Here is a 72,089-nt window from a genome sequence, read left to right as displayed (position 1 = left end):
ACAGGTGTGGCAGTGATCAATAATGCTGTTGGCTGTCACATTCCTGATCTAGGCCGAATTGATGAGAGGGCTGCCTTTACACCTCTTGTCCTTTTTTCCCCAGGTATGATGATAGTGTATAATGGCATTTTTCCGCCTGGCTACCCTTCTTCCTCTCCTCTGAGCTATACACCATCATCCTTGGTGACTTCAATATCCCCATCAACTTCAACAACCCAGCTACATCCCAACTCCTCCACTTAACCTCTTCTTTTGCACTCACACAGTGCACACAGTCCTCCACCCACACCGGCGGGAACACCCTGGACCTCGTTTTCTCTCATCTCTGCACCCCCCCCACAACCTCACAAGCACCCCTTTCCCTCTCTCTGACCTCATTTCGTTCTGTCTCCCCATCTTCAAACACCTCCCCCCCAAACGTCAAACCATCACCAGCCGTAACCTCCGCAACCTGAACTCAGCCCCCCTCCACTCTGCAGCTGACCGTCTGTACGACAGTATCCTTCCACTGTCCTGCCCTGACCTGGCCACTACTGCGTATAACAACTTACTGTCAGCTGCCTTAGACTCCTTAGCACCCCTAACCACACGCAGCATTAGACCCTGACCGCTTCAACCCTGGCAGAATGACCACACCAAAAATCTTAAACGACGCAGTCGCATGCTGGAGCGATTATGGCGCAAAACCAGATCCCCTCAAGCGTTCACCCTTTACAAATCCACCTTCTCACCTACACCTTCTCCCTCCACGCCGCCAAACAAGCCTACTTCGTAACCCTCATCAATACCCTCTCCACCTGTCCTCGACGGCTCTTCTCCACTTTCAACTCCCTACTCTCTCCCCCCCCCCCCACCTCCACTTAGTACCTCACTCACCACCCACGAGATTGCCAACCACTTCCAAAACAAGATTGATGCAATCCGTAAAGAAATCACCAATGCTCAATCTAACTCCCCACCTAGCCTCCCTCCCACGATAACCCCCTCCTCTGACCTCGCAATTGTCATGACCCCCACCACACCTAACAACCTAACATCCCGCACACTAAAACCTCCCCAACACTCCACTCCTTCAGCCTTGCTACCACTGAAGAGGTCACTAAGGTCTTCTCAGAAGCCCGCCTCACCAAGTGCCCCCTTGACCCTGTCCCCACACTACTCTTCCGGTCTCCCTCCTCCTCCATCCTATGCTCCCTCACCCACATCTTCAATCTCTCCCTCTCTACTGATGCATTCCCCCCCCCCTAAAGCATGCGCACATCACTCCGATACTCAAAAAACCCTCCCTGGACCCCACCGACCTGAGCAACCTTAGACCCATCTCCCTGCTGCCATTTTCATTCAAATTCCTCGAGCACTTAGTCTACAAGCGCCTAAGCTCCCACCTCAATGACAACAACCTCCTCCATCCACTACAGTCTGTCTTCCGTTCCCTACACTCCACCGAAGCCGCCCTACTCAAAATCACTAATGACCTGCTAACCACCAAAGCTAATGGCCACTATTCAGTCCTCCTACTCCTCGACCTCTCCGCGGCCTTCGACACAGTTGACCATCCCCTCCTCCTTAATAAACTATACTCCCTAGGTATCAGAGACTCCATTCTTTCCTGGATCTCCTCCTATCTATCCTAATGCTCCTTCAGCGTTACCTATAACGCTGCCACCTCCCCCTCTCTCCCCCTCTCTGTCGGGGTCCCTCAAGGCTCTGTCCTCAGGCCCCTTCTCTTCTCCATCTACACCTCCTCCCTTGGCCAACTGATACACTTCCACGGCTTCAACTACCACCTCTACGCTGATGACAAGCAAATCTACCTCTCTACCCCTCGCCTCACCCCTTCAGTCTCCGCCCGAATCACCTGCCTACTGAATGACATATCAGACTGGATATCACTCCACTTCCTCAAATTAAACCTTTCCAACACTGAGCTCCTAATTTTCCCCCCAGCCCGCGCCCCCCCCCCCCACCCTCTTCATCACAACCAACAACGCCACCATCAGTCCCACCCCACAAGCCAAAGTCCTAGGTGTCACTCTAGACTCAAATCTGTTCTTCCAACCCCATGTCCAATCGCTGGCAAACTCATGCAGGCTCCACCTCCGCAACATCTCCAAAATACGTAAGTTCCTAACCCAGACACTACTAAACAACTCATTCACTCCCTTATTATCTCACAACTCAACTACTGCAACTCCCTCCTCACCAGCCTACCTCATCACAGACTATCCCTGCTTCAGTCTATCCTGAACCCAGTGGCCAGACTCATCCACCTTACCAACCGCTCCGCATCTGCCACCCCCCTCTGTCATTCCCTCCATTGGCTTCCGATTGCTCAACGCATTAAATTCAAACTACTAACATTGACGTACAAAGCCATTCATAACACTGCCCCAAACTACCTCACTGACCTGATACCCAAATACCACCCAACCTGTACTCTTCGCTCCTCACAAGACCTCCTACTTGCTAGCTCCCTGGTCTCCTCCTCCCACGCCCGACTGCAGGACTTCTCCAGGACTTCCCTCATCCTCTGGAACTCACTACCCCAATCCATCAGACTGTCACCTACCCTCCTCACCTTTAGGCGCAGCCTGAAAACCCATCTCTTCAGGGAAGCCTACTCCACCCTCACCTAACAGCCATTCTCCTCTACTCCTCCTACCACTCCATCCCCACAGCCACTTCCTCCTGTACTGCTATCCCCTCCCTCCTGTATTGTAAGCTCGAAAGAGCAGGGCCCTCGAACCTCTCGTATATTGTTTTGATACTGTATTGTCTCATGTACTGTCCCCCACTATATTGTACAGCGCTGAGCAAACTTTTTGGCGCTATATAAACACTATAATAATAATGGCGCCAGTGTCTGTTGGAGATCTAATTCAAAATAACTTGGTCAGATGCAAAGCTGAAGCAGGCTAGCTGGCAGCAAGCAGATACTGGATCTCGGATGTGTAGTCAGACAGGCAGGGGTCAGCAACAGTAGAAGTAGGAGTGCAGAGTCAGATCCAGGCATTTAAGGATCAAGTAGGATCAGGATACAAGCTGGGTCAGGATATGGATGAACACAGGATCAGGTCACAAACAGAAGAATCTGATGACCACTCAGCAATGAACCTGAGTCCTGTAAGGCTTTAAATAGGCAATTGGGCATCAAAGTGCAACAAGCATGCTCATGCACATGATCATGTGCAGAACTCTAACGCTCATGCGCACATTAATGCGTACGTGCTCATGTAGATGCACGCAGGGTCCTAATAGGCCGCTCTGCACGCAAGCGCATCCCTTTAACCTCCTTAGCAGTTTTCCCGAGTGTAGCTCAGGGTACAATTTGAGTACCAAGAGCGGTAACCCCGAGCTACACTCGGGATTACCTGCAGCGCTTACCTTGTCCTTCGCTCCCGCGATGTGTCCCCTGCAGCGTCCCCGGCCATCTCCTCCGGCCGATGCCGGCATCCGGCTTCGGTGTTCCGGTCCCTGTGATGTCGGGACGTACGGGCGCCAAAACCGGCAGCAAAGTTGAAATTTTTTTTAAATTTCATTTTTGCTGTCATTGCTGTTTCAAAGCATTTCACATATATTTTGTCCCTACTGCTTTGTCCTGTACCCTGCCTGCATTTTGACTGTTCTTTCTGCCTGGAAACTTAGAAAAGTCCATGGCGTCCAAAAAGCGTCCCTTTACGTCTAAAGCGGTTTTAGACCAGCTAGAGAACAGCGATAGTAAATCAGAACCACTTGCAGAATTGAGTGATAAAGAAATGCCCGTAGCGAAAGAAAGAAGAAATAGCGCAGGGCATACATGACTAGGCCCAGAGTGGGGGAAGGAAGAGCAGAAAGGGTTAAGGTAGCTCCAGGAGGATTTTGTTATTGTTAGTGGGGGGTAGCTGATTGGTAGAGGTTGGTGTAGGTGGGGTTTTTCTGCACCTTAGGATGGGAGGTTCTGTGAGGGGGAGTCAGTTAGCTGGACGGCAAGAGTGTGAGCTTGGTGTCTGTTTAGCACACCTTGCTTCAGGCCACCTTTAGCCCTGCCATGGACAGCCTTTTGGCTCAGCTGCAGGAGACAGCAGAGGACAGGGGGATGGACTGGCTGCAGAGCCGTGTCTCGGATCTCTTGCAGGATCCGGGCTCATCACCTGCAGCAGGGGGGCGGGAGGGCCCACGTGCTCGGAGGTCTAGGCCTCCAGAACGCTTTAGCCCGGGCTCCCCCCCCCCCTCCCAGAGCTCAGCACCACCATGGGAGCCCCGCTCGGGCCCCTCCGGCTCCGCTTGCAGGGCGCTCCCTTGCCTCTGCTAGCGGGGAAGCCGGGAGGAATCCCCGCCATCGGCGGAGCTCAGTGGGCGGGGCCTCATGCGGGGGAAGCCCCTCCCCCCGCCCACACGGCATGGAGGCAGAAGCAGAATCTGCGGCTCCTCCACTGACAAGGTGCCGGTCAGGGAGGGAGCCCTGCGTGGGAGGCGCACAGCTGCGGCTGCCGGGCTGCCTCCTGCTGCGGCCGGCGGGCCCCCTGAGAAGTCTGGGGCTCCGGCTCCAGTGAGGCAGCAGCATGGGATCGGCACTGGACGGAGTGCAGCAGGGAGTTCTGCGGCTGCTGGGCTGTCTACTGCTGCGGCCGGCGGGCCCCCTGGACGGTCTGGTGCTCTTGCTCCACAGCAGCATCAGCGGAAGACTGGAGCTGGGCGGAGGGCAGCTGGCAGTGCTGCAGGTCGGAGCCCAGGGACGGCGGTGAGCGTGTCTGGTGCTGGGAGGCGGAGTCGTGAGCGGCACAGACCAGCAGGACCCGTGGCTCCTGGGACCGGGAGGCCATCTGAACAGCGTGCAGAGAACGAGAGGTCGGAGGGCGAGCTGTCGGAACCCGATGCGGGGGCGACGGCTGGCCGCTCTACAACGGTGGATCGTGAGCACGCGGCTGAAGGGGCATCTCCTGGGCAGCCTGGTGAGTTACCTGTTCTGGGGTCTATCTCTTTTTCTTCTGCGTTATGGGACCTGCTGGGGGGTGGTATGGCCGCTACGGTGGGCGCGGCCTCTGCGGCGTGCACTGTCGGCGTTCCCCCGTCGGGTATGGGTGGGGGTCTCGGTGATGTGATTTCCGGTTTGCGGGACCTTTTGCGGCGTCTTGAGTGGGGCGCCTGGGCCTGCTTCTGCGTGGCTCCCGCCGGATGGTGGGGAAGGTTTCGGGGTTCTTGTACAGGACAGCGGGGACGTGCGGCGTCCGGGGTCTCTTCTCCTCCGGGGTCTGGGCTAGTGGTTGTTCCGGCCACGACAGGTGATCGGGGTTCTGCGGCCCCCTCCGCGGTGTTGGGTGCAGATTCGAGGGTGTCCGGGCCTGTCGGCTTGGCGGACTCGGCCAGGGGCGAAGTGTACGTGTGTTTTGAGGGCCCTTTGGGTGCGCATTTACAGTCGGAGGTACAGGAGTAGCTTTGGAGTGGGGAGTACGTTGATATATTCTCACTCTTGCCTTTGGAGCGTTTTCCTTTTGAAGGGTCCCGGGTTGACGAGAGTAGGCAGGTGGAAGCGGAGCAGCGGCATTTTCGTTTTATCCCGCGTACCTTTGCAAATTGGTTGCAGGCATTCGCGATCATGGCTAGTGTGATTAGGGAGGAGGCTCCTGAACATTGCTCGGCACTGTTCTGTTACCTTGATGCCATTGGTGAGGCTCACAGGGTTTCTGGGGGTACTGCGTGGCTTCGGTACTTTGAGCAGTTTAGGCAGCGGAGGGCGGTTCGCCAGTCGTTGCGTTGGGATCATAAGGACGTTGGCCTCTGGATGCGACTCATGACACCGGCGAGGGCCCCTGGTTTGTTTTTTCAGAGCGGAGCCGGCGGTTCGTTCTCCCCGAGACAATCGGCCTCCAGGCGTCAGGTGTTCTTCTGGCAGTTCCAAGAGGGGACGTGTTGATTTGGTGGGTCTTGCCGTTTTAGGCACAAATGTTCCGGGTGCGGGGGCTCCCATCCCTTGTCGCGCTGTTTCCAGCGGGGTCGAGGCCTTTCCGGAGAGCATGCTGGTAAGAGGGACGACTCCGGTGCGAGTGGAAAGGATGGGGCTTTTCTTAAAGAGGTATCCTGATCGCGCAGCTGCAGTGCTGCTGACGGCGGGTTTTTCGGAGGGTTTTCGCATCCCGTGTACTTTGACTTTGATTCCTCCCTCGGAATTTGCGGTCGGCCTTGCGGCAGGAGGAGGGGGTTTCGGCTAAGTTGCGTAAGGAAGTGGGGTTGGGACGCATGGGGGGTCCGTTTGCTTGCGCTCCGTTTTCAGATTTGGTTGTTTCTCCCTTGGGGGTTGTGCCCAAGAAGGAGCCGAATGCGTTTAGGTTAATTCACCACCTGTCCTTCCCTAAGGGGGGGTCGGTGAATGATGCTATTGATTCGGAGTCATGTTCGGTGTCTTACACGTCTTTTGATGTGGCTGTTTTCTGGGTCCGTCGGTATGGGCGCGGTGCGCTCATGGCGAAATCGGACGTTGAGTCGGCTTTTCGGCTGTTGCCAGTCCATCCGGACAGTTTTCGTTTTTTGGGTTGTCATTGGCAGGGCTATTTTTACGTTGATAAGTGCCTTCCTATGGGGTGTTCTATATCTTGCGCTTTGTTCGAGAGGTTCAGTTCATTCGTGGAGTGGGTGGTGCGGGATGTCTCAGGGGTGAATTCGGTCATCCAATATTTGGATGATTTTCTTTGCGTGGGTCCGCCAGATTCCGGAGTATGTGCAGTTTTGCTGGCCACTTTGCGACACTTTGCTGAACGTTTCGGGGTTCCTCTGGCGGTGGATAAGACTGTGGGCCCGGCTATGGAGATGACTTTCTTGGGCATTGTTTTGGATTCCGGCACGATGGAGTGCCGCTTGCCTGAGGTTAAGCTGGTGGCTCTACAAGGGGAACTACGTGGGGTGCTGGGGCAAGCGAAAAATTCAGCTGTGGGCCTTACAGTCATTGTTGGGCAAAACTTAACTTCGCTTGTCGGATTCTGCCCATGGGTCGGGTGTTCTGCCGCCGGTTGGCGGCGGCGACGGCAGGGATTACCTCCCCTTTACATTTTATTCGGTTGACTCGGGATCATCGGGAGGACTTGCATTTGTGGCACACCTTTTGGATTCGTTTAATGGGCGGGCTCTCTGGATGTCTGGCCCTGTTAGCAATTTTGACTTGGAATGGTTCAGGGACGCGGCGGCGTCGGCGGGCTATGGGGTTTTTTCCAGGGTTGATGGAGTACGGCCTCGTGGCCAGCTTCCTGGCGGGAGGCGGGTTTTTCTTCGCAACTTGGTGTTGTTGGAACTTTTTCCGGTGTTGGCGGTTGAGGTTTGGGGAGCAGATTTTTCGAAATCTAAACGTGCGTTGTCACTGTGACAATTTGGGGGTGGTTCAGGTCATCAATCGGGTCTCAGCTTCTTCACGACCGGTGGTGGCCTTGCTTCGCCATTTAGTGTTGCGTTGTCTGCGTCTGAATGTTTTTCTCCATGCGGTGCGTCTCCCTGGGGTTGATAACACCGTGGCTGACGCTTTGTCTCGCTTTCAGTGGGACAAATTCCGAGAGGTGGCGCCGGCGGCGGAGCAACACGGGGTTCCTTGTCCCGACGGGCTGTGGGAGATTGCCTTGGAGTCCTTGCGGGCTGGATCCGGCGTTCGGTGAGTGAGGCGACTTGGTCTGCATACTCTAGGGTCTGGTGGGAGTGGCTGGATCTGCTACAGCGGGTTGAGATTGATCCCTGGGGGCCGGAGGTGTTTTTGGCGGTATTGTACTTTGTGGCGCGGAATTTTGAGCGGGGGGTGTCGGCTGCTGCGGTGGATCGCCGACTGGCGGGTTTGGCATTCTTCTTTAAGTTGCAAGGGTGTCAGGATTTCACTGAAGATTTTTTTTGGGTTCGGCAGGCTCTCCGGGGTTACCGGAGCGCTCATCGATGTAAGGATTCTCGTCGTCCGGTGTCTTTTGAGTTGTTGGGGTCTTTGTTTGTGCATTGGTGGTCTGTGTGTTCTTCGGACTTTGAGGTGTGCTTATTTCGGGCGGCTTTTGCGGTAGCCTTTTTTGGGGCGTTGCGTATTGGGGAGCTCGTTAGCCCGTCCAAATCGGTTCTTGGGGGGTTATTGGTGGATGAAGTCAGGTGCTTCGGTGAATGGGTGGAGGTACTGGTACGTCGGTCTAAGACGGACCAATTGGGACGTGGTGGTCGGGTGCGTTTTTTCGTTCTTCTGGCTTCGCTGGTGTGCCCAGTGCGGGCGGTTCGGGAATTTTTGTCCCGTCATCCAGTGGGGCATGGGTGTTTTTTCAGGCACGCTGAGCGGGAGCTGGTGCGAGATGTCAAGCTGGACTTTCTTCAGTTGTGGCGGGCTTGTCCGGGGATGGTGGTGGTGTGGTCCGACATTGTCGCCCGTGCCTCTTGGCGTTGGGCGCGGTCGGTAGAGAGGCTCAACAAGGCTCAGATTAAGGTTAACAGAGAGGTGGGGCGTTTCTTTAGTCACCATGGGGGGTTGGTGGTCTGGCGCTTGGAGTTGGAGGTGGATACTTGGCGGTATTTCAGGTGCGATGGGGTACATTTGAATGCGGTTGGGACGGATTTATGGTCCCTGGATCTGCAGGATGGCATGCAGCGGGCTGTTCGTTTGTGGCGTGGCACGCATGGGTAAGGGCTTACCCAGCGTGCTGTGGCGGTTGTTGGTCTTTGGAGGCGGTTCTTATTTGGAAGGTAAACAACAATGGTGTGGGACCCATCCGTGGTATGGGATGCCCGGGGACATTCCCAGTTAACCAAGGTTTAACTGGAAGGTGGTGGTGCTGCACTGCGGACGGTATGGTTGTCTCCGAGTTGGTTGGTTGCGGCTGGAGGCCTAGTGTATATGGTTGTCCGCAGGTGCATTTCGGATCGTTTTGGGGTGCCTTCGAAGACCAACAACAATTATGTGGGTTTCTGTTATAAGGAATGGTTGGTGTATTGTAACTTGAGTTGTTAATAAAAGGCCATGTTGGCCATTTACTCCAAAATTGGTGTTATGTCTTTTGTTAGTATAATTGGTTAAGGGGAAGGGGGTTGGTGCAGAACGGTAATGGTGGTAATGGGGAAGTGGATGAGCCTATCTCTGGTGCAATAGTCAAGAAATGCCCGTAGCGAAAGAAAGAAGAAATAGCGCAGGGCATACATGACTAGGCCCAGAGTGGGGGAAGGAAGAGCAGAAAGGGTTAAGGTAGCTCCAGGAGGATTTTGTTATTGTTAGTGGGGGGTAGCTGATTGGTAGAGGTTGGTGTAGGTGGGGTTTTGCTGCACCTTAGGATGGGAGGTTCTGTGAGGGGGAGTCAGTTAGCTGGACGGCAAGAGTGTGAGCTTCCCTCCCGCCCTCCCTGTTTGGGTGAGTTTTGGGTCCCTCCAGGTAGAGGGGGGGATTATGTTGGTTCATGGGCAGTTGTTGGTCTTTGGAGGCGGTTCTTATTTGGAAGGTAAACAACAATGGTGTGGGACCCATCCGTGGTATGGGATGCCCGGGGACATTCCCAGTTAACCAAGGTTTAACTGGAAGGTGGTGGTGCTGCACTGCGGACGGTATGGTTGTCTCTGAGCTGGTTGGTTGCGGCTGGAGGCCTAGTGTATATGGTTGTCTGCAGGTGCATTTCGGATCGTTTTGGGGTGCCTTCGAAGACCAACCACAATTCTGTGGGTTTCTGTTATAAGGAATGGTTGGTGGCGGTTGTTGGTCTTTGGAGGCGGTTCTTATTTGGAAGGTAAACAACAATGGTGTGGGACCCATCCGTGGTATGGGATGCCCGGGGACATTCCCAGTTAACCAAGGTTTAACTGGAAGGTGGTGGTGCTGCACTGCGGACGGTATGGTTGTCTCCGAGCTGGTTGGTTGCGGCTGGAGGCCTAGTGTATATGGTTGTCCGCAGGTGCATTTCGGATCGTTTTGGGGTGCCTTCGAAGACCAACAACAATTATGTGGGTTTCTGTTATAAGGAATGGTTGGTGTATTGTAACTTGAGTTGTTAATAAAAGGCCATGTTGGCCATTTACTCCAAAATTGGTGTTATGTCTTTTGTTAGTATAATTGGTTAAGGGGAAGGGGGTTGGTGCAGAACGGTAATGGTGGTAATGGGGAAGTGGATGAGCCTATCTCTGGTGCAATAGTCATGATCCGTGGGGAAATTCGTCATCAGGCACTGAAAACGATTTTGCGACTTTGCTCAGCGATGTGCGAATTTGCCTCTGTATTTCAAATTTCAGTGTTTTTTGGTTTGATTATATTATTAAATAAAATTTATTATTATTATATTATTATTTTTTATGATTATTTATTAAATTATAATTTATGATTTCGTGTTTCAAGTTTTATCATATCCGGAATGTTTACTAGACTCTTGTTCATACAGATTTCAGTGACTTATTCCTAAAAATTACAGCCTACAATAAAAAACTACCGTATTTTTCGCACCATAAGACGCGCTTTTTTCCCCCCAAAAAAAGGGGGAAAATGTCAGTGCGTCTTATGGAGCGAATATGGAGCGGCCGGTCCGGTATTTCCACTGCCGCCGTGTCAGAATACCGGGCCGGCCGCTCAGCTCTACAGCGGGACCTTATAGAGATGACTGCTGACCTTTGGGGAGGGGGGGGAGCGGGTACCTGAATTTGACAGGTACCCGCTCCCACTTCCGTGGAGTTGTTCTTTCATCTTACCTGTTCCTCTATCCATCGGCGCGGTCTTCCCGGCTTCTGTAGTGTGGGCATGACAGCCGGGTGCCAAGTGCGCATGCGCAGGAAGCGGTGCTTTTTGTGAATGGTAAGGCGGCACCTGGGACACATGACAGATCCCAGAAGCCGCCGGACCAATCACAAAGCGCAAGTGCTTCTCGCTCATGCGCACTGGGCACCCGGCTGTCATGCCGAGCGCCTTTACAGAAGCCGGGAAGACAGCGCGCGGCTGGATAGAGGAACAGGTAAGATGAAAGAACAACTCCGCGGAAGTGGGAGCGGGTATCTGTCAAATTCAGGTACCCGCTCCCCCCCCTCCCCAAAGGTCAGCAGTCATCTGTACTGTCTGCAGTCTCTGGTCATCCCTGTGCTGTCCGCAGTCTCTGGTCATCCCTGTGCTGTCCGCAGTCTCTGGTCATCCCTGTGCTGTCCGCAGTCTCTGGTCATCCCTGTGCTGTCCGCAGTCTCTGGTCATCCCTGTGCTGTCCGCAGTCTCTGGTCATCTCCTGTACTATGTCCGCAGTCTCTGGTCATCCCTGAACTGTCCGCAGTCTCTGGTCATCTCCTGTACTGTGTCCGCAGTCTCTGGTCATCTCCTGTGCTATGTCCGCAGTCTCTGGTCATCCCTGTGCTGTCCGCAGTCTCTGGTCATCCCTGTGCTGTCCGCAGTCTCTGGTCATCCCTGTGCTGTCCGCAGTCTCTGCTCATCCCTGTACTGTGTCCGCAGTCTCTGCTCATCCCTGTACTGTGTCCGCAGTCTCTGCTCATCCCTGTACTGTGTCTGCAGTCTCTGCTCATCCCTGTACTGTGTCCGCAGTCTCTGGTCATCCCCTGTACTGTGTCCGCAGTCTCTGGTCATTCCCTGTGCTGTCCGCAGTCTCTGGTCATCCCTGTACTGTGTCCGCAGTCTCTGGTCATCCCTGTACTGTGTCCGCAGTCTCTGGTCATCCCCTGTACTGTGTCCGCAGTCTCTGGTCATCTCCTGTACTGTGTCCGCAGTCTCTGGTCATCTCCTGTACTATGTCTGCAGTCCATTAGTTCAGAATTTTTTTTTCCTGTTTTCTGCCTCTAAAACCTAGGTGCGTCTTATGGTCAGGTGCGTCTTATGGAGCGAAAAATACGGTACATATTTCCATGCAAAAAAATGGTACCGCTTTCAGCACAAAAAATCGGAAAGAATCATACCACCGAGGAGGTTAATTATGAGCATTCCTTTGACCCCACAATGACTCAACTTGTGAGCATCTAGGGCTGATACGTTTCTCCATCCCTGCAGAGCTTAATGTGATGGACAATCTATCCAAGGGGCCCTTGACAAAACAACTGCCGCTAAAGGAATTTAGTGATGTGTTTACTGGGCCAGTAGAATCTGTACCAGGGGAAGTTCATTTCGACCTTGATGTGAGTGTCCCTCCAGTCCAATGTGCACCACGCAATGTGCCGGTGGCATTAAAACAGGCAGTTAAGGCACAGCTTGACCAGTATGAGGCCAATGGACACTTGGCACCAGTGACTGACCCAACTGACTGGATAAGTAACACGGTGATTGTAAGGAAGCCAAATAAGCTATGAATATGCATAGATCCGAAATTCTTAAATATGGCACCGAGACGATCTCATTACATCGTGCCAACTCTCAAGGATGTTTTGTACAAGCTGCCTAAGGCACGTCTGTTCACACTTGTTGATGCCCGGGATGCATTTTTACAGTGTAAGTTGGATGATGCAAGTAGTTACATGACAACCTTCTGGACTCTGTGGGGCAGGAAAAGATGTCTCAAACTGCCTTTTGGAGTATCAGTTGCACCAGAGGCGTATCAACGTAAACATGAACTATTGGCTGGACTCAGTGGTATTGAACCAATAGCTGATGACATCCTTGTGGTTGGCTGTGGGGACACAGATGAGGAAGCAGAGCAAGATCATGATGGCAAACTGCTGGAACTGATGACTCATTGTAGGCAGGTAAAATTGAGACTTGGCATGAAAAAGCTGCAATTCAAGGTCAAAGAGGTCTACTTTCATGGACACATTCTAACCTGGGAGGGTTTGAAGGCTGACCCAGAAAAAATCAGAGCCATACTGGATATGCCACAGCCAGCAAATGTGAAATCCCTGCAGCACTTCATTGGATTTGTTACCTACCTAGCAAAATTCCTACCACACCTCTCAGAGGTGTGCGAGCCCTTGAGAAGGACACTGTTTGGCGTTGGCTTCCTAAGCATGATAATGCAGTGCAGGACATCAAACGGTTGGTCACGGACACACCTATCCTGAAGTACTATGATGTTACAAAACCTGTAACTATTCAAAGTGATGCAAGCAAAACTGGACTTGGGTGTTGCCTATTGCAAGCTGGCCAGCCTATCACTTTTGCTTCAAGGGCACTAACTCTTACCGAGCAAAACTACGCACAAATAGAAAAAAATGTCTGAGTATAGTGTTTGCCTGTCAGCGCTTTCACCACTACCTCTATGGGCGCTACGAGATCACGGCAGAAACTGACCATAAACCTCTGATCTCTATTTTCAAGAAACCACTTTTGTGTGCACACAAACGTCTACAGAGCATGTTACTCACGTTACAAAACTATTACCTAAATGTTTTCTATAAACCTGGTCCTGAAATGTACATTAGTGACACTCTTAGCAGAGCTACAGCAGCAGATGGTACACCTGAGTATGCACAACACACAGTTTGCAATGTTCAACGGGACCTGGATGTCCTGTCACAGATTAATCATTCAGACTATTTAACCATCACGGACCAACGATTGCTTCAGATAAAACAGCACACTGAAACCAAGGAGAGTTTGCAGGCTCCTAAAAATGTTGTTCTGAATGGTTGGTCTGATTCCAAGTTGGAAGTGCCATTACTTGTGAATATTGGACTTTCAGAGATGAAATCGCCATTCAAGATGGTATACTGTACAAGGGGCCAAGGGTCATCATTCCTAAATCTTTAAGATCGGAGATACTGACTCGTATTCATGCCAGTCACATTGGCGGAGAAGCATGCTATAGGCAAGCACGTGATACCCTGTACTGGCCCAACATGCAGAACGAGATTAGAGACTTTGTTAGCTGTTGTTCAGCATGCAATGAATATGCGCGGGCACAACAGAACCTATGATGTCGCATGTGCTGCCCACCCAGCCTTGGCAAATTGTAAGCATGGACTTACTGAATTATACTGGGCAGGATTTTCTACTAATTGTTGATCACTATTCCGACTTTTGGGAGATTGAGCTACTTCCTGACCTGTCTGCTGATACTACCATCAAGCATTGTAAAGCACAGTTTGCACGTTATGGCCAGCCGGATAGAGTAATCTCGGATAATGGACCTCAATTTGCATGTGAGCAATTCAGACGGTTCTCTACAGATTGGGGATTTGAGCATGTTACCTCATCCCTGAGGTACCCGCAAGCCAATGGTAAAGCGGAATCGGCTGTCAAGATAGTGAAGAATCTTTGTAAGAAGGCCAAATTTGATGGTACTGATCAGTGGAAGGGCACTCTACATTGGAGGAACACCCCATCTGAAGGCATGGACAGTAGTTGTCAGGAATGGACTTGCCAATAGTGGTGGGACTCACCTGCCTTGTGGCCTGCAGTACCAGGGCTGGCCAGCGGGTGCTCTCAACAACCAGAGGTTCACTTCGGCAATTAGCCATCACCTGGGGCTGATTGCAGGTGTATTTAAGGGATGGCCAGACCTGCAGTCTGTGCCTTGGTGTGTGTTTTTCCATGGGCCCCCATATCTTGTGACCTGCATTCCTGTTTCTGCCTGACTTGTTGCCGACCCTGCCTGATCCTGACCTCTGCTGACTTCTCCTGTTTGATCCCTGGCTTGGGACCCTGACCATTCTCTCCGCCTGCTCCTCCTGTACCTACCTGCCCGATAGTTATCGACCCGGCCTGCCTAACTACGTTGTGCTCTACATGTGTATGTACCTGGGTATCTGTATCAGTTTAGGTTTGGGTTTGTTTCACCTTGTTGTATGTATTTGTGTTAGCTTGGGGTTTGGTGCACTGCGTTTATGTTTGTATTGTTAGTCTTTAATAAAGCGTCTTATTTATACCATATCTGAAGCTTGCGTTTCCCTGTGTCAGTCCACACACTTCTGGTCACACCTGCATCCCTGACATTACACCAAGGCCAAAAACCTGACCAGAAGTAGCTGCACAGGGAGGCCATCTTGGCTTATTGTTGCTAGGAAGGATGGATCTTGATGAGGTGGTGTATTTATCTCTGCTAGTGTTTGATGACAAAGACTATGCTTATCAGACTCTGAAGGAGTATACCCGGGATCAACTGCTAGAGTGTATAAGGATCGCTCATTGTCTAGTTGATCAGGGCACAGAGTTTTCTGAGGTGCAGCCATTAATCCAGGTTTGTGCTGAGTTGGCTCGGTCCTGTACCCCTGAAAGCAGAGATTACTTTTTTCCCCCATTTAGTGTGGATCAAGTGGAATCACTGGTATGGTTGTTGGAGGATGATCCAGATTGTTTCCATGAGCACTATGCAGCATGTCCATCACATGTGCTTATGGATTGCATAAACGCAGTGCAGTCTTTGATCAGACAGGCTAGGTGTAAGCTGAGTTTTGTTAAACCAGTACTGCAGACATGGACAGATTTGTTACACCCAGCCTCAGTTGGCTTGCAACATCATTCCTCTGCTCAAGGCACTCTTCCTGCATCCCCGACAGCACCCCCAGTGATGGCCCAGTATACTCTGCTACCTACCACATACCAGTCCCCTGCTCCCACTCGCTGCACCTATGCTTTCTTCAACCCTGTAAAGAAGTCCTCTGTAGCAACTGCTCCCTCCTCTGTTCCATCCTCCAGATCTTCTCTGTCTCCAGCTGCTCCATCCGTTTACAAACCTGCGCTTACTTACAGTGCTCCAGTAACTAAAACCAGGAAAAGGCGAAAGTTCTTTCCAACCAATACCATCCAAACCGGTCAGCCTCCCATCTGAGAACCTGCCTTCCGTGGTGCAGCCTGGTGCCTCGGCGCCCACAATTCAGCCTGATGTCTCTACCCAGCCTGATGTCTTTACCCAGCCTGATGCCTCTACCCAGCATGATGTCTCTATTCAGCCTGATGTCTCCATTCAGCCTGATGTCTCTACCCAGCATGATGTTTCTACCCAGCCTGATGAACTGATCCAGCCTGATGATCTTATTATGCCAGATGACTCAGTGCCCGCTGTCTTGCCAGTTGACTCGGTGCCCGCTGTCTTGCCAGTTGACTCGGTGCCCGCTGTCTTGCCAGTTGACTCGGTGCCCGCGGTCTTGCCAGATGACTCAGAGCCCACGGTCTTGCCAGACGACTCAGTGCCCGCGGTCTTGCCAGACGACTCAGTGCCCGCAGTCTTGCCAGACGACTCGATGCCCGCTGTTCCGCCAGTTAACTCGGTGCCCGCAGTCTTGCCAGACGCCTCGGTGCCCGCTGTTCTGCCAGTTGACTCAGAGCCCGCTGTCGGGCCGGTTGACTCAGAGCCCGCTGTTGTGCCTGGTGACTCGGGGCCCGCGGTCTTGCCAGATGACTGGGGGCCCGCGGTCTTGCCAGATGACTCGGTGCCCGCGGTCTTGCCAGATGACTCGGTGCCCGCAGTCTTGCCAGACAATCCAATAACTGATGACCCAGTGCCCACTGTCATGCCTGATGACTCGATGCCCGCTGTCGAGCCAGATGATTCAATGCCTGATGACCCTGTGCCCGCTGTCGAGCAAGACGATCCAATGTCTGATGACCCGGTGCCCGCTGTTGTACCTGGTGACCCGATGCCCGCTGTCGAGCCAGATGGCTCGGTTCCTGCCGCCCTGCCTAGTTGCCCGGTGCCTGCATCCCCTGCCTGGTTGCCCGGTGCCTGCTGCTCCGCCTGGGGGCCCGGTGCCTGATGCTCCGCCTGGGGGCCCGGTGCCTGCTGCCCTGCCTGGTTGCCCGGTGCCTGCTGCTCTGCCTGGGGGCCCGGTGCCCGCCGTCCTGCCTGGGGGCCCGGTGCCTGCCGTCCTGCCTGGGGGCCCGGTGCCCGCTGCTCCGCCTGGTGGCCCGGTGCCCGCCGCCCTGCCCGGGGGCCCGGTGCCTTGTGCTCCGCCTGGTGGCCCGGTGCCTGCTGCCCTGCCTGGTGGCCCGGTGCCTGCTGCCCTGCCTGGTGGCCCGGTGCCCGCTGTTCTGCCTGGTGATCCGGCTTCCAGCCCGACGTGCCTCCGTCCGGTGTCCAGCCTGATGTGCCTCCGTCCGGTGTCCAGCCCGAAGTGCCTCCGTCCGGTGTCCAGCCCGAAGTGGACCCTGGCGGTGGAACATTTTGCCCAGCTAGGACTGTTTGGAATGTCCTGAGGCCGCTCCTTGAGGGGGGGGGGGTACTGTCAGGAATGGACTTGCCAATAGTGGTGGGAGATTTTTTATTGTAAAAAATCTTGCAACCAGCATACATTTTCTTATAAAAGTACAAATAAATAAATAAATAAACACATGGCCACACATCCGGCCTTAAATACAATTACACAAGGTTACTTCACCATGAAAGAAAACATATCATAAAAGGAAATGCAAACACATTTCAAAACAAAACAAAACAAAAAAAAAAAAGGCCTTTATGGCTTTATACTAAATAGCTATATTGGAGCCTTTCAGACGCTACCTATAACACTATAACAGTAACAATACATAAATCCAAGGCTAAGAAACATAGATCTTCGGATGCACAAAGCCTCTCTTAAAAATTCTTCTTCACAAATCTAGGGGAGTAAAACACACAGGAAGAAAGAAAGAACAGAATCCACACCCAGAGATCAACAGACTGCGACTACAGACCTGATATTCCTCCACGCCTTTATCCAGGCCCTTCGCCACAGCCTGTCTTTCTCAAGACCCCGAATTTTCCCAACCTCACCAAGAATGTCATACACCACCACCGAAACAGGAAGGACTTTCTGCCGAAGGGAGACCTGACACCGTGCGTTCCAGGTGAAATATCGGACCACTAGACCAACTAAAAAAAGAGTGTCAAAATCAAACCCCACACGTCTTTCAAAAGCCCCATATACCCACTCCGCATAAGACATGCGGTGCAGGAACGGGATGTCTAGAGCCCTCCCCACCTCTTTGTACACCTCTATATTGAAGGGGCACTGAAGCAAGAAATGGTCCATAGATTCCACTTCACCCCCACACTCCGCCCTCGGACAACCGCGGTCATCCAGAGAACGGAACTTCAAGTTCCCCCTCACATATAGCCTGCCATGGAACGCAAGCCAGGCCTGGTCCCTAAATTTCAAGGGAATCCTTTCCATGTTTATCAATCTTAAACCCTCCCGCAAACTATGGCCTGGGCAATCCTTCAAGGCCAGAGGTGCATGAAAAACGGTGGCCACGACCCTCTCCCTGAGAGATCTCCCAGGAAGCGATCTGACCTCCTCCGCTGTCACACACCACCGCCTAAGAATTTTCAAGCTCGGGGCAACATAAGCCGGGAGCTTACCGTGCTTGACTCTCAGGCTTTTCACTGGCCCGCCACTCTCCCAACAGTTCAGAAAAGGTCTAAACCACATCAGAAATAAACCTACCCATACAGGCGGCCTCTCTTTCAGCATGTTACCAAAATTATGTTTAATGAACATTACAGAGAAGAAAACGATCGGGTTGACCATTCCTAAGCCACCCTCCCGCCTGGGTCGATAGGTCACATTCCGCTTCACGAGGTTCAGCCTGTTTCCCCATAATAGCTGGAAAAAACAGCTGTAGACCCTTGTGTAGAGAGACTCTGACAAGAGACAGACATAACTGACGTACAAAAAGACCGGAATCAAGTAAGTCTTAATTAGGTCGACCCTTTCCCTTAAGGAGAGCCGCCACCCCTTCCAGCATCTCACCTTGACCTCGGCATCAGACAACCTGGATTCCCAGTTTTCTTTACCATAATCATCAGGGCCAAAAGTGATGCCTAACACTTTGATCTTCGACTGGGGCACTGGGAAGGCTTCCGGAAGTGAGAAGTTCTCACCATCCCTACCCATCCAGAAAACTTCACACTTGTCACGATTAATCTTGGAGCCTGATGCCTCCGCATACTGCTCCATCTCCGAAACCACCACCTGCGCCTCCTCAGCCCCAGAGATAAAAACAGACACATCATCAGCATAGGCTACAACCTTCAAAGGCGGCTCACCAGTTGCGCCCACCAGCACCCCAGCCAAAACCCCGCCATCTAGCCTCCTGATGAAGGGGTCGATGGCAAAAGCATAAAGCAAGGGGCTCAGCGGACACCCCTGGCGCACCCCTGAGCCTACCCTGAAAGGCTGCCCAACCCAACCGTTAACCAGCATGAAGCTCTCTGCCCCTTTGTACAATGTCTTTAGCCATCCAATGAACCTCCCTTCCAGGCCATACCGGTCAAGGAGACGCCAGAGGTACTCGTGGTCCACCCGATCAAACGCCTTAGCCTGATCCAGCGCCAGCAAATACTTCCCACTGCCATCAGCCCTGCAACGCTCCAGAACCTCCCGGACAGCTAACACCGCTGAGAACGTACTTCTGCCCTGGACCGAACAGTGCTGATGTTGTGAAAGCAACTCGTCTGCCACTGACGACAAGCGCCAGAAAAGAATCTTGGCCAAAATCTTTCTATCGACGTTGAGAAGGCTGATGGGGCGCCAATTCTCAATCGCCGAAGGGTCCTTACCCTTTGACAACAAGATTACAGCCGAAACTCTCATGGAGGGAGGGAGTGAGCCCTCATCAAGACAGCTATTAAAGACCTCCGCGAGACGGGGTGCCAAGCTGGACTTGAAGATCTTAAAAAATTCAGCTGTCAAACCATCTGGCCCAGGCGTCTTCTTGATGGCCAGACTATCTATGGCTTTGGCAACCTCGGCAGCTGTAATCTCACCTGTCAAATTCGCGGGCAGAACATTATTTTCTAGACCTGGCGTAGACTCCAAGAAACTCAACATCCTTGCCTGGTCGAGGTGCTTCTCCTCCAAAAGATCCTTAAAAAAAGCCCTCGAGACCTCCAGGATTCCCGCCCTGGATTTTGTCAGGGAACCTGTACTGTCTCTCAGACCAGTGATCATCTTAACCGCTATACCTTGCTTGCAATTCTGGTAAGGGTCAGGTGAATGGTATTTCCCATAGTCCCTCTCCAGAACCAAGGAGGCATGCCGATCATATTGATATTTTCTGAGGAGAAGTTTAACCTCTGAGATTGCCCCAGAATCTCCACCCTCAGAGACAAGGCGATCGAGTTTCCTCCTCAACCGTTGGTAGGTAACATATTTATCAAATTGTTTCCTCTTACCTAGGGCCTTGAAAAACCTGCCAATCCGCACCTTGGTAAGCTCCCACCATTCTGACTTATTGTCACAGAAATCCAGGATGGTCTCCTGAGCCTGGAAAAAATCCTTGAAGGATCGTCTCACCTCCTCATCGTCCAGCAGGGACGAATTCAATCTCCAGACACCCCTCCCCTTCAGTGGAGTATCTGCAACATTCAAAGACACAGTTAGCAAAAGGTGGTCAGAGAATTCCACTGCCTGACACACAGGTGCCGAGAAAGCGGAGTCCCCCTTTAAAAAAAACCTGTCTATTCTACTCTCACTCCTACCTCGCCTAAATGTGAACCCCGTGCTGTCCGGGCTGCACTTAATTAAGGCATCCTCCAGACCTGCTTCCCTGACTATCGCATTTAGAAAAACGCTGTCATATCCCAGCCTGTCATTGGAGCCTTTCCTGTCTTTTGGCCTAGTAACGGTGTTGAAATCACCTCCAAAGACAACCTGCCGGGATGTAAAAAGGAAAGGCTTAATCCTTGTAAAGAGGCATTTCCTGTCCCACTTTGACTGCGGGCCATAAACATTAATGAGCCTCAGCTCCTGCCCCTTCACAAGGACGTCCAAGACCATGCATCTTCCGACCTCCACTTCAATGACCCGCCGACACGTTACCATGCCGGAAAAAAAGCACCGCAACTCCGCTGTAAGGCTCGGCCGCAAGAGACCAGAAGGAGGGACCACACCTCCACTCCCTCTTTGCCAGGTGGATATCGGCAAGGCACTCAAGCCGGGTCTCCTGCAAAAACAAAATGTCAGCACAAACACCACTGAGCAAAAATAAGGCCGCACTTCTAGCACTCACAGACTTTATGCTGGCAACATTAATGGTTGCCACATTTATCGGAGCGGGAACTGCCATTAAGGTAATTGAGAGAGGCGTTTCTTAGCCTTCTTTTTCCCCTTCTTAGCTGAGGGCCTGGTCCTTTTCAGGGACACACCAGAAGCCTCCTCCTCCATCGAGGCAGGGGAGTCCCCTAACTCCTCCCCATCCCCAGACAGAGTCCCAAACCTATTTTCTAAAGGTAGATCATCCACCTCCAGAGATGAAAGGGATGTGGCGGGGGAAATTACTGTCCTATTTCTCCCACCTTTTCCCACTACAGACCACTCTTCACCCCCCCCTTTCTCCACCGGGGTTCCCCCATCTGGGTTTGAGGCCTCCCTCCCACCTCCTGACTCCTCCACCGCCACCCCCGGGACATTGCGGCGACGCCGCGGAAGAAGAACCGGAGAGGGGGGCACACCCTGCCCAACAAGCCCAGCACCTTTAGCCGCCTCACCAATTCTTTTCCTCCTAACCGGAGGGACAGGGACAGAGGGAGACACAGACAACACTTGGGCAGGGGAAGACACACTCACAGAAACAGACCCAACCTTGGGGGAAGAGGCAGACACAGGGGAAGCAACATCAGGAACAACAGATGATCCCTCCGCCGATGCAGCGGCTACAGCCACCGCATCGTCCCGAGCCTTGGAGGCCTCTATAAGCTCTTCCGCTTCCAACCTCAACAGTTCGTCTATTAGCTCCGGCTGGTTATGGAGTGCCTCAGGGCAACGACTATATGAGTGGCCTAGCCTAAGGCACAGGTTGCACCTGATTTCATTGCAGTCCTTAGCCAGATGCCCAATCCCCTGGCACAATGAGCACTTCAGGACTGCACATCCTGACGCAAAATGCTGCTTGCTCCCACACCGATGACATAACTTCGGTTGGCCTGCATAAAAAATGATAAGTCTGTCTTTCCCAAGGAAAGCGGAGGAGGGGAGGTGTTTGATCACATTATCAGTGACCTTCAACCTCATCATAGCCGTCCAGCCGCCTGTCCAAATTCCCCTGTCATCTAGTATCTTCCTTAATGGGCTCAACACATCTCCATAGCAGCCTAGCCAAACCATAATGTCCGCTGCTGGGATGGACTCATTCCTCACCAGAATGGTCACATTTTTTACCAAAGGCTGACGAGAGATGACCCTCGGGGTTAAACCCGCCCACCTGGGAGACCCCTTCCACTTATCATCATACCTTTGCCAGAATAAATCCAGGCCATCAGCCCTCACAAAAGATACATCGTATTCACCTGCACCCAAAGGAGCAATAAAGGCAAAGATCTCACTAGCCCTGAAGCCCATTTCTATAATTCTGTCTATCACCTCCCTCCTATTTGGGGAGGCACCCTCACCCGTCCACCGTAACTGGACCACGTTACGCCGTGCCACCGAAGAAGGGGAACCCCCAACCTGGGACTCTAACACCCCTCTCACCCCCTGGCCTCCCCTGACCGCTGCAGAATAACTGACAGAGCCCGCAGCTGGGATGGATCCAGGGTGAGCAGAGATGGACCCCTGAACAGCAGGGATGGGATGAGCAGAGGGAGCAGGGATGGGATGAGCAGAGGGAGCAGGGATGGACCCCTGAACAGCAGGGATGGGATGAGCAGAGGGAGCAGGGATGGGATGAGCAGAGGGACTGGGGATGGACCCCTGAACAGCAGGGATGGGATGAGCAGAGGGAGCAGGGACTGGCCCAGAGCCAGCATGGATGACAGAAGCAGGGACTGCCTTACAGGCAGCAGGGATGGGAGAAGCACATGGAACAAAGACAGACCCAGGAACTGTAAGAGCAGAAACAGAGATCACAGACTTTACACTCTCCCCACCTGGTGCATCACATATCATCTCCTCCTCCTTCCCCCCCACCAGACTCATGGCTTTAGCCAGTCCTCCAGCATTACAGACACGCTGGTCTCTGAGCACAGATTCAGTTCCACCTATGGGTGGGGCCACTCCACTCTTCATCCCATCACAAAGACCAGAACATGACTCACCACTGGGCAGGGACAGTCCTCCCCGTGCTGCATCACAGAGACCCAGAGCCAGCATTGTACTGCCAGTGGGCGGGGACACTCCATGATCTTCTAAGCCACAGGGAATCTGAGCTGCAGACACACCCCCGCCTCTGGGCTGCAACACCTTGTCTTCCTCCATGCCATGAGGACGCTGACTTGCAGGCACACCCCGCTCTCCTTCACACCTCCAGACTGCATGCTGACATCCCTGGGCAGGGACACCCCGCTCTCCTTGACTTAGATCACTGGATTCAGCCACCACTTCACTGCTGGATGGGTTCACTCCCAACACCTCTGACACTTTCACTCCTGCTGCTGCAGACGTCACCAACGTGCTGGGGATCCTTTCCAAGCTGACAAACACCGCTCTTTCTTTCTCTCTGGGCTTAGCTGGCTTCTTACACCTGTCATCCTCATCCTCTGATTCCTCAGATGTAAAAGCAAACTGCTTTACATGTAAAGGGGACTCCATTTCTTTAATAAAATGCATAGTTCCAGCTCTCTCAGCCACCTCCACTTGAGACCCCCAGTCCAGGGGCTGCTGCTGCTGCTGGGGGGGGATGGAGCCAGACCCCACAACCTTTACTGCAGGTAATACTTCCTCAGCATGCATGGGGGGGCTGGCCGGATCAGCCTCCACCCGGCAGGCTCCCTCACCTGCTGGTGCATCAGAAAACTCCTCCAGAGATGACTCCTCCTCAGCATGACCACGGGCCTCTGCCACAAGCTTGCTCCTTGCAGATCTAAACCTGTCATCATTAGTATGTCTTTCCCGCAGGATTCCACTGGCCGCTTTTAGTGCAGCAACCATCTTGACCTGCTCGCTGACACGCTGTTCCAAGATCTCCAACTGAGGCTTCATGGTATGGCGCTTGGTGGACCAGACCCGGTCATACGAAGCTCTGAATTTCTTCAACTCCAGTCTCAACCCACTTAGCTTTTCCTCCTCCTTGTTCAAGCGGTTGATATGGGCCACAGTGCGCTCTCTGTATGCACTGTATTTCTCCCCTGGCCTAGGGCCCATTCCCAGGTCCTCCACTGGTGTTTTTGTGGGGCCGGTACTAGGGCCCTTGGGGGGGCCCCCGCCACCAGGATCCTGCCCAGGAACACTCATCCTTCCTGGGCAGGGAGAGGAATCCAGTCCCCGGTTCCAACAAAGGCCTCTGGAAGCTCAGAGCACAGCCTGCACACCACCTTCCACAACAAGCTCAGGAATGGATTCACCACAGGTGGTGGGACTCACCTGCCTTGTGGGCTGCAGTACCAGGGCTGGCCAGCGGGTGCTCTCAACAACCAGAGGTTCACTTCGGCAATTAGCCATCACCTGGGGCTGATTGCAGGTGTATTTAAGGGATGGCCAGACCTGCAGTCTGTGCCTTGGAGTATGTTTTTCCATGGGCCCCTGTATCTTGTGACCTGCATTCCTGTTCCTGTTTCTGCCTGACTTGTTGCCGACCCTGCCTGATCCTGACCTCTGCTGACTTCTCCTGTTTGATCCCTGGCTTGGGACCCTGACCATTCTCTCCGCCTGCTCCTCCTGTACCTACCTGCCCGATAGTTATCGACCCGGCCTGCCTAACTACGTTGTGCTCTACATGTGTATGTACCTGGGTATCTGTATCAGTTTAGGTTTGGGTTTGTTTCACCTTGTTGTATGTATTTGTGTTAGCTTGGGGTTTGGTGCACTGCGTTTATGTTTGTATTGTTAGTCTTTAATAAAGCGTCTTATTTATACCATATCTGAAGCTTGCGTTTCCCTGTGTCAGTCCACACACTTCTGGTCACACCTGCATCCCTGACAGTAGTACTGCACAGCGCTTGATGTCTAGGAGACTGAAGACTTCATTGCCTGTTGCCAACAAATTACTTGATCCTTGTGTGGTTACAGGTGTCCCGGCGAAACTGCAGCGGAGGATACAGATTGCCAAACTGTCATACGATGTGTCTGCTAAAGACTTACATGAACTAAGCATTGGAGAGCCAATCCATATGAAGCCGCTTCCAGGTGACAGGACCGGTTGCTGGAGACTGGGTTCCTGTGTTCAGAGGGTTGCTCCTCGATCATATCTTGTAGATGTAGAAGGCAGTCTTTACCGCCGCAATCGAGTGGACCTGCGAAGGGCAGAACAATTCACCGCAAAACCCTATGAGCATCCTGCACGTGATCCTCCTGAGGTGCTCAATGCCCCGAGTCCTACTGGACCATATACTCAAAGCAGAGAGAACTCTGCTTTCATATCGGGATACAATGAGGATGACATAATGCAGCCACATATCCCGTCGAGTTGTTCTTTGCCAAACACACCAGCCAGGAAAGAGGGTAGCTTCTTATCAACACCTTCTGGAGCTGAACGGATTTCCCCAGGCAAAATCCCTGTGACCTTGCGTAGTGGTCGAGTTTCAAGACCACCAGCTAGACTCAATCTGTAGTGTATCTACAACTAACACAGTATGCCATGTTCAAGACTGTTTAGGATCTGTTTTAGTTTAATTGTTTACAAGGTTTGAATTGAATGTTGAAAGGGAGATGTTATAGAGTTATTATGCAAATTCTGTGACCATACTTGCATATGGTAATATTGTATTGCCTTATACTTCTTGTTTCCTGTTCTATGCTGACCTGGATGCAGTTCTGTTGTACAACATGATTCCTCACACCAGCAGCTTGTGTTGTCTGCATTCCTGTAAATTAAACCTCGTTCACATGTGAGGTTAGTAAAACAACCTTTAATCTGTGCATCGAGGGAAGTTCCCATCCAGCCATTTATAGGCTGGACAGTAACTGGTTAATTAGAATTGTAAAGATTAACTCAGTAACACTAGTGTGACAGAATGCCTGTCACCCAGATTGGGTGATTCCATCATAGAACCGCTACCTCGCCACTGGGACACAGGACCAAGGTGTTCTAGCTGGGCATCGCACCCAAGACCAGATGAGACTAGCTGAGATGCCAAACTGGAACTCTTTATTGAACAGAAAAAAAGTTTTTTATACACTCCAGAAATATGGTCCATCTCCTCATGAACAATAAAACAAATACTACACTTTGAGATAAACATCCCACACTGATTAGGTAAGAGCTTGATCACAACAGTACAGCTAACAGTGATCTAATTAACATTAAGCTAATCAACAGCCAGGCACTCAGTCAATGCTTTGATTAATCAGGGAGCCCACCACAGACAGCCCAGCAACAAACCCACCCCTGAATACACACAGTCCATCACAAATTGCTGTCTTGCAGTTGTTTGCTGTCACGTGACGTGTATAATCTGTCCATTATAAGCCAAAACTCATACAATATTCCAACAGCCTGAAAAGTGGAAATACACTGCTCAAAACAATTAAAGGAACACTTTGAAAACACATCAGAACTCAATGGGGAAAAATATCATGCTGGATATCTATACTGATATTGAGTGGGTAATGTGTTAGGAACGTAAGGATGCCCCAATGTTTGATGGAAATGAAAATTATCAACCTACAGAGGACTGAATTCAAGGACACCCAAAAATCAAAGTAAAAAAATGATGCAGCAGGCTAGTCCATTTTGTTGAAATTTCATTGCAACAACTCAAAATGGTATTCAGTAATTTGTATGGCCCTCATGTGCTTGTGTGCATGCCTGACAATTTCGGGGCATGCTCCTAATGAGACGACGGATAGTGTCCTGGGGTATTTCCTCCCAGATCTGGACCAGGGCATCACTGAGCTCCTGGACAGTCTGTGGTGCAACCTGACGGCGGCGGAAGGACCGAAACATGATATCCCAGAGGTGTTTTATTGGATTTAGGTCAGGCGAGTGTGGGGGCCATTCAATGGTATCAATTCCGTTATCCTCTAGGAACTGTCTGCATACTCTTGCCACATGAGGCCGGGCATTGTCGTTCACCAGGAGGAACCCAGGAACCACTGCACAGTGTTTCATCACAATACCTAATGGCAGTCAGGGGGCCATTGTCTAGCCTGTAGAGGTCTGTGCATCCCACCATGGATGTTCCTCCCCAGGCCATTACTGACCCACCACAAAAACTGTCATCTGAACGATGTTACAGACAGCATAACATTCTCCACGTCTTCTCCAGACCCTTTCACGTCTGTCACATGTGCTAAAGGTTAACCTGCTCTCATCTGTGAAAAGCACAGGGAGCCAGTGGCGGACCTGCCAATTCTGATGTTCAATGGCAACTGTAAATCAAGGTCTATGGTGAGCACAGGGCCCGCTAGAGGACGTCGGGCCCTCAGGCCACCCTCATGAAGTTTGTTTCTGATTGTTTGGTCAGAGACATTCACACCAGTAGCCTGCTGGAGGTAATTTTGTAGGGCTCTGGCAGTTCTTATCCTGTTCTTTCTTGCACAAAGGAGCAGATACGAGTTCTGCTGATGGGTTAAAGACCTTTTATAACCCTGTCCAGCTCTCCTAGAGCAACTGCCTGTCTCCTGGCATTTCCTCCATGCTCTTGAGACTGTGCTGGGAGACACGAAAAAACTTCTGGCAATGGCACATATTGATGTGCCATCCTGGAGGAGTTGGACTGCCTGTGCATCCTCTCTAGGGTCCAGGTATCGCCTCATGCTACCAGTAGTGACACTGACCCTAGTCAAACGAAAAACAGTCAGTAAAGATGAGTAGGGAAACAAATGTCAGTGGCCTCTACCTGTAAGACCATTCCTGTTTTGGGGGTCGTCTCATTGTTGCACATCTAGTGAGGGCCACCATATTTCTTCTGACCGTTAACCTGTACAAGATTAATATTACATCTTTCCATCCACTTCAGAAGGGAATATTTATTGTCTTTATGCAGAGAATTATTCTTAGTCTCACTCACAGCGTTCATCACCTTGTTATACATCATTAGAGAATGATCTGCTCTCTCCATGGGCCATAATTAGTGGGCAAAATGCTAGCCCCTAGTCCCCTCCAAAAGCCCCTGTCCCAGTTGGTTCTTTCACAACTAGCAATCAGACCATGTGGGTCAAACTGTGGAGTAGTCACTTAGGTAACCAAATATTTTTATGGATTGCTTATCCATTTTCTAAGTGCAATGTGATGTTGACAGCCTATCCACATGTGGGTGCAGTTGGGGATATCTGCTTCAAAGTAGTCCTTTCTCTGACTAAGCTTTTGTTCTTATTTTTTTTTTTTGTATTTTAGGTCATCTCAAGATTATATGCAAAAGGTGTTGGACTCTTGACTCAACTAATTGCTGCACAGAAAAGGAAACTCAATGTAGTGGATCCAAGTGTATGATGCTGTCTCAATATTCCAATATCAGTAAGTAAGACTTGTGTTCTTTTAAGTTCCTATCAGCGGCCCCCTTACTTTCGAGTGCCCATCCAGGTATCAACTTACATCAGAACCTCCCCTTCCATCAGGGTCCCTAAGAGTATTCCCATCAGAGTCCCTCTTACATCACGGTCCCCATCAGCTAGTAAGTCTTTATTTTTAACCACCTCCTGCCAGCCATATAAGGAAATGACAGGCGGGCAGTGGCTCTCTTGTTCTGGGAGGACATCATATGACGTCCTCCCACTCTACACAGGGGGGCGCACAGCGCGGCGATCAATGCTGCGCTGTGTCCCTGGGACATCGGTAAAGAGCCAATGACACGGGCTCTGTCATGTGATCAGCTGTGTCCAATCACAACTGATCACATCTTATAGGAAATGCCGGTTATCGGCTCACCTTTCCTCATGCTGACAGCACGTGAGGAGAGCTAGTAAGCAGCATTTCTCAGAGGGGGGCATCTACACTGGTAATCAGAGTACTGATCATCAGTGCAGCCTGTGACAGAAGCGTAGGCAGGACAGAACACACAAAGAAGATGGGGGAACACACAAAGCTTTATTGAACTATGAAAGACACTCAGTCAGGAGAGTTCATGGCACTCCGTGACATGCGGCTTGTAGGGACACCCACGGTAAGCGGGCTCACAGGGACTCAACGGGACTCTGGCTGTGGAGTCTGGCCTCAACAATGCTCCCACACAGCGTACTAGGGACAACAGGCTCACGGGGACTCAACGGGACTTTGGCTGTGGAGTCTGGCCTCAACACAGCGTACTAGGGACAATTCAGGACACGGATGGTCTGTGCACACAATAGGGACAGTTCATGACGCGGGTGGTCTGTGCGCCCAATAGGGACAGTTCATGGCACGGGTGGTCTGTGCGCCCAATAGGGAAAGTTCAGGACACGGGTGGTCTGTGTGCACAATAGGGACAGTTCATGACACGGGTGGTCTGTGCACACACTAGGGACAGTTCATGACATGGGTGGTCTGTGCGCACAATAGGGATAGTTCAGGCAAAACAGGGGAAGCATACACTCATGGATCCGACAGTGTGCGGTCTCCCCCTTGGCTGGGGTCTCAGGCAGAGCTGGTGTGCGGTCTCCCCCTTGGCTGGGGTCTCAGGCAGAGCTGGTGTGCAGTCTCCCCTTTGGCTGGGGTCTCGGGCTGAGCTGGTGTGTGGTCTCCCCTTTGGCTGGGGTCTCCAGCAGAGCTGGCGTGCAGTCTCCCCCTTGGCTGGGGTCTCAGGCAGAGCTGGCATCGGGGATGGCTGCAGAGGCTCCCACCCTGAGGTATTCAGCGGGTAATAGTCCTGACCTTTGGGGGTCTGCAGAGTGCGCAGCAGGGGTGGCTGCGGAGGCTCCCACTCTGGGGTAATTGGCAGCTTCCAGGGCAGTGATTCCAGCAGCGTGCACAGGGACAGAGACCGGCCTCATCTCGCGCCGGCTTTTTAAAGTCTCCTTGGAGGCACTTGTGGGGTGCTATCGCTCTCCATCATCTTCTTCCGCGTTCTGGTCCTCCACTGCTGCCACCAGTGTGACGTAAGCATAGGCAGGACAGAACACACAAAGAAGATGGGGAACACACAAAGCTTTATTGAACTATGAAAGACACTCAATCAGGACAGTTCATGGCACACTTGTAGGGACACCCACGGTAAGCGGGCTCATGAGGACTCAACGGGACTCTGGCTGTGGAGTCTGTCCTCAACACAGCGTACTAGGGACAATTCAGGACACGGGTGGTCTGAGCGCACAATAGGGGCAGTTCATGACACGGGTGGTTTGTGCGCACAATAGCGACAGTTCAGGCAAAACAGGGGAAGCATACACTCATGGATCCAACAGTGTGCGGTCTCCCCCTTGGCTGGGATCTCGGGGAGAGCTGGCATGCGGTCTCCCCCTAGGCTGGGGTCTCAGGCAGAACTGGCGTGCGGTCTCCCCCTAGGCTGGGGTATCAGGCAGAGCTGGCGTGCGGTCTCCCCTTGGCTGGGGTCTCAGGCAGAGCTGGCGTGCGGTCTCCCCCTTGGCTGGGGTCTCAGGCAGAGCTGGCGTGCGGTCTCCCCCTTGGCTGGGGTCTCGGGCCGAGTTGGCGTGCAGTCTCCCCCTTGGCTGAGGTCTCGGGCAGAGCTGGTGTGCGGTCCCCCCTTGGCTGGGGACTCAGGCAGAGCTGGCGTGCAGTCTTCCCCTTGGCTGGGGTCTCCGGCAGAGCTGGCTTGCGGTCTCCCCCTTGGCTGGGGTCTCAGGCAGAGCTGGCATCAGGGATGGCTGCGGAGGCTCCCACCCTGAAGTAATCAGTGGGTAACAGTCCTGACTTAGGGGGTCTGTAGAGTGCGGGGCTGGCTCCGGAGGCGGTGATTCCAGCAGCGTGCACAGGGACAAAGAGATGGGCCTGGTCTTGAACCGGCCTCTTTAAAGCCGTGCGGGATGCTTCTGGGTTTCAATGGGCGGCCCAGCATTGCCACGGCAACGAGGCACGCCCCCCTCACTCCCGGAGTCTCCTTTGTCTCCCGCAGTTTTGCCAGAGGAGAGGTGCTAACCGCACCAGAGGGGGCGTTTCCTCCCGTCCTGCACGGCCCTGGCAGTACGGAGGAATATGCAAGGGGGGAGGGAGGGATGGAGGGATACGGCAGAGGGACCGCAGCAAAGGGGGGTGGGGAAGGCACGTTCACTCCGTGACACAGCCCCATAAGTGCTGCTTTTCAGTGCCCATGATTGCTGCCTATCAGTGCCCATCAATCCCACATAGCAGTGCCCATCAGTGCACATTAATGCCACATATCAGAGCTACCTTTCAGTGTCAACTATAAGTGCTAAGTAACTATTGTCACAATCGTGGCGTCAGACCCCAGCCCTTCTCACCAAACTCGTGACCGAAGGACTAGCCAATCTAAAACCGTGCTGTCACGTGCATAACAATACCACACCCAGCTGCACCCTGCACAACGATTTTCCAGCTAATTGGACCACAATCGATGTACCGGCAGCCTGAGCGATTGTTACTGGGTCAGGTTAATTACGCAATTAACCCTTCACACTGCCACCACCTCCTTTTTGTACAAAGAAAGAGGAAACTTGGCGATATCAGTAATAACACTATAATGGTTGAGGTAATCATCTGTATAACACGGTTATACAGAGGGTTAAACAAACACAGTAGCGTTCTCTTTAGAGGCAGGAATTTGTAATTTACACTACAGAGCTATAGAAACAGTTCAACACAAGGAAAGATTTATTACTAAACGGTCAAACGGGTGCAATAAAAATATTTACAGAAAAAGATGTAACTAAGATAGATTATATATATATATATATATATATATATATATATATATATATATATATACATATATACACACATACAGAGACCAACAGCACAGCAAAGAGATATCAGATTGAGGTGAAAAAGTTAAGGTACTTGCCAAAGTCCTGGGTTAGCAGATCCAAGTTTCAGAGCGAAAGAGCACAGGTGGTACTGATGTTAAAAAGGGAGTGTCAGGAATGGACTTGCCAGTAATGGTGGGACTCACCTGCCTTGTGGGCTGCAGTACCAGGGCTGGCCAGCGGGTGCTCTCAGCAATCAGAGACTCAACCCTGCAGTCAGCCAAAACACCTGAGGCTGATCACAGGTGTATTTAAGGGATGGCCAGACCTGCAGTCTGTGCCTTGGTGTGTGTTTTTCTATGGGCCCCTGTATCTTGTTACCTGCATTCCTGTTCCTGTTCCTGTCTGACTGATTCGTTGCCGACCCTGCCTGATCCGGACCTCTGCTGACTTCTCCTGTTTGATCCCTGGCTTGTGACCCCGACCATTCTCTGCCTGACCCCTTGTACCTACCTGCCCGTTAGTTGCTGTACCCGGCTCGTGACCTGACTACTCTCTGCCTGCTCCTCCTGTTCCTACCTGCCCGATTGTTATTGACCTGGCCTGCCTGACGACGCTTGCATTGTATGTATTGTTATCTTTGGGTGGTTTGGTTCATTTGCACTGTGTTATGTTTTAGTATTGCACTGAGTTTATGTATTGTTAGTATTAATAAATTATATTGTTTATAACATATCTGAAGCCTGCGTTTCCCTGCGTCAGTTCACATACCTCTGGTCATACCCTGGAGCCCTGACAGGGAGACATCTTCAACTCAACTTCTTAGGCCTGACAACACAATTTGTAGTCCCCCAGCAGGGGGTGTCTCTAAAGCCAAGGACCAATGCCTCATTTAGGGAGGGGTGGTCTGGGCGGATACCTCAACTACAGCCAAAATCTCCTATAACTCATACTTTGGCCCATAACTTTCCATCTGCACAAGTGACATTCCACCCGCGGGTAGATTATTATGCAGACACGTATGAGGATTGATTAGATTGATTTTCGTCTTTCCTATGTATTCGAGACAAGGCGAGTGGCCCATCAAATTGTTCGGCTTCTCTTAGCCAATCTGATGATATGTCTGGTTTTTATGTAAGTCTCTCATATTCCAAGATATGAGACATAGGGGAAAAATGGATTTTGAAAAGTTTCTCTGATTCGTGCTTCGTTGGAATGCCTTGAATTCCTGGGAAGGCTCCATTATCTTATACGAGGTGTTAAATTGCACAGGTTCTTTGGACAGCTAGGCCCTGGCTCAGAGAGGTGTTTTATAGCTCTGGGCTCCCTGCTGGCTCTAGCCTGTCAGTGACCCACAACCAGATGTCACTGTGGCTGAACAGAGGAAACGGGGAAAAATGAGGGACAACAATGGAGATTCTTAACAAAATGGAGTACTGCGTCAGTCTCTGGTGCGCACATTTGCGGCACCTATCAGTGCCAGTCAGTGACGCCTATCAGTGCCGTCTATCAGTGACGCCTATCATTGCCAGTCAGTGCTGCCTGTCAGTGCCGCCTAACAGTTCCAATCAGTGCCATATATGAGTGCTGCCTTTCAGTGCCCACCAGTGATGCCTGTCAGTGCAACCTATCAGTACCGATCAGTACCCATCATTGCTGCCTTGCAGTATCCATCAATGATGCCTGTCAGTACCCATCAGAGCCGCCTATCAGTGCCATCTATCAGTGTCGTCTATCAGAGCAGTCTATCAATGCCCATCAGTGCAGCCTATCAGTGCCCATCACTGTAGCCTCATTAGCGTACATCAGTGAAGGAGAAAAATTACTTATTTACAAAATTTTATAACAGAAACTAAAACTTTTTTTTTTCAAAATTTTCAGTCTTTTTTTAGTTTGTTTAGAAAAAAAAATAACCCAGTGGTAATTAAATACCACCAAAAGAAAGCTCTAGGAATAGGAAGCATGCTAGTGGCAGGATCACCAAGTGAAATAAAGGGGGAAATAACCTAAAAAAGAAAACTAATGCTGACACCACATTTAAAGATCGGTAAGCTGCAATATATTACATTTTCTTTTTGAGGTTACTACCTCTTTAACACACTGAACACAATAAAATTAACATTCTACTGAGGCCTGCCACATGCATATTCCCGGCCTGTAGCCTGTTACCTGGAATAAATAAAGGTTTCTCTATCTATTCCTAAAGTGTCCTTACTCACCACCCTGGTGGTACAGTCCTGCAGAGGGCGCTCTAGTTCAGCTCAAGCATAGCACTACATTTCTGCAGATCAGTAGAGTCCAGCTCCCATACCCCAAGTGTACTTGGCCCCACCCACAACTGGCATATAAGGGGGCACTATCTCCACCCATTACATCACTAAAGGATGAATAATAATTAAAGGGGCACTAATACCTGCCAGTAAGATGACCTCCGGTAAGACAAATGTTCACTTTGTGCTTTGTGATTTTGTTTTTTCTTTTCAGGCAATGTGATTTACAATGCAGTGAAGAAAACATGTGGATATGAGCAATTGTGTAATAAATGCTTTTCTGTATCAACGAACCGTGACCTCTGTGTTCGAGTCAGTGGTGAATGTAAGAAAGGAAACAACAGTAATTCCAATATGAAATTTAAAAGTGAGTTTACATATCCATGTCTGTGAAAACAATTATATTATTATTCCAGTTATTCATTTGAATATGTTTATAACTAATTTGCCAATTTAGTAGTTTTTCTTCGATTAGGTGATCTAGAAAAGAATCTTAGCAATTCAGCAACCGTAAGATTTAAAGAGGAACTAAACTGTCTCAATCAATGTTTTTATGACCACTTCCCAGCAGCCCTGTAGCAGTTTTACTGCTACAGAGCGGCCGTGCTGTGCAAAATCACATAAGTATATGTGATTTAGCATTTCCAGGTAGGGGATGCGGGCACTCTACCTGCGTTGTCATTGGCTTCCAAAGATGCCACGTACCTGGTCCCGTTCAGCGATTCATGGCCGGGCAGCTGACGGGAGAGATTTGAGTGTAAACAGCAGATCTCTCCTGTCAGCGGGGACGTGCTGCTTTCTATCTCTCTGCAAAGCAGAGAGATAGAAAGCAGCACGTCCCCTAGTAAAACAGCGCACAGTAAGCACAAAACAGTACACCGTTAACCCTTTTATCTCCCCAGATGTTAACTCTTCCGAGCCCAGTGTCATTATTACAGTGTAGGTGCTTTTTATTAGCACCGATCACTGTATTAGTGTCACTGGAGATGTCAGTGGCAGTTAGTCAGTTCCCATCAAGTGGCAGTTAGTGTCAGAATGCTCGCTGCAGTCCCGCTATAAGTCACTGATCTCTGCCATTGCTAATATAAATAAATAAAAATTCCAGTATACAATTGTGCTCAAACGTTTGCATACCCTGGCAGAAATTCTGAAATTTTGGCATTGATATTAAAAATGACTGATCATGCCAAAAAATGCTCTTTTATTGAAGGATGATAATCATATGAAGCCATTTATTATCAAATAGTTGTGTGGCTCCTTTTTAAATCATAATGATAACCGAAATCACCCAAATGGCCATGATCAAAAGTTTCCATCCCCTGGAATGTTTGGCCTTGGTACAGACACACAAGGTGACACACACGGGTTAAAATGCCAATTAGAGGTAATGTCCCACATCTGTGGCTTTTTTAAATTGCAGTTAGTGTCAGTGTATAAATAGTCAATGAGTTTGTTAGCTCTTATATGGAAGCACTGACTAGGCTAGATACTGAGCCATGGGGATAAGAAAAGAACTGTCAAAAGTCCTGCGTAACAAAGTAATGGAACTTTATAAAGTTGGAAAAGGATATAAAAATATGTCCAAAGCCTTGAACATGCCAATCAGTACTGTTAATTCACCTATTAAGAAGTGGAGAGTTCGGGGATCTCTTGATATCAATCCAAGGTCAGGTAGACCAAGAAGGATTGGAGCCATACTGTAACTGACAGATGAATTGTTAGGGATTCAAAGAAAATAAAGAAATATAGGCTGCTCTGGAAAGAGACAGTGTGGTTGTTTTGAAGGACCACAATATGATGACACTTGAACAAAAATGAGCTGCATGGTCAAGGTGCCAGAAAGAAGCCTTTACTGCATCAATGACACAAAAAGGCCTGGTTAGGCATATCAAGGTGTTGTCAGGCATATTGTAACTGGGCTTTTTCGTGGCATTGGTGCAGTAAAAGCTTCTTTCTGGCACCTCTACCAAACAACTCATTTTTGTTCATGCATAACCGTATTGTACTCCTTAATAACAACCACACCATCTTTTTCCAGAGCAGCCTGTATTTCTTTTGAGGTTGCCTGTGGGTTTTTCTTTAAGTCCCGGACAATTCTTCTGTCAGTTATGGCTGCATTCTTTCTTGGTCTACCTGACCTTGGCTTGGTATCAAGAGATCCCCAAACCTTCCACTTCTTAATAGGTTATTTAACAGTACTGATTGGCATATTCAAGGCTTTGGACATCTTTTTATGTCTTTTTCCATCTTTATAAAGTTCCATTAACTTGTTATGCAGGACTTTTGACAGTTCTTTTCTGATCCCTATGGCTCAGTGTCTAGTCAGTGCTTCCACGTAAGAGCTAACAAACTCATTGACTATTTATACACTGACACTAACTGCAATTTGAACATCCACAGATGTGGGGCATTAACCTCTAATTGGCATTTTAACCGGTGTGTATCACCTTGTGTGTCTGTACCGAGGCCAAACATTCCAGGGGATGGAAACTTTTGATCATGGCCATTTGGCTGATTTCTGTTATTATGATTTAAAAAGAAGTCAACCAACTATTTGATAAGAAATGGCTTCATATGATCATCATCCTTCAATAAAAGAGCATTTTTTGGCATGATCAGTCATTTTTAATATCAATGCCAAAATTTCACAATTTCTGCCAGGGTATGTAAACTTTTGAGCACAACTGTATATACTGCTATCTGTAGACATTATAACTTTCATGCAAGCCAATTATTATACACTTGTTGGGATTTTTTTATTTCCAAAGACATGTAGCAGAACGCATTTTGTCCTAAATTTTATGAAGAAATTTTATTTTTTTAAATTTCTTTTATGAGGCATGTTTCATAGCAAAAAGTAAAAAATATAGTTTTTAAAATTTGTCTTTTTTCATTTACAGCAAAAACATAAAAAAACCAGTGATGATCAAATACCACCAAAAGAAAGCTCTATTTGTGTGGAAAGAATTATATAAATTTCATTCATGTACAGTGTTGCATGCCCGTTCAATTGTCAGTTAAAGTAGTGCAGCGCTGTATAGTAAGAAATGCCCTGGTCATGAAGGGGGTAAATCTTCCAGTGTAAATCCTTAAGCTGCTAGCATTAGTAAATAGTAAAGATGGTATATTATATTCACTTGTTTTAAACATTTTTTTTTTTACCATGCATTCAGTTGCTTCCTGGTTTCTGGCCTAGGCTAACATGATGTCATACATTCCAAGAGTTGTCATGAGTTTTTTTTTTTTCCTTTTTATCTGGAGGAGAAGAGAAACTTTCCAAGCTAAGCATAACTTCCTGCCTGTGTGCCTGAGCAAAGGCCAGATGGATTCCAGGAAGCAAATGTTACATGAATCATCTAGCCTTACTTAAGATGGTTGTGACTAGAAATGCTAGGGAGATGTGTTCCAAAGTGACTTCTCAGAAAAATAATTGAGACATGGATAGATGGGTGAGTTTGCTTTTGAATATTAAAAAATGCCATTTTCAGTTTATGTTGCTCAGATAGTTTAGTTCTGCTTTAAAGCACAAACCTTTTCTATATTTGTCATTTTGGAGTAGGAAATGGTCAAGGTTTTATGCCCTCTGTGTCCATTCAGGAGATTTCCATTGGCTTCTTCCCTGAAGACACAATAGGAAATAGAAGTGCTCTCATAGATTGTTATCACCAAAGCAGGCATCTTCATAGGACGACTTCCCCAATATTCCTGTTCTAGTGGTAACATTTTGCGATTCCCATCACTTTCCAGCAACAATGCCAACCAGAAAAAATAAAGAGCGCAACATTCCCAAGTTGGGACACAGACAGCAATACAAACCTGAAATAGGTTCAAACCCATCACCAATGAATCCCAAACTAAAAATTCACCATTTTCAAGGGCACCGTCTCATTTCAGAGTGCTGACACACATCCTTGTAAATCCTCGTATCTTCAACCCAAATGGACTTTTAGGGTGCCCCAGAAACAGATACAAAATGTTAAACTTAGTTTATACAAATGGTTTAAACTTAACCAATACAGACCTACACAATCAAAACACAGAAAAAACTGTATAATCCGCTCCCTTCCAATGATTATGTACCATCCAATTCTACTGTTAATAGAAAGTCTCTATCAGGGATAGCAAATCCCCAAAACATATATATTGTCCACCATTATTGTACTGTTATTCCTCTACGTGTTTCACAGGAATTGGTGTCTGCTTCCTTGGAAGAATACAGAGTAGAGAGTCAAGTCGCTATTCAGAATTCCAGAAAAATCTGTTGGCAGTCCCTGAGGTCACAAGTGATGTTTTTGGGGGGGTCTGAGGGTCACGCCCATTGAAAACCGATTTTCCTGGAATACTGCATAACAAATGGCCTCTCTACTTGGTATCGTCCGGAAGAAGCAGATGTCGATTCCTGTGTAAGGCATAGAGGATTTAACACTGTACAATAACGGTGGACAATATATGCTGAGGGGATTTGCTACTCCCTGTTGGAAACTATGTATTGACAGTAGAGGTGAATGGTGCTTAATCACTGGAGAGGAGTCCACTATGCAGTCTTTTTTATGTTATGACTGTGTTGTTCAATACGGGTTCAGTTTTAACTGTTTGTATAAATAAAGTCGCAAGGGCATGTGTATGACCCCTAATTTTACATTTTGTATCTTGTGGTTGTTTCTGGGGCACCTCAAAAGTCCATTTGGGTTGAGCATATGAGGATTTATATTATAACTAAGATGCGGTGCCCCTATTTTTTCCCCCGGGCATCCCAAATATAATTCACATCCTTATTAATTGCTACCCATGAACTACTATGCTGAGAACTTTTTCCAGAGTGCACTTAAACAATCTTCTGTTTGAAGGTAGAAGAGCCTAGATAGAGTTTTTAGTGGTATGTATCCCCAGCAAGCACGAGAATTAGCATTAACCAAGTAGCCCGATCTAAGGCAAGGAGACATCCAAGTCTGAGGTTCAAAGGTTGCTTCTCTGTATAGAATCCCATTTCATCTACATATCTACATTCACTATTGTGGGTCAGAAGCTGAAGACAGATGAAATAGATGAAAAAAAGAATAACTTGATTGATAGATTGGCCAATAATAGATCAATCTTTTTTTTTTTCTTTCAGAACTGTGTTCTTCACCATTGTTACGAAACGGATTCAGGTGCCCAAGCTGCTATGTGCCTGGATCTACTAAGCCCTGTAATAGTAAAGAAATGGTGTTTTGCGGTGGGAATGAATTGGAGTGCGTGGAATACAGGGGAACTATTGAGCGGTCCAGTATGTATATATTCCTACTTACAATTTCAGAATAACTATTGTGATTACCAACTATACTGTATATATGAAGTGATCAAACATTCTGTGCACAAGCCCTCAACAATTGTGTTGCATGCAACAGATGTAAAAGGGATAATGCAATGTAAGAAAAGTGCTTTGCTATTCTACAATAAATATAAATGAATAAATGTGTAAAAAACAAATAAATCAACCTCATACGATAAATGCATAGAATGATAGCGAATACAAGTGATAACATCCAAAGTACTTTACAGTATAATGAAAGTCCACAGTAAATGCTGAATAAAAAGTGAACTCAACAAATGTCCCCTTTTAAGTTTTACCCCACTACAAAGGTTACATAAACATAGATAGATGGATTCTTTGTTGATGACTCTACATATGTTTAGTTTTCTCCAACATAGCTTTCACTCAACTCTCTGCCTGCATCTCCAGACCTGCTCCCAGAGCTCTGCCTCTCAGCTTCCACCCTACTGCCTGCCGTGAAGCATAGACCCTAATATAAGAGGGTTGGACTCTTGGGACCTTAATGTAAAATAGGGGACCTCCAAGGACCCTGATGTGAGATTAGAAAGTAACTCAGATGTAAGTGGAGCCCTGGGGGCCTTGATGTGAGCAGGGGTTCTAGGATTCATTATGTAAGGGAGGGACTCTGATGTAAGGGGGAACTATGAGGGCCCTAATGAAAGTGGATGGAGGGACTCTGGTGATCCTAATGTAAGGGAGGGGACTCTGTGCACCCTGATTTAAGGTAGGACTCTGCTAAGACCCTAATGTTAATAAAAGGAACAGTGGGGCCCCAGTGTAAGGGGAGGAACTTTTGGGACCCTGATATGGGGGGGAAGGCAATTTGGGGACCTTGATGTTAGGGGGGGGGGGGACTCTGAGGACCTTGACATAATAAGAGGTTCTGTCATATTTCAAGTTGTCAGTACAAATATGCTTTCTCAGCAAATTTCTCATCTTTTGTCAGAAAAAGAAAGTTGTGGAGTGTTGGCAACCCTTGATAGGACCTCTCTGGACCTTGGAACCTTCATATGTCTGAACCCATGGGGTATATTGTCTGGGGTTGTCCTGAATAAATTTGGAGTGCATGCTCTAACGGTTTTATCCCTTGGGAGAATTGTGTTTGTTGCCTTTTATGCATTGGTCTTTTTATTTACCCAGTTGCTATCCACCCTACAGCAGATTTACTGCTACACAGCAGACATTCTGTGCAAAATCATGTATATAAACGTGACTTTGCATTTCAGCTGTAGGGGGCGCACATGCGCCGCCGGAGCGCCACTTCTGCTATGATTGGGCACAGCAGAAGCTGGTCAACAGGTGCCGGCCAGTGGATGAGCACCAGCACTTGTTGATCGCCGAGGAGACTGACAGAACACAGCTCTGCCTATGTAAAGGCAGAGCTGTGTTCTGTCAGCTGTGATCTTCTGGATTTTGCTAGGTCTGCTAGATCAAGCAGATTAAAAATATATAGCCCAGCGCCAAAAAAGAAAATACTAAGTGATTATGCAGCTGTGCAACAGTGAAAAACACCAATAATAAACAACAATCGCCATCTAGGCTATTAAACAAGGCTTTTAATTATATTTAAACATGTGAGTGGCCTTATTCTATCTTTATATTTTATATGAAGTGGCAGCATTACACTATGTAGTTTCTTTCTCTATACACCATTGAGGAATCCATGGAGGAATGAAGTGGAGACGATTTATATACCTAAGCAGGGTGAAAAAGAAGATTTGAGCTCTTTTGGAGGGGTTATAGGATCCCTTATTTCCTATAAGGCTCATTACTCACCTCCATCTGGTGAGTGCGGTCAATATTATTTTTCACATGGTGGATAGGCGGAAGCACACTTTTTGAATATTTATTACTGGTTCTGATGGGAATAAAGACTTATTTTTATATGGACACTTATTATTAATTTAGTTTTTGTTCATTTATGTAATTTTGTGTTTGGATTTTGCGCTGTTTTTTAGATCAAGCAGATTGCCTAGTTAAAACAGCACACAAAGTACACAAATCACATAGCTAGGCACACAGTTAACTCTTTGATCACCCTTCCCTTCCCAGCCAGGGTCATTAATACAGTGACAGTGTATATTTTTAGCACTGATCACTGTATTTTATTAGTGTAAGATTGTCTGCCACAATATTGCAGTCCCACTATAAGTCGCTGATCACCACCATTGCTAGTATAAAAAAAAAAATTCAGTATATATACTCCCATTTGTAGATGCTATAACTTTTGCACAAACTAATCAGTATATATGCTTATTGGGATTTTTTACAAAAAGTACGTAGCAGAATACATTTTGGCCTAAATTTATAAAGAAATTAGATTATTTAAATTTTTTTATTCGATATGTTTTATAGCAGAAAGTAAAAAATATTGTTTGTTTTTTTAATTCAGTATTTTATCATTTACAGCACAAAAAATAAAAAAAAAAACACAGAGGTGATCAAATATCACCAAAGAAAAGCTATTTTTGTGGAGAAAAAAATATAAATTTAATTTATGTACAGCTTGCATGACCACGCAATAATCAGTTAAAGTAACACAGCAACATATAGAAAAAATGGCCTGGTCATGAAGAGGGGTAAATCTTCCGGAGGGCAAGTGGATAATGAATAGACCCCCATGGCACAATTGTCACCATATGATAATGTATACTGCCTATTTCTTCTTCAGAAAATCACAAAGAAATAGAAGGCACACCAGCCTAGCACATCTCTAAAACCATTTATTAAAAGAAATGTAAATATATCTACTCATATGTTATATCTGACAATGCATATCATAGAGACACAATCAGTTCAGCCACTCCAAGTGCTCCTAGGTTTGGGAGGAGATCACCAAAGGGCTTACTCCTTTCGAGGGCAGCACCCTCTTTCTCAAAGAGCTCAAATGTTTTTGCTTGCTATGGGGGCTGACATGCAGGCTTGCTCCTGCGTTGGGTCTTGTGTGGCCATAGACACACACAGCCTGGCTCAGCCCCCCCTCCTGCTCTCTTCTCACAGGACTTGCCTGACAGTAGCAGGGGTCAATGGTTACGGCTGCTGCATGATCCTCCTATGAGAAGAGAAAGACGGGGAGGTACTGCAAATAGGCGCAGCACTGGATCAATGTAGGGCACACTTAACTGGGGGGGGGTCACATCAAGTTGCAGCAAAACTTTTTTTTATCTTAATGCAGGGAATGCATTTAGGTAAAAAATGTATTAGCTTTAAAATAACTTAAACTAAATATTGTATGTGATAATATGCAAACTAGTTGTTTGTATAAATAACATTGACATACATTTGTATGAAAGATTTGTCTTCTTTTATTTGTCCCGGACTACTGTAATTGAAAGTCCCGTTGTATGTGCTAGACAATGGTAAAAGTAAGGCAGGCCATAAATGATGAGATTTTCTTTCCTGCAACCATGAGTTGCGGGAAAGAAAATAGCTTGATTTCCCCACCAACACAATCAGAGTTGATAGGGAAATCCCTCCCGCAGAGCTATTGTGTTCTTTTGGCAAAGGGGCACCGGGTGCCGTGCCTATCGGTGATGATTGCTACTGGCTATATCTGCTGGCATTAATCGCAGGTAAAATTTGCACAGTCATGCAACACGGTACCCAAATGAAATGTATGTATTTTTTTTCACTCAAATAGAGCTTTCTTTTGTTGGTATGTGATCACCACTAGGTTTTTTTTACCTTTTTAGTTATATAAATGAAAAAAACAATAATTTTGAAAAAAACTAACAATTTTTTTTACTTTCTGCCATAAAACATATCCAATAAAAAAATAAAATTTCTCCAAAAATTTAGACCAAAATGTGTTCTGCTACATGTCTTTTGTGAAAAAATAATCCCAATAAACATATCTTAATCAGTTTGCATGAAATTTATAGTGTCTAAAAATGATGGTATATACTGTATACTGGAATTTTTATTTATTAATTTTTTTCTGTACTAGTAATAGCTGTGATCAGTGACTTACAGTGGGACTGATTGTGCAGTGGGAAATCTGACACTAACTGATACTTTGTGGGAACTGGCTGACACTGACATCTCCAGTGACACTAATACAGTGAGCAGTACTAATAGCACAGTCAAAGTACTAATGAAGCTGGCTGAGAAGGGATTAACATCTAGGGGCAATCAATGGGTTAACTGTGTGCCTAACAAGTGTAAAGTGTGCTGCTTTTACTAATAAGTATGACTGCTTTATCTCCTTGCTTTGCTGTGCTCTGTAGAGAGCCCTGTGTTGTTTACTAACACAGGACTCTATCCTGTCATTCACTCAGCGGGTCCCAGCCAGTTATCATTGGCTGGGACCCATTGATCAGCATGTGCTGTAGTGAATGAAAACAGAGCCAGGGGGCGCAGCACCCCCTACCTGGAAAAGCCAAATTATGTACATGCATGTAATCTGGCGCAGCAGGGCTGCTCTGCTTCAGTAAATCTGTGGTAGGTGGTCCCTAAATACTTAAAGATAAAAACTACTGTCATGTTTTTCTGCTATCTGGGGCTCTGTTAGAGAGATTTCCCCTCGCTACCTGCCCTGCTGGCAGTGGTTTTCCCAGACAGGAAATGAGGGAAAATCTGCAACAGTAACACAGACAGAAATACAAATAGGTAATTTAACAGAGAAATCAGGCCAAGCAAAATGATTTACCTTTTACTTTTTAAAACTATTGAAGAAAATCTTCTTTTGATTTGCAGATGGTGATGTGGTTTCGATGGCAATAAAGGGCTGCATTACGAAAAATGGTTGTAAAATGGGATTTGGAATTATACCTGGGAATAAGGAATTAAAGAGGGTCCAGCTGAAGTGTACCCCTGCAATGCCAGTTCTTACTGGTGAATATCAATGAATAGTCAACACAACTGCAAGCCAAGCCTGTGTCTTTGTTAGAACAATGATGCATGTGTAAAATGTCATCAGCTTTGCTTTAGGAACACTGCCAGCTGAAACCAGCCCTGAGATATATCAAACAATAGTTGTGCTAAGAACCTGCTAATAAAATGTTTAATTCCCCATAAGTGTCACTTTACATTTATCATTATTACTTACATATGCTATGCTTACTACACAGAATACACTGCACCATGCCAGTACCTCAGTGATGTAGCATGATCCTTCAAACCCTACAGCAGCCATTCTCAACCCCGTTTACTCCAAATGAACCCTTGCAGTAATTTTAAGGTCTCAAGGAACCCCTGATTAAATTAGTTCATTGGTGGTCATTGGGAAAATGCCTCTTACATTGCTTTTTGTCAGTGCAATGAATGTTCCCCTCACATTGATGGTCAGATTGCCACCCTTACATTTATGTCTTTGGCACTGCCAAGTGGTGTTGGACTTGGAACTATGTAGGTACGATCACCTAGAAGGTCAGTTAGCCGTAGCTCAAGGAACCCCTGGCCACCTATGGAAGAACCCTGGTGGAGAATGGCTGCCTTGGAGAGTCATAGAAATGAAGGAGTGTCTTTGAATAAGAATTGTCAACACTTTTACACTCATTTATATATTCTTTATAATATTTTACCTTACAGTCTTAAGTTCCATTATAAATCATATTCATACCTCCCAAATTTTTGAAATAGCAAAGAGGGACATTAACAATAGCTCATTGGGGCTTTTACCCCTGGTTCACGAGAACCCATTCATTTGAATGGATTCCCATGCACCAGGACACGCAGGGAAGAAGTCCCTGCACTTCTTGGGAAACCGCAACCTGCACAGGAACCTCGGTTCCCAGTGCGGTTGCGATTTCCAGTGCGGGCGGCGTGCCATTAGAATTAATGGCACTTGCCCGTGGGTCGGCATTCTTCTGTGCGGGTGGTACAGCTGAATGGATTTTTGTGCGGATCCGCAGTGGCACCACTCGCAGATATGTGAACCTAGCCTGAAGGTGCTACATCAATTACCTTAGACTCCGGAAACGTATAGAATAACCTTTGATATTTAGGAACAATGCTTAAAGTGGAACTTCACCCCAAAGGGGAGGTGCAACTTGTTTGCCCCCCCCCCTCCACTGCCACATTTGGCACTTTATGAGGGAGAGGGGGAGCAGACACCTGGTTTTGACACTAGCAGTCAGATGCGCCATGGCAATCTGAGCCGGAAGTCCGGCCCCCCTCCTGATTTTGACACTTCACAGGTCCCAGAAGACTGCAGGGTCATTCACAAAGCACAGTGTACGTTATGCATACAGAGTAGGAAACTGGTGTGAAACAACTAGACTATCGGTTTCTCTTACTAAAGATGCCGCCTCTTGTACCCGTAGCTTGAAGAATTGGCTCAGGTGAGGACATTACTGGATCCCTAGACAGGTAAATGTGCTGACTTTTCATTTTTGGGGGGGAGCCTGGAGCTTTGCTTTAATAGTATAGAGACACACATCCACTTTCTGTGCATTAACCCAGGATGTAGCAATTACAGTATAATAAAATTCAAACATATATTCAAAATTTCAGTTTCCTCCCTAAAAGAACTTCCCCTGGTGTTTAAGCCCTTATTGTGTACATTATGTATAACCAGTAGTTCTGAGGTTTAACTCTTGACACCAGTGGGCGGCTATTTTCACATATAGTTTTTCAGGAAAACAGGTGGAGGAAATTTATCTCATATCTATTGCCCTCAAAGAGTGTGGGCTGTATGGATGGAGCAGGACAAGACTTTGTGCTTGCAGTGATAGAACTCTAACCCCATGTTTTTTAAAAGAGCAGAATCTTCTGTTTTACAGTAAGTATTTGCAATGCCAATAGTTGTGAATATACAGTGTTATCCCTATTGGAAAATTTGTTAAAGGATATCAACACCAAAAAACAAAAAAGAAATGCATTTAGGCATGCCATTTCTTAGATGAGGTGGCTGCATTACTTTCTGATTTTCTAAACTAAGGAAATTTTCATGCAGCTACAAAAAATACCTGTTGATCTTGATCTTACCAGGAATGAAATATCCTGGTCACTTCCTATGAGCTGAGCTTAAAGCACAATGTTATCTTCTATCTGTAAACTATTAAATACCCCGTCCAGAATGGAGATGGAGAGGAGGTTACGTTTGAAGTTCAGTCTAGGTGACCACCATGGCTCCCCACATGGATACAATGGAGAGAGAGAGTATCCAGCCAAGGAGAGAAAGTGTAATTCACAGGATGAGCAGATGAACATAAAGGGAAAAATGCCTGAAAATGTAAAATTATGCAGCCACCTCATCTAAGAACTTGTACTGTAAGCTGCAATATATTAACATTTTAGTTTTGGGGGGTTTAGATATGTTTTAAGTGGCATACTGCAGCAAAGGTTTAATTCTACTGTCGGATGCCTCTGAGTGTTTCCTAAGGCACCAATCATACCCTACAAGCATAACAGCAGGGTTTTGCCCTTCTGTCTGGGTACATAGTTCGTACATATTTCTGACTATTTATTTAAAGGCTAACTCCAGTTTTAACAGCATGTTACATGTTCCACCCATATGCTTGGAAAGACTCCCATGAAAAAAAAAATATAAATGCACATTTTTTCCCTACAAAAATACATTATGTGCATTTAATAATATTTTTTTATAAAAAATAAACTTAGCCTTTAAAATTTCATCTGTGAGAATGGATGTTTGAATGAAAAACTAAGGAGCACCCGGAGTCCAAAATAATGCAATTCTGGATGAGATAATACAAACATTTATTGACAGTGTGAGAACATACAGATTGAGCCAACTTGTTTAAAAGGAATTCCCCCCCCCTTCAGGACTAATGCACAATCATAAACAATATACAATAGGTATTTTAAGTCTATCGGTAAAAACCAAATATACATGGTAAAAGCAAATACCCCATATATTATCAGAACAGATGGTTGTGCATATAGGATTAAAAATTAGAATTAAATAGATCCGTATATTTATACATTTAAAAAAGAAGATGGTATAGTTATGTAAAATAAGAATAACTAGAAAGATAAGATGAATAAGAATAAGATGCAGGGTTTAAAGTTAAAATGAAATATTTCAGTTTATGTATGAATTTAAAACGATGGAATGGGTATAAATAAAATAAGAATGAATGGGAGATAAGATGAATGAAAGGATAAAAAATCAAGAAGCATTTGTTTCCAATGTGTACTATAAAAATCAAATACAAAATTGTTCAGATTGAATGAAAACGCATATCAAACCTAGTTAATTAGATAGGTATGTAGCTAAATGTGAACCTTTAAATAAATAAATCAATGAATGATCAGATACCAGGTAACATATACAGTTCACATAGTTAGCCTGGCTGAAAAAAGACAAAAGTCCATCCAGTTCAACCATAGAAAAAAAAAAGTTATAATCCTATACCCACAATTGATCCAGAGGAAGGCAAAAAAACCCCCATCAAAGCACGATCCAATTTGCTCCTGCTGGGAAAAAAATTCCTTCCTGATCCCCCGAGAGGCAACTGGATATTCCCTGGATCAACTTTACCTATAAATGTTAGTATCCAGTTATATTCTGTGTATCTAAGAAACAATCCAGGCCTTTTCTGAAGCAATCCACTGAGCTGGCCAGAACCAACTCTTCAGGGAGTCTATTCCACATTTTCACAGCTCTCACTGTGAAGAAATCTTTCCGTGTTTGGAGATTAAATTTCTTTTCCTCCAGACGTAAAGAGTGCCCCCTTGTCCTCTATGATGGCCTCAGGGTGTATAGCTCTACACCGAGTTTACTATATGAACCACTGATGTATTTATACATGTTGATCATTTCCCCCTTAATCTCCTCTTCTCAAGAGAGAATAAATTCAGTTCCTCTAATCTTTCCTCATTGCTGAGCTCCTCCATGCCTCATATCAGTTTAGTTGACCTTCTCTGTACTTTCTCAAGTTCCCCAATGTTCTTTTTGTGAATTGGTGCCCAAAACTGAACTGTATATTCCAGATGAGGTCTTACTAATGATTTGTACAGGGGTAATATGATATCTCTCACTCTGGAGTCTATACCTCTTTTAATACAAGAGAGGATTTTGCTCACTTTAGAAACCGCAGCTTGGCATTGCATGCCATTATTAAGCTTGTGATCTACCAGAACTCCCAGATCCTTCTCCACAATTGATTCCCCCAGTTGTACCCCCCTAGTATGTATGATGCATGCATATTATTAGCTCCCAAGTGCATAACCTTACATTTAACAACATTAAACCTCATTTGCCACATAGTTGCCCAATTAAACAGAGCATTGAGGTCAACTTGTAAGTTGAAGACATCCTGTAAGGATGTTATTCCACTGCACAGCTTGGTATCATCTGCAAAGACTGAAATGGGATTTTTAATCTCAGACCCTATTTCATTTATAAATATATTAAAAAGTAAGGGTCCCAACACTGAACCTCGGGGTACACCACTGATGACCCTAGACCATTCAGAGTATGAATCATTAACCACTACTCTCTGAATACGATCTTTTAGCCAGTTTTCTATCCATTTACATATGGATTTTTCCAAGCCCATAGACTTTACCTTACACATTAGCCGTTTGTGGGGAACTGTGTCAAACGCTTTTGCAAAATCCAAGTATGCCACTTCCTCCGCCACCCCTCTGTCCAAGGTTTTGCTCACCCCCTCATAAAAAGAAATCTAATTTGTTTGACAACTTCTGTTTTTCATGAATCCATGCTGTCTGTTGCATAAAATATTTTTTTTACAGCAAGAACTCATCTATGTGGTCTTTTATTAAACTCTCCAGTATCTTCCCAACTATAGAAGTTAAACTAACAGGTCTATAATTACTTTGGTAAAGATTTTGACCCCTTTTTAAATATTGGCACCACATTGGCCTTACACCAATCCAGCGGTACTATGCCAGTCATTAAAGAGTAAATTAAAAATTAGAAACAATGGCTTTGAAATGACAGAGCTCAATTCTTTAAGGACCGGTGGGTGTATGTCATCCAGTCCAGGTGCCTTATTCACCTTTTATACTGTCTAAATATTTTTGGATCATATCAATTGTGAGCAAATGTGGATCATCTGGAGCTGTGTCAATACCATGCCCATTATGGACAAGAGCTCCCCCATGCTCCTTTGTATACACAGAGCTGAAGAAGGTATTAAATAAATGTGCCTTCTCTTTGTCCCCAGTCACCCACTCTAGATTATTTTGTAAAGGGCCTACATGCTTGGACCGAACCTTTTTACTATTAATATATTTGAAGAATTTTTGGGGGTTGGTCCTGCTTTCTTTTGCAATCTGTCGTTAATTTTCAATTTTTGCGGCCTTTATGTCGTTTTTGCATATTCTGTTATATTCTTTGTAATGTTTAAATGATAGTGTTCCTTCATTTTTATATTGAATAAAAGCTCTTTTCTTATCTATAGCCTTTTTAACTTTGGCCGTAAGCCACATACAGTAGATTTGATTTGTAGCCTTTTAAACTTGTTGCCCATGGGAATATATTTTGCAGTGTGTTCACATACAGTACATGGGGAATAGTGGCAAGATAGTTTGGGACTTGGTGTCATCCTTTTTCCATATGGGGTACCACTTATACGTGGACAATTTGTATTCAAGTGTGCCACTATTTAGACATTTGTACAATCTTGGAATTGGTGCATGTGGCCCCGTGCGACCTAATGTGTGCCCACCATTAGAAGTGGGCGGATGCAAGGCGGTATATTCTAATGGTGGGCATACCACACACCTTTTCTGGCAGAGATTTCTTTCTTTTTTTCATTCAGCTCACAGGCTGTATGCAAAAAAAAAAAGAACATAGCATATATACCCAACAAGGACCAGTGACGCACTGATAAATCACTGGGCTTTGAATGGTTACTGTATACCAGAATGATGCCTACAGCTGCAGGCATCATCCTGGTATCGTTTCTTTTAAGCCAGCGATCGGCTTTCATGTAAAAGCAATTCTAGTGGCCAATTAGCTGCAGGATTGCTTTTACAAGCAGCCTTCCACGGCCTTCTCAGGCAGTACCATGCCACTGTGGGAACCTAAGAATGCAGCCAGTGTTTCTGCCAGCTGACCTTAGAGCTGATTGGAGACCAGAATGGTGCCAATTATCTCTATAGTCTAAGAAATCGGAAGCTACGAGCATTTCATCACTTCAGTTTTGCAGGATATAAACAGTGCCATTTGTAAATTGGGGAAGCATCTGATCACACCGATCTTGGTGAGATTAGATAATATAAGGGCAGAGGAGATATCTAGAGTCTGATAGATCCCAGATTTCTCAAAAAAGAATATATGACAATGCCCCAAAAATAATAATAATAATTTAAAAAATCAAAATAGCTTAAAAAAAGCACCCTTGCCCCACCACGTGCGCGCACACACCTGCTTGCATGAGTGTTCACCCTGTGCCGGTATGTAAACAGCGGTTGCACCATGCATGTGAGGTATCGCCGTGAACATCAGATGAAGGGCAGTCATTCTAGCACTAAACCTCCTCTGTAAAACTAAAATGGTAACTTGTAAAGGTTCTTAAAGCCTATGAATATTAAAAATGTATGCAGTTTGTCGCTTTTGCATGGGACATGAGCAGTTTTACAGCACGTCATGTTTGGTATCTATTTACTTGGCATACCATCATCTTTTATATTTTGCCAAATAATTGGCCAATATATTGTGTTCTTGTGCATTAAAAAAAGTGTACTTTTTTAAAAAATTTGCGTTTGAAAAATCACTGCACAAGTACTATGTGACATAAAAAATTGCAGCACCCACCATTATATTCACTAGGGTGTCTGCTTTAAAAAAATTATAATGTTTGAAGTAATTTCCTATCAAGAAATACAGATTTTTTTCATGTAAACAAAGTGTCAGAAAAGGCTTGGTCTTCAGATGGTTAGAATAGTGAATGATGTGTGGCATAAACTTCTAATGATAGGCATAAAATGCTCCCACCCCCCAAAACGACCCCTTTTTGGAAAGTGCACACCCCAAACTATTTGCTGAGAGGCATGTTGAGTCAATAGAAGAATTTATTTTTTTACCATGCGTTTTTGGAAAATGACAAAAAAAACAACTTTTTTACACAAAATTGTCTCTTAAATGATTTATTGCTCACACATGCCATGGGAATATGTGGAATTACTCCCCAAAATACATTCTGCTATTTCTTCCGAGTATGGAGGTACCACATGTGAGAGACTTTTTGGCAGTCTAGCTGCTTACAGGACCTCAAAATCCAATAAGCACCTTCAGGCTTTTAAAGGGTTTTATTTCCTCATTCTACTTCCTGGCTTTGGAGGTCCTGAAATGCCAGGATAGCATCAAACCCCCCCAATGACCCCTTTTTGGAATGTAGACACCCAAAGGAATTTGATAAGAAGCATGGTGAGTATTTTGCAGATCTCGTTTGTTACCACAAGTTTTTTGAAAATGAAGAAAGAAAACAAATATTTTTTCTTTTCTATTTTTATATTTCAAAACCTTGTGAGAAAAAATGAGATCTGCAAAATACTCACCATGCATCTTTTTAAATTACTTGGGGTGTCTACTTTCCAAAAAGGGGTCATTGGGGGGGTTTGGTGCTATCCTGGCATTTCCGGGCCTACTTTGATAGGTAGTGAGAAAGTGAAATGAGGAAGTTACGCACCTTCAGGCTTTCGAAGTGGTTATTAGAATTCAGGCACCTGTATGTGGCTAGGCTCCCAAAAAGTCTCACACATGTGGTATCTCCATACTCGTTAGAAGTAGCAGAATGTATTTTGGGGTGTAATTCCACATATACCCATGGCTTGTGTGAGAAATACATCATTTAAATGACAACTTTTGTGTGAAAAAAAAAAAAAAAAAAACCTTATGGATAAAAAATAAATCTTCCATGGACTCAATATGCCTCTCAGCAGATAGCTTAGGGTGTCTACTTTCTGAAAAGGGATCATTTGGAGGTGTTTATACTATCCTGGTATTTTAGCACCTCAGGAAATGTTATGGGCAGTCAGAAAGTAAAAGCTGTGCAAATTCCAATATCTATACCATAGTTTGTAGATGCTATAACTTTCACACAAAGCAATCAATGTGCAGTTATTTGGATTTTTTTAACCAAAAACATGTAGCAGAAAACATTTTGACCTAAATTTATGACAAAATTTGAGTTTTTTTTAGATATTTTTTATGACAGAAATAAGAAAACATAGTTTTCTATAGCGCGAAAAATAAAAAGCGCACAGGGGATCAAATACCACCGAAAGAAAGCTCTATTTGTGTGAAAATAGGACATAAATTTCATGTATGTACCATATTACATGACCACGTAATTGTCAGTTAAACTAGTGCAGCACTGTATAGCAAAAAATGGTGTAAATTGCAGTATCTACAGTATACCATAGTTTGTAGACGCTATAACTTTTACACAACGCAATCAATATACACTTATTGGGATTTTTTTTACCGAAAACATGTAGCAGAATCCATTTTGGCCTAAATGTATGACTAACTTTAAGTTTACTACTGTATATATTTTTTATAACCGAAAGTAAAAAATATAGTTTTTCTTCACAATTTTCAGTCTTTTTTTGTTTATAGCGTGAAAAATAAAAAGTGCACAGGTGATCAAATACCATTAAAAGAACGCTCTATTTGTGTGGAAAAAGGATGTAAATTTTGTTTGAGTACAGCATTGCATGACCACGCAATTATCAGTTAAAATAGTGCAGCCTCTGGCACACTCTGCACATGCTCAGTTTGGTGTGTACTGTTTGAGAGATTTTTTTTTCTTGGGAGGGTGCATGTGATCAGCACAGGGCCAATCAACACTGTCCAGACAGAGGGTCAGGGGTTATGCAATCTCATAGGGCAGTGAGAAGAAAATGAAAACTCTTCCTACAAGCTTTAACCGGTGCTCAGCTGGACACTGGTAGAAGTCGCAAAATTGCTATATACTGCTGATCAGAAAAGTTATTTAACAGTTTATATTTAATAAAATAATTGCACTTCCATGTTGCGTTTACTGTGGGAGCCCAGATATAGTGAAGGCAGGGTCTGGGGTTTAGTAACGCTTAAACAGAGAGCATCTAATTCAGCCTTTCTCAACCTTTTCAACACAGAGGAAGCCTTGAAAGTCCTTTTTGGTCTCAGGGATCCCGTGCTGAAAATTATCATATCTACAACTCTTGATATATTAGATCCAACCAAGATATAAAATTCAAAAGAAAGATATGCCACATCCCTGAGTCTATTGCACTATAAAGAAAATAGTAGAATGGGACTTTTGAAGCACACATTTATTCATTAAAATACATTTTTATTTCATTCATATATAAGAGAAGGTATTTAACCAAAATACATCATCGATTACATCTACATTCTATTGTGTAAAGCTGTTGCCACATTTTTAGATGTTTTTGAAGATGTATTTTGGTTATGTATTTCAATAAATAATGGTGTGCCTTAAAAGTCCCATTCTACTATTTCTTTCTATATCATGATACATTAGTGTGATGGTCAGTGGGAAGAATGCTCCTTACACTTGTAGTCATTGGGATGAATTACCCCCTTACAGGTAGCTAAAAAGATCAATGGTGTCAGTGGGAACTCATCAGAGAGGCAGAAATTGCTGATTGCTCAAGGAACCCCTAGCAATCTCTGGAGGAATTTTAGGCTTCCATGGAACCCTGGCTGAGAATCCCTGATCTAGTTGTTTGCAATGCTGAATCCATGAACAGTAGGCCATAGTGTTGCCATTATGTAATGCGTGCAATAAAGTTGTTCACAGGAAAAAAGGTGTATAGCAGTAGATGTAGATGGGGCTGATGTTTACCAATCCACAAAGGTAGAAGGAGGAACATAGCTGGCCAGCACAAAGAAAATACCAATTTATATGAGATTTTATGAAAATACCTGTTGGCAGTCCACAGAACATTAGGAAACCCCCTTTAAAGAGCCATGTTTAATTCATCTATTACCTGTCGCCAGTTTAAAAGATTGCAGGCAAAAACACAGCAAAATCTGAGTAGGTACAGTCCCACCACCTGCAGGCATTTATACAACTGCAGTCAAACAAGGTTTCCCAATGTTCATGTAAAATTATATAACTTCACACCGTATCACTAAGAAATCCCAGAGAAGCTGAACTGAGTTCCTCAGGTAATAACTGCCAGCACATGCCCCCCAAGACGCGTCAGATGGTGCGATGACATTCATTTGAACCAGAAGAGTTCCATCATTTGGCAGACTTTTGGTTCCTGGGTTACTTACAATACTGTCATCACTTTTGTATGTACTCTATGCCTTTTAATAAAATAAATTCCTTAAAAATAAGGAGCTCCCGTGGGGACCCCCAGGTCACCAGAACTAGTGATTTCCCCTCTATTACTTTTCTGGAGACAACCCAAAATTCGGGTTTTTGTTTTACTTTCACTTTCAATGATAAAGATAAACAGGACAAATAAAGAGGGTGAATCTTCTTAACAGGGGCACAGACCGCAATAAAAACTGGCAGGTGTTCTAATCCATATCCACACTAAAAAAATGTTTTGCCATAAATAAAAGAAGGAAGAATTTAGTGTATCCACATTTTACTCTTACAAGGATTATAATTTAAACCTGCTTTATAGGTCAGTATAATTTTCGGTAATATATACGAGGGGTCTTCAACATGTTTCTGTAGGGAAGGGCCTCCATACAAGGGAGAAATGCCTTTATACATTGGTGGTCAGTGATAGAGGCGCCTCCTTGTCTTTGTTATAAGTGTCCATCTACATTGCTGGTAAAGGGAGAAAGGCTTCCGTATCTTACCGGTCATTGAGAAAGGGCCTCTTCACATTGGAGACCAGTAGATGAGTGCCCCCTTACATTGGTAAGTGAAGTGCCTCCAATTTTGGTGCCCTCCTATTCTTACTTTGGTAATCAATGGAGACGTGCCCCTTTACATTGCGTATCAGCGAAGAAGTGACTCACTACATTGGTGATCAGTGTAGATATACACCCTTACATTGGTGATCAGTGTGGGTATACACCCTTACATTGGTGATCAGTGTGGGTATACACCCTTACATTGGTGATCAGTGTGGGTATAGACCCTTACATTGGTGATCAGTGTGGGTATAGACCCTACATTGGTGATCAGTGTGGGTATGGACCCTACATTGGTGATCAGTGTGGGTATACACCCTTACATTGGTGATCAGTGGAGATATACACCCTTACATTGGTGATCAGTGTGGGTATAGACCAGCAATGGGCAAACTACGGCCCGGCGGAGCTTTAAATCCGGCCCGCGGAGCTAGGCTCCCGCTAGGCTCCTCTCACAGTCCGCCCTGAAGACCGGTGTAGCATGAAAATCTGTCTCCTATGAGGATCTGTCCCCCTCGACGTATCTGCGCATGTGTCGGAGATCGCCAATCGGCTGCTAATGCCTGAAACTGGCACATGCGCAGATACGTCGAGGGGGACAGATCCTCATAGGAGACAGATTTTCATGCTACACCGGAACAACGCGGGAAGACGGCGAGAGGAACGCGCGGAGCAAAGGTAAGTGAATTGACACAGGGGGACTTGGGGACTTAATATGGGGGATGAATTAATATGGGGGATGAATTAATATGGGGAATTAATGACTATAGGGGGGATGAATTACGATATGGGGGATGAATTACTATGGGGGATGAATTACTATATGGGGTATGAATTACTATGGGGGATGAATTACTATATGGGGGATGAATTTATATGGGGGATGAATTACTATATGGGGGATGAATTACTATGGGGGATGAATTACTATATGGGGGATGAATTACTATGGGGGATGAATTACTATGGGGGATGAATTACTATATGGGGGATGAATTACTATGGGGGATGAATTACTATATGGGGGATGAATTACTATGGGGGATGAATTACTATATGGGGGATGAATTACTATGGGGGATGAATTACTATGGGGGATGAATTACTATATGGTGGATGAATTACTATGGGGGATGAATTACTATATGGGGGATGAATTACTATGGGGGATGAATTACTATATGGGGGATGAATTACTATGGGGGATGAATTACTATATGGGGGATGAATTACTATGGGGGATGAATTACTATATGGGGGATGAATTACTATGGGGGATGAATTACTATATGGGGGATGAATTACTATGGGGGATGAATTACTATATGGGGGATTAATTACTATGCTTACTATGGGGGAATATTACTATACTTACTATGGATGACACATACACATCATTCATCTACTCTTGGTCCGGCCCCCGGGTCCAATATATGAACCTATTGCGGCCCTCAAGTCAAAACGTTTGCCCACCCCTGGTATAGACCCTTACATTGGTGATCAATAGGGATATTCACCCTTACTGTACATTGGTGATCAGTAGAAATATACACTCTTGCATTGGTGATCAGTGGAGATATGCACCCTTACATTGGTAATCAGTGGAGATATGCACCCTTACCATGATGATAAGTGGAGAGGTGCCTCCTTACATTTGTGAAGTGGAAAGATGCCACTCTACCTTGATGGTGAAAGGAAAAGTCTCCACTCACTTTGGTGATCAGTGAAGTTCCCTCTTATATTGGTGGGCAGTGGAAAAGGTAATCGCTACATTGGTGGTCAGTGGAGAAAAGCCCCCTTACACTGAAGATCAGAAGTGCCCACTCACTTTGGTGGTCAGTGGAGAAGTACAATTTTACATTGGTGATCAGTGGAAGAAGAATTCCCTTCATTGGTTGTCAGTAGGAGAGGTATCCCCTTCATTGATGGTCAGTAGGAGAAGTATCCCCTTCGTTGGTAGTCAGTAGGAGTAGTATCCCCTTCTCCTACTCACCACCAACTGTGCCTCCTGTGCTCCTTTATCCAAAGCGTTGTCTCTCTAATACAGCAGGTGTGTTACTGGCCAGATCACCAAGTGAAAACGGTGAAAAATATCTAAAAAAAAAGAAAACGGATGCAGCCACCACATCTAATGATTGGTAAGCTGCAATATATGACATTTGTAGTTTTGGGTCAGTTTACAAGGAAGAGATATGAACTGTACAGTCACCAGTGAAATGGCTTTATACATATACATGATTATGGAGGGTGTGCTGGAGAGATGTTTCCCCATTGCAAGAAAATCTAAACTATGAATTGGTTGTTTGGTGATATTGCTATTAACCACTTGAGCTCCTGAGGATTTACCCCCCTAATGACCAGGCCTCTTTTTGCTACTCGGCACTGCACTAATTCAACTGATAATTGCGCGGTCATGCAATGCTGCACCTAAACGAAATTTACGTCCTTTTTTTCACACAAATAGAGCTTTCTTTTGGTGGTATTTGATCACCTGTGAGCTTTTTATTTTTCACGCTACAAACAAAAAAAGAACAAATATTTTGAAGAAAAACTATAGTTTTTACTTTCAGCTATAAAAAATATATAGTAAACTCAAAGTTAGTTATAAATTTAGGCCAAAATATATTCTGCTACATGTTTTTGGTAAAAAAAATCCCAATAAGTGTATATTGATTGCTTTGTGTGAAAGTTATAGCGTCTACAAACTATGGTATAGATACTGCAATTTACAACATTTTTTTGCTATACAGCGCTGCGCTAGTTTAACGGACAATTGCGCGGTCATGAAATTTATGTTCATTTGTAACACAAATAGAGCATTCTTTTGGTGGTATTTGATCACCTGTGCACTTTTTATTTTTGGTGTTATAACCAGAAAAAGTTATGAAGAAAAAATTTTTTTTTTGAAAAAAACATTATTTTCTCATTTTGGTCATAAAAAATATCTAAAAAAACTAAAATTTCATCATAAATGTAGGCCAAAATGTATTCTGCTACATGTTTTTGGTTAAAAAAATCCCAATAAGTGTATATTGATTGCTTTTTGTGAAAGTTATAGCGTCTACAAACTATGGTATAGATCAGGGGTGGGCAAACTTTTTGACTTGAGGGCCGCAATGGGTTCATATATTGGACCCGGGGGCCGGACCAAGAGTAGATGAATGATGTGTATGTGTCATCCATAGTAAGTATGGTAATATTCCCCCATAGTAAGCATAGTAATTAATCACCCATATAGTAATTCATCCCCCATAGTAATTCGTCCCCCCTATAGTAATTCGTCCCCCATAGTAATTCATCCCCCATATAGCAATTCATCCCCCATATAGCAATTCATCCCCCATAGTAATTCATCCCCCATATAGTAATTCATCCCCCATATAGTAATTCATCCCCCATAGTAATTCATCCCCCATATAGTAATTCATCCCCCATAGTAATTAATCCCCCATATAGTAATTCATCCCCCATATAGTAATTCATCCCCCATAGTAATTCATCCCCCCTATAATAATTCCTCCCCCATATAGTAATTCATCCCCCATAGTAATTCATCCCCCCATAGTAATTCATCCCCCATATAGTAATTCATCCCCCATATAGTAATTCATCCCCCATAGTAATTCATCCCCCATATAGTAATTCATCCCCCATAGTAATTCATCCCCCATATAGTAATTCATCCCCCATAGTAATTCATCCCCCATATAGTAATTCATCCCCCATAGTAATTCATCCCCCATATAGTAATTCATCCCCCATATGGTAATTCATCCCCCATATGGTAATTCATCCCACATATAGTAATTCATCCCCCATAGTAATTCATCCCCCATATAGTAATTCATCCCCCATATAGTAATTCATCCCCCATAGTAATTCATCCCCCATAGTAATTCATCCCCCATATAGTAATTCATCCCCCATATAGTAATTCATCCCCCCTATAGTAATTCATCCCCCATAGTAATTCATCCTCCATATAGTAATTCATTCCCCATATCCCCCCTGTGTCAATTCACTTACCTTTGCTCCGCGCGTTCCTCTTGTTCCCGCGCCGTTCGGTCTCCTATGAGGATCTGTCCCCCTCGACGTATCTGCGCATGTGCCAGTTTCAGGCATTAGCAGCCGATCGGCGATCTCCGGCACATGCGCAGATACGTCGAGGGGGGACAGATCCTCATAGGAAACAGGGCGGACTGTGAGAGGAGCCTAGCGGGAGCCTAGCTCCACGGGCCAGATAAAAGGTCCGCCGGGCCGTAGTTTGCCCATTGCTGGTATAGATAATGGAATTTACATAGCTTTTACTTTCTGACTGCCCATCACATTTCTTGAGGTGCTAAAATACCAGGATAGTACAAACACCCTCAAATGACCCCTTTTTGGAAATTAGACACCCTAAGCTATCTGCTGAGAGGCATATTGAGTCCATGGAAGATTTATTTTTTATCCATAAGGTTTTTTTTTTGCACGAAGTTGTCATTTAACCACTAGCCGACCGCGCATAGCCGAAAGACGGCTTCACCGCGGCCGGCCAGTTCTGAGTGGACGTCATATGACGTCCTCCCAGAACGCGCTCTCCTGCGCGCCCCAGGTGGCGCGCACCCGGCGATCTCCGTGATCGCTGTGTCCTACGGACACAGCTGATCACGAGATGTGGTGAAAGGCCGAGCCCACCGGCCTTTTACCACGTGATCAGCGGTGTCCAATGACACGCTGATCACAGGAAAATGCAAGTGCCGGTTCTCGGCTGCACTTTCCTCACGCTGTCAGATCGTGAGGAAAGTACTGCCGAGAACCGGCAGTTGTCAGAGCGGGGATCGGCACCGATCATCAGGGCACTGATGATCAGTGCCCTGATGATCGGTGCCCAGCAGTGACCCCCGCAAGTTCCGATCAGCGGTGCGCTCACTAGCCCCGCCCACCCATTCCCAGCAGTGCCCCCACCTGTGCCCAGCAGTGCCCCCACCTGTGCCCAGCAGTGCCCCCACCTGTGCCCAGCAGTGCCCCCTACCTGTGCCACTCTGCAGTGCCACCTACATGTGCCCAACAGTGCCACCCACCTGTGCCCACCCACCTGTGCCCACCAGTGCCACCCACCTGTGCCCACCAGTGCCACCCACCTGTGCCCACCCACCAGTGCTGTCCACCAGTGCCACCCACCAGTGCCACCCACCAGTGCTGCCAGTCAGTGCCACCAGTCAGTGCCCAGGGGTTGTGCCAGTCAGTGCCGCCAGTCAGTGCCCAGAAGTGATGCCAGTCAGTGCCGTCTATCAGTACCCATCATCAGTGTCACCTATCAGTGCCGCCTATCAGTGCTGCATATCAGTGCCGCCTAACCGTGACCCCTAATTAGTGCTGTCTATCAGTGCCGCCTCTTCGTGCCACCTCATTAGTACTGCCTATCAGTGCCCTTTAGTGCTGCCTATCAGTGCCCATCAGTGCCGCCTATCAGTGCCCATCAGTGCCGCCTCATCAACGCAAATCAGTGAAGGAGAAAAAATACCTGTTTGAAAAATTTTATAAAAGAAACAAATAAACTTTTTTTTTTTTTCAAATTTTTTGCACTTTTTTTAATTTATAGCGCAAAAAGTAAAGTGCCCAGTGGCGATTAAATACCACCAAAAGAAAGCTCTATTTGTGAGAAAAAAATTATCAAAATTTCATATGGGTACAATGTTGCATGACCGCGCAATTGTCAATCAAAGTGCGGCAGCGCTGAAAGCTGAAAATTGGCCTGGTAAAGAAGGGGGTATAAGTGCCTGGTAGGCAAGTGGTTAAATGATTTATTTCTCACACAAGCCATGGGTATATGTGGAATTACACCCCAAAATACATTCTGCTACTTCTACTGAGTATGGGGATACCACATGTGTGAGACTTTTTGGGAGCCTAGCCACATACAGGAGCCTGAAATCCAATGACCACTTTGAAAGCCTGAAGGTGCGTAACTTCCTCATTACACTTCCTCACTACCTATCACAGTTTCGAAGGCCCTGACATGCCAGGATAGCCCCGAACCCCCCCCCCCAAATGACCCCTTTCTGGAAAGTAGATACCCCAAGGAATTTTGCAGATCTCATTTTTTCTCACAAGGTTTTGAAATATAAAAAAAATAGAAAAAATATGTTTTTGTTTTCTTTCTTCATTTTCCAAAAACTTGTGGCAACAAATGAGATCTGCAAAATACTTACCGTGCTTTTTATCAAATTCCTTGGGGCGTCTACTTTCTAAAAAGGGGTAATTTGGGGGGTTAGGTGCTATCCTGGCATTTCAGGGCCTCCGAAACTGTGATAGGTAGTCTGGAAGTGTAATGAGGAAATAAAGCCCTTTAAAAGCCTAAAGGTGCTTATTGGATTTTGGGGTCCTGTACTTGGCTAGACTGCAAAAAAGTCTCTCACATGTGGTTCCCCCATACTCGGGAGAAGTAGCAAAATGTAGTTTGGGGAGTAATTCCACATATAACCATGGCATGTGTGAGCAGTAAATCATTTAAGTGACAATTTTGTGTTAAAAAAAAAAATATTTATTTTTGTCATTTTCCAAAAACTTGTGGTAAAAAAATAAATTCTTCTATTGATTCAACATTCCTCTCAGCAAATAGTTTGGGGTGACTTCTTTCCAAAAAGGGGTCATTTTGGGGGGTGGGGGCATTCTATGCCCAGCATTAGAAGTTTATGCCACACATCATTCACTGTTCTAACCACCTGAAGACCAAGCCTTTTTGTTCACATGAAAAAAATCTGTATTTTTTGCTAGGAAATTAATTTAACCCCCCCTAAATATTATATATTTTTTTAAAGCAGACACCCTAGTGAATAAAATGGTGGGTAATACAATTTTTTATGGCACATAGTACTGGCGCAGAGATTTTTCAAAAGCAATTTAAAAAAAAAAAAATACACTTTTTTTTACTTTTAATGCACAAAAACATATATATATTGCCCAATTGTTTGGTAAAATATAAAAGATAATGGTATCCCGAGTAAATAGATACCAAACATGACATGCTTTAAAACTGCGCATGCCTCGTGCAATGGCGACAAACTGCAAACATTTTTAATATCCATAGCCTTTAAAAGCCACCAGTTTAGATTTACAGAGGAGGTCTAGTGTTAGAATTACTGCCCTTGATCTGACGTTCATGGCCATACCTCACATGCATGGTGCAACCGCTGTTTAAATAACGGCACAGGGTCAAGGCTTGTGCACACAGGTGTGCGCTCATAGGAGGGGCAATTTTTTTTATTATTATTTTTACATTGTACCTTTCATTTTTTTTTTTTTAATTACTTTTAATGCTATAACAGGGAATGCAAATATCCCCTATAACTTCAATGGGCATTGTCATATATTCTTTTTTGAGAAATCTGGGGTCTATCAAGCTCTAGATATCTCCTCTGCCCTTACATTATCTAATCAAACCAAAATCGGTGTGATCAGATGTTTTCCCAATTTAAAAATGGGGCTGTTTATATCCTGCGAAACTGAAGTGATGAAATGCTTGTAGCTTCCGAATTCTTAGACTATAGAGATAATTGGCATCATTCTGGTCTCCAATCAGCTCTATGGTCAGCTGGCAGAAACACCGGCTGCAGTCTCAGGTTCCCCTGATAGCACGGGACTGCCCGAGAAGGCCGTGGAAGGCAGCGGGGGAGGGGGGACATCATCTCCCACTGCTTGTAAAAGCAATCTTGCAGCTAATTAGCCACTAGGATTGCTTTTACATGAAAGCCGATCACCGTTTGAAAAAAAACGACACCAGGATGATGCCTGCAGCTGTAGGCATCATCCTGGTATACCCATTCATATCCAGTGATGTACCAGTACATCACTGGTCCTTGTTGGTTATATATGCTATGTTCTTTTTTTTTTTTGTATGCAGCCTGTGGACTGAATGAAAAAATGAGAAGAAATCTCTGCCAGAAAAAAGTGTGGTATGCCCACCATTAGAATATACCGCCCTGAATCCACCCACTTCTAATGGTGGGCACACATTAGGTCACACATTGCCACAAGTGCCAGTTCCAAGATTGAATAAATGTCTAAATAGTGGCACGCTTGAATAAAAATTGTCCACGTATAAGTGGTAACCCATATGGAGAAATTATGACACCAAACTATCTTGCCACTGCCTCCCATGTAGTCTGGGCATCTGGAGGGCTCCACGTGACTATCTTTTCCCTCGTAAATCCGAAACTTATAAGTATAGCCTGTTGTCCTCTCACAGGTCTTCTACATCTTGACCCCATATCTGGCACGCTTGTAGGGGAGAAATTGTTTGAATTCCAGAAAAATGAATGAGGCACTCCTCAACGCAGATGTTTTGCTGGGGAGTATAGACATCTGCAAATTTTAGGTTAAGGTGATTTGCGAGGGGCTGAATTTTGTGGAGTCGGTCAAATTCAGGGTTACCCCGAGGATGACAGAGTGTATTGTCACTGAAATGCATAAAACACATTATACTCTCATATCTATGCCTGGCCATGGCAGCAGAGAACACGGCATATGATGAATCAGGTCTGCGGACCAATACAACCGCAATTCATTTCTTTTAGTAATGGCCATGTTGAGGGTTAGGCCCAAAAAAAATGTAAATTTGAAAACCGTAATGAGTTTCCATGCAAATGGTCTGGCAAGGTTTGAATTTGGGTTGGCGGCAATAAATTGTTGTGCATATAAACTGCTTTGATCCACAATCAACGCATACAGATATTCCGTGAAAAACAGCTCCAAAAATCAAGGAGGTATGTCAAAGACCAGGATGTACTAGACTGCTGGTACTCGACAGTTCACCAAAAGTTAGAGCGGCACTAGTACTGGCACTCTGCTGCATATGAGAGTCATCAAAATTTACCGGCAAGTGCTAACAGAGATCAGGCCTGATTCTGCGAACACTGCGGTTTTGTGTGCAATGTATCAAGTGACAGTGACCTACTGACACTGCACTTGCTGGGGGAGAAGGGGGGGGTAAGCGTAGGGGCTAAACCTAGGTGTTGGCAGGTGTCGGGGCTGATCCCGCTAATGCTGTGTTTTTGGGGACGCTAAACTAATGTGAATGCTGGTATAGTGCTGACCTGATCAAAGATATTGACCCGTTCAGACACTATACTAGCAATGGAGGTTTATTGTACATGAGCGTGCTCCTGGAAATCAAGGGGTTAAATGTGATGACTGGTGTACTGATGGGCAATCTGACGCTATCTGGGAGGGGTGTGAAAACCACGGGAGCGCGAATCACGTATATATATATATATGTGATTTTGCGTACCCATGCCGCCCTGTAGCAGCATTTCTGCTGTAGGGTGGTCAGGAAGCAGTTACAGAAGAGGTTTGTGTTACGGCGCTGTGTTACTTTAACTGACAATTGCGCGGTCATGCAACACTGCACCCAAATTAAATTTACATCCTTTTTTTCCCTCAAATTAAGCTTTCTTTCGGTGGTATTTGATCGCCTGTGCGTTTTTAATTTTTTGCTCTATAACAAAAAAGGCTGACAATTTTGAGAAAAAAAAACAATATTTTGGACTTTTTGCTATAAAACATGTCCAGTAAAAAAAATTAAAAAATCAAATTTTGTCACAAATTTCATCCAAAATGCATTCTGCAACATGTCTCTGCTAAAAAAAATCCCAATACGTGTAAATTAATTGGTTTACATGAAAGTTGGTTTAACTATATATCCCGGTAATTATACCTGCTATGCCAACTACGAGGCAGGAGGAAGGTTCCTGGGGAATTTCACAAAGGGATTCTGCGCTGCCTATAGTACAGCCTGGTCGGATCTAACCCAGAACCAGGTCATATCATTGGGGGATATATTCTGGATCTGTGGCGATCAGAAGATTAGGAACCGACTGACAGGGAAACGGAGGGGGGAATGTACCCTTGCCAATGCCATAATGCCACTGCATATCCTCTTAGATCCATTACTTAAGGGGGCGCCCAACCCCCCTCGTGCAACCAAGCATAAACGAAGTGCCCCATAAGGGAGTTTTGACCCCCATGTCTATATAGACGCAATAGGAGTCCCAAGGGGGGTACCCGATGAATTCAAGGTTAGAGACCAGGTGGCCACAGGATTTGAATCCCTATTCCTCTTCATCATTGAGAACAAGAATGTAGATTGGATAAACTACATTTACTATAACCAACAACGGTTTGTAAACTACACACGAGATGCCCTAAAGGGGATAGCAGAGCAGTTGGAGGCTACTTCTAACATGGTCTTTCAAAATCGTATGACGCTCGATATGTTATAAGCTGAAAAAGGGGGGGGTCTGTAAAATGATACCAAAGACCATGACCTGCTGTACCTATATCCCAGATAACACAGGCCCAAATGGGAAGGTGACACTGGCCATCAAGAAGCTGGAGGACCTATCAAATGAACTTAAGGAAAACTCAGGTATTACACATCCCTGGGATCAGTGGTTTGGATGGCTGAGTGGCTGGCAGAAAGCCCTCGCCCAAGCAGGGGTGGTTATCCTGGGTATTATCATTCTAATGGCGGTAGTCGCCTGCTGTGTGCTCCCTTGCATTAAGAGGCTAATAGGAAAAGCTATGAACGAGGTCTCCCCTACATTCCTGAACTATAACAATGTTGAACTCCCCCGTGAAGAAAGGGAATCCTATACTCCCTTACAGACCGTGGCCCCTGACTATCATATTTCATACTTATAAAAAAAAAAAAAGGGAATGCTACAATTTCCCCCCTTAACAGACAACTATAAGCAGGGAAAGACAGTGCCTGACTGTGGCCTTCTCAGGACGCATCAAGACTCTAGGAATGGATTAGCCACTCGGGGGGCTCTATATGCCTCTTAAAAAGGTTGACAGAACAAAGATAATTAAGATGGCGCCTTCATCTGGAGTCTCACCCTAGGTGACTCATTAGAAGAAAAGTATCTTTTAATGTAAACAACCCCCCATAAAAGGGAATGAGTCGTTTTGGGGACAATGATTGAAAGATATCAACACGGATGGAAGAACACACAGAAACCTAGTGGACTTTTCACCCAATCAATGTATATGCTTCGCCTGCATCATGAGACTTATAAATGTTACTGTTATTTCCTCAATAAAGTAGAAATTAGGAAGTTGGCAAACTGCATTCTGTGCCAGTGTCTTACTTCCACGTGCACGTAAATTCTATATCAATTTGGCTCACTGGTAAATCACAGTAAATGGTCTGTAGGTGACCGAGTCCAAAACAGTAGCAGAGGGGGTTGTTAATAGTTTCAGCTGCTTTGGTGTTAATGAAATTATTAACAGGTGCACTAGATGGGCAACAATGAGACGACCCCAAAAACAGGAATGGTTTTACAGGTTGAAGTCATTGATATTTTTCCCTACTCTATCCTTTCTGACTTTTTTTCACTAGTTTTGCATTTGGCTAGGGTCAGTGTCGCTACTGGTAGCGTGAGGTGATATCTGGACCCTACAGAAGTTGCACAGGCAGCTCAACTCCTCCAGGATGGAACATCAACACGTGCCATTGCCAAAAGGTTTGCTGTGTCTCACGGCACAGGAGGAACAGAATGAGCACTGCCAGAGCCTTACAAAATAACCTCCATCAGGCCACTAGTGTAAATGTCTCTGACCAATCAGAAACAGACTTCATGAGGGTGGCCTGAGGGCCTGATGTCCTTTAATGGGCCCTGTGCTCACTGCCTGGCACCATAGAGCTTGTTTGGCATTTGCCATTGAACACCAGAATTGGCAGGTCCACCACTGGCGCCCTGTGCTTTTCAAAGATGAAAGCAGGTTCGCCTTGAGCCCAAGTGAAAGGGTCTGGAGAAGCCATGGAGAACGTTCTGCTGTCTGTAACATTGTTCAGCATGACCATTTTGGTGGTGGGTCAGTGATGGTCTGGGGAGGTATATTCATGGAGGGATGCACAGACCTCTACAGACTAGACAATGGCACCCTGACTGCCATTAGGTATCGGGATGAAATCATTGGACCCATTGTCAGACCCTACGCTGGTGCAGTGGGTCCTGGGGTCCTGGGTTCCTCCTGGTGCCCAGCCTCATGTGGCAAAAGTATGCAGGCAGTTCCTGGAGGATGACGGAATTGATACCATTAAATGGCCCCCATGGCCGCCTGACCTAAATCCAATAGAACCTCTGGGATATAATGTTTAGGTCCAACCGACACCGCCAGGTTGCACCTCAGACTGTTCCGGAGCTCCATGATGCTCTGGTCCAAATTTGGGAGGAAATACCTTAGGACTCCATCCATTGTCTCATTAGGAGCATGCCCTGACATTGTCAGGCATGCATACAAGCTACAAGCGCGTGGGGTACCATTTTGAGTTGCTATTAATTAACATATTAAATACAATGTGCTTTTAATATACATGAAAACATTCTATAATTTCTAATTAAATTGACCAAATACCATCATATTTTTTCTTTAAATACATCTTACCCCCTACACAAGGGTAGATGTGTTCATGCCTTCTATTGGTACTAGAGCCATGGCTGAATAACACAATCCCACTTACTGATAAGGGTGTGCTCTGGCAAGGTCATGCAACCTGATCCATCACATTGAAGCTTTCTTTCATCACAGCATTGGGTTGAGCCAATGTTTCAGCACCAGTTGCATGTAGTAGTCAGCTGGCTTGAAATAGGAAAAGGTAAAACACATGGATTAATAACCTAATTGACAAAGTACAAAATTTAATCATATGAAATCATTTGCAGGAACTGAAATGTCATTATGTATATGTATAACGAATGGTCAGTTTGGTGCTTTCAATTTATTGATGTTCAGTCAAGTCCTCCCATTTGCATTGGTGGTCAAAGTAAAGTCCCTGTAATATTATTGGTCAGTGTAGTCTCCCAGTTACATTGGTGGTCAGTTTAATATCACTTGTTATGCGGGTGGTTAATTTAGTACCACCAGTTACATTGGCCCAGTGAACTCTAGTTACAGATGGCACAGTTCCCTTATTACACTGGGGTTCAGTGTAGTGAACCCAATTACTTAGGTGGTCAATGTAGTGCCCTTCTAGCATTGTTTCCCCGTGTAGTGCCACAATGATATTTGTGGTCGGTCAATTTAGTACCACCAGTTACATTAAAGTGGTTGTAAAGGCTCAAGATTTTTCACCTTCATGCATTCTATGTATGCAGGTAAAAACCATTCTGTGTCCAGCAGTGCCCCCAGCCCCCTCAATACTTACCTGAGCCTCATCGTGATCCATCGATGTAAACGACAGCCTCGGCTGTCCCGGGTCTCTGCCTACTCATTGGTTGAGACAGTTGGCATTCCAATTCATCCCAAATGTACTCAAAGTTGAAGTCAGAGCCCTAGGTAGACCACTCAAGTTCCTCGACACCAAAAGCAATATGTCAGCCATGTCTTTATATAGCTGGCTTTGTTCACTGGGCACAGTTATGTTGGATCAGTGTTTATTATGTTTTGAACATAATGCGATCTTATATGTCTTCTGCCAACCCCTGGTGCAGGATCTTTGATGAAAGAGATGCTGTTGCCTTATCATTAATTTCAACAACAATCGTCCTATCAGATAATATATGCATTTTCCTTTTTATGTATGGTTTTCACCTGTAAAGCCTCCCATGTGTAGACATCAAAAATCCCTAAAACAGCTGCTGGGTGTGACCATTTTGGATGTAATGTCAGCAGGCCTAGCAGACTCAGAGTTGCAACTCAATGATACTTTTTAGTATTCCTATTTGCTTGTCCCCAGCAACTACAAAAAAGTTGATTGTAGGGGTGTAAAGGGAGGGGTGGAGGAGCTGGGCCAGCACATACAGTAAATAGACAAAATTGTAGAGAGTAGTGACAAAGAGATTGTACTAGGGAACTGACTCTTCCTGAAAAGTCAAATATTCAAACTAGTTCAAAGGCATAACTAGTTGCCTTTAGCCCTGGTTCACACTTATGCGGTGCAGAATTTGTAGCGTTTTCTGTGCAAATTCCTCACTGCATCAGAATCGCACCCCGTTCATGCGAACCGCTGTGGGTGTGTATGTTAATTTAAAACTCTAAAAACGCAGTGTGATGTGCAGAATTGGATCGCATAGGTGTGAATACCCATGCAATCCAATTCTAGTGCGGACCCAAAAAAGGGTTCTGCACCTTTTTGGTGCAGGTGCGGTGCAATTAGAGCCATGCAAATATATGGCTCCGATCGCACCACACACAAATCGCATGTGATTTTCATAGGAATGTGGTGCGGTTCCTGTGTGAATCGCATGCGATATACCGCACCGCATATATGAGAACCCAGGCTTAGAGAGCATATGAGTAAGTGGAGGACTTAAACTGAATATAAAGGACAAGCATTAATGTGATGGGATACTCTGCTTAGTACGTTGGAGCAAAATAAATATTAAAATATAATTTTAAGTAATTCTTACCTGTAATTACCAAACTGCTCAAAATAAAAAAGACAAATAAACACTGGCCTGCATTTTAAAACTTTTTTTCAAACGTTTCACAACAGATTTAGGATCATTTTTGCATGCTGAATTCAAAATTATCATTCATTTTCTTTGTTCAGGTCTGGTTTCGAAATATGCTGAATTTTTTTAGAACATATTTTTCAAAAATAATGCACTAATTACAGCCTCTATGAGCTCTGTTTTTGTTACAAATGGTCATGGATAACCTTAAATAACCTTTTTTTTCTTTTTAGGTGTATTGCAATGAATCGTAAGTATAAGAACCATCCTAACAGGTTCTGCTATATCTGCAGATATGTGGTTCCACCAAACTGTAAAGCAAATATCCAGGATAAGCCATTTGCTCCCCATATCTGCTGTAAAACGTGTGGAGAATCTACAGGATTGGAGGAATAACAAAAGGAAGGCTAAGGTGTAGGAGCCTGGGCGGGGGCCCAGTTGGGAAAAGACCTACCTCAAGGTGGTGTTGCTGGAAAGGAGGATTGGTCAACCCCAGAGAGAGGACCACTTGAGCAGCAGGGAAGGAGCCAGCCCAGCAGAAGGCCTGAAAGCAGCTCACAGGAAAAGGACTGAGTGGGTAATCCTACACCCCCTGGGCCAGTTAAGGGGAAAAGAGCGCTCTGGTGGGAAACCTGATTAGCTCCTTAACTGGGATAATTTCATCTTAGAAGTGGCAGGCACTAGATCTCCTTGCTCAGGGATACCTCCAGACAGCTAGATAAGAAGAGGATTATCTGGGGTCTGGGGTGGTACACCAGGAGAGGCTGGAGAGCTCTCCAAGAGGAGATTGTGCTGTGTAAAGACTTGTACATAGTTCCAAGAAGTTGTCTTCGGTTTGCAGTTCCCTTGGGCATTCCATGCACCCCTTACCCCATCCAAGTTAAATTTCCCTAATAAAACCTAAACATTAAGTTCAAGGACTGTTTACTGTTTCTGGAATGCAAGTCTGTGAAAAATGTGTGTTGCTTTGCTGTTCAGGACTATAGGGTCAACCCAAATCTTCTGCAACTCCTAAGGGTTAGTACTACATAGGCATTTTACAGAGGGGAAAAAAGTAGTCAATCCTTTTGTACTTATTGTGAGGAAAGGAAGAGAAGGTATTGTCCTTGTCATTAAGTTGGAGTGTTCACTTAATAATAAGAAGTAAGGATTGTAGTTTTTTTTACCTGTTTAGGGCTTTATTAGGCAACCCGACCAACCTATAGCTAAAAGATGGCTACAGCGCTGCTCTCCAGTTCTGGGAGGACTTCCATGGATGTCCTTCCATGTGATCAGGTGTGCTCTGTGACCATTGCATCCTTTGTGGGTCAGTAGCCAGACCTAAACCTGGTAGCTCTCCCCCACTTTGTATTGTCTCCTATATTAGCATTGTGTCCACAGTAACATTTGCGGAGCCAGATAAGAGTAGGACTGGCCATAGAGGGAATACTTTGACATATTGCAATTCGTGTGAACCAATAAATTCTTTATTGCAGAGTCTGCTGGAAAGTGTAGATACTAGTGTGCAGAGTGTCCTTCTGAATTTCCATTGCATCCTTTGGACACATGTAAGCAGACTTGCCAGTTATCGGTATTCCTTTCCTCACACGCTGTTTCTGTGTAAGGAAAAGAGAGCAGATAACCGGCCAGTCTGACAGGACACAGTGAGTACATTATTTACACTGATATTCAAGACACTGATCATCAGTGCCCACCAATGTTGCCTATCAATGCCCCCTCATCAGTGCCCATCAGTGTCTCCTTATCAGTGCCAATCAGTGCCCATCACTGCCACCTCATCAGTGCAGCCTCATCATTACATATCAGTTCAGCCTCACCAGAGTACATCAGTGCCAATCAGTGCAGCACACAACAGTGAAGAAGAAAAAATACTTATTTGCATAATTTATAACAGAAACTAAGAAAAACTTCATTTTTTAAAGTTTTCAGTCTTTTTTAATTTGTTTAGCAAAAAATAAAAATTCCAGTGGTGAATACATACCACCAAAAGAAAGCTCTATCAGTCTAAAAAAATATGATAAAAATGTAATTTGGGTACAGTGCTGCATGACCATGCAATTGTCATTCAAAATGTGACAGCTCTGAAATCTAAAAATTGGCCTGGACTGAAAGGGTGTGAAAGTGCCCAGTATTGAAGTGGTTAATTAATTTTAAGACCAGGGGCAGACTGACAACTCATGGGGCCCCCGGACAATAGGGGATCATGGGGCCCCTGTGTCCTTGCCCAAACTCAAAAAAGCCTATGAAAAAGGTACCAGGGGAAGCTCATGGGGCCCCCTACTGACTCGGGCCCTCGGGCAGTGCCTGAGTTTCTAAATGGTCAGTCCGCCCCTGTTTAGGATAATACCCTGGCATTTATAGCCAGTCACTTAAATTCATTCATCCTGGATGTGCTAAGGCAGATGCTTAGCTGTGTGCTAACAATGGCAGCCCCTCAAGCTCCCCTGCCGTAGTCAGTCTTAGTTGTGACAAGATGTTTTTACCATAGTGGCCCAATAATAATTAACAGACATGGTTGCACTAGTGGCTTACCTTGAAAGAAGTTCCCCTCAATGGCCCAGCAGGTGTTCCAGTGGCATATTGTATACGTAGTACCAATTGGTCCATATTTGCACAGCATACTTCCCCTCTGATGTACTGACAAATATCCAAGGGACCTGTGACCTGAGGAATGTCCTTTATTTTATAACGCTTTTTAAGCAGCAATTGTTTCATGTATAGAAATGAAGACACTACGAGCTGTTAGTCAGAGGAGTCATGTTGAACTGCATAACTACATCCAGGTCAAAGGTTAGAGAGCCAACAAGAATATAAAGTATAAGCAATGCAATATTACC

The 72,089-nt window shown here is 45.8% G+C and overlaps 1 protein-coding gene across 1 annotated transcript; it reads left to right on the top strand.

Moving 5' to 3' along the window:
* Positions 1-27,920: 27,920 nt before the first annotated feature.
* Positions 27,921-44,055, top strand: LOC149462980 (phospholipase A2 inhibitor gamma subunit B-like). The gene is made up of 4 exons (XM_089676084.1): positions 27,921-28,123; positions 33,946-34,098; positions 38,845-38,997; positions 43,741-44,055. Exons 1-4 carry the CDS (start codon positions 28,096-28,098, stop codon positions 43,890-43,892), a joined length of 486 nt encoding a protein of 161 aa, XP_089532210.1. The 5' UTR covers positions 27,921-28,095; the 3' UTR covers positions 43,893-44,055.
* Positions 44,056-72,089: the final 28,034 nt, after the last annotated feature.

Source organism: Staurois parvus, unplaced genomic scaffold (genome assembly GCF_062004578.1).
Source record: "Staurois parvus isolate SC_StPar_1 unplaced genomic scaffold, SC_StPar_1.0 ptg000163l, whole genome shotgun sequence".
NCBI classification, from domain to species: domain Eukaryota; kingdom Metazoa; phylum Chordata; class Amphibia; order Anura; family Ranidae; genus Staurois; species Staurois parvus.
This window is presented reverse-complemented; position numbering and strand designations above follow the sequence as displayed.

What these genes read in the sequence shown, in the direction of transcription:
- LOC149462980 (XM_089676084.1), top strand. Translation starts at nt 28,096, where the DNA reads ATGATGCTGTCTCAATATTCCAATATCA. An exon ending in TTCCAATATGAAATTTAAAA is followed by an intron (nt 34,099 to 38,844) that starts GTGAGTTTACAT and finishes TTTTTCTTTCAG; the next exon opens with AACTGTGTTCTTCACCATTG. An exon ending in GGGAACTATTGAGCGGTCCA is followed by an intron (nt 38,998 to 43,740) that starts GTATGTATATAT and finishes TTTGATTTGCAG; the next exon opens with ATGGTGATGTGGTTTCGATG.